The sequence below is a fragment of the Meriones unguiculatus genome, chromosome 15, assembly GCF_030254825.1.
Source record: "Meriones unguiculatus strain TT.TT164.6M chromosome 15, Bangor_MerUng_6.1, whole genome shotgun sequence".
Classification (NCBI taxonomy): Eukaryota; Metazoa; Chordata; class Mammalia; order Rodentia; family Muridae; genus Meriones; species Meriones unguiculatus.
In genome coordinates, this window is record NC_083362.1 from 58,890,869 (window position 1) to 58,962,957 (window position 72,089).

At 43.5% G+C, this 72,089-nt stretch overlaps 1 long non-coding RNA gene across 1 annotated transcript; it reads right to left on the reverse strand.

Annotated features, from left to right (window-relative positions):
* Nucleotides 1–13,953: 13,953 nt before the first annotated feature.
* LOC132647983 (uncharacterized) lies at nucleotides 13,954–38,819 on the reverse strand. The gene is made up of 3 exons (XR_009586307.1): nucleotides 38,735–38,819; nucleotides 33,557–33,688; nucleotides 13,954–16,345 (listed from the first exon to the last, which is right to left on the reverse strand). It is a non-coding gene; the product is annotated as an uncharacterized LOC132647983 (long non-coding RNA).
* Between the last annotated feature and the right edge of the window lie 33,270 nt (nucleotides 38,820–72,089).

Here is a 72,089-nt window from a genome sequence, read left to right on the forward strand (position 1 = left end):
TTTGCTATTTAGTTTATTCCTTCTCTTTGCAAACTCTTTCCTCTTAATTCATTCTATGACATAATTATCATGAGTACGAGAGATCTCCTTCAGTTGATCTTCTAGTTTGTTTTAATCTAAAATATGAAGCACTGTTTTCGCACCCTGAACTTAGCATATTGCAACTGTTCTCTCGGCTTGATTCTAATCATTAACCAATTTAAAGGAATGTATCCACCTTGGTAGCCCAACTATTGATCATGACTTATGGACTCATGAACAGCTTGGCTGTTGTGTTGTTGTACGTCTATTCTTGCATGTATGTTCTTGTGTGCATGGAGAAGGTTTTCCCTCTAGTACCTAGGATCGCTGGCTTCTCACCGATGCACATGCTTAGCTTGTCCAGATCCGGATAGTGGTAGACGCTATTTAACGTGGCTGGCAATTGTTTCCCATCCGCGTCCCTTTCCAGTTCACTCACAACAGAGTCACCCTGTAAGGACACGTCACATCATGTTCTCCTTTGCTCAAGGCCCTGCAACACCTCCCCGTTTCACTCTGAACAGCTGACAGGTCCCTAACGAGTCCCAGCTCACCTCTGCCATGACCTTCCTACCCTCACTTGCTCTTCTTTAAAAATACTTCCCTACTTTAGGGACTTTGTCCAAGTTTATGAATCCTGCACCTTCATTGTTTAAAATGTCCTCTTAACAATGCGGCTACCACTCATTCAGTGGCTGTTTATTGATTGATTTTCCCCTGTTATAGAACTAGCATCCTTTGCTCTCTGAGGCAATATAAACACTCAATGCGCTACGTAACTTATTCTATTCTCTAGTGTCTTATCTACACTGGAATATCATCTTCATGAGACCGGAGTTCCTTGTGTGATGTGTTCACTCATGTACCCCAAGCCACCCACAACAGAATCCGGCACATGGTAGGCGTTTTAGGCTACCTGCATGACCACTGTGCAACTGTCATGCTGACAGTTCTGGACTGACCTTCTGGGTTTTTTGTTTTCAAGAAAGAACCCACACTATGAGCAGGGACCGGGTCTGTCTTTTCAGTGCGTTGTTCCTAGTATTAAGATCAGTGCCTGTCCCAGAGCAGATAACCCAAACAATCTGCTAAACAAGGATAGAGATTCCTTGAGAATTTTACTCAGGGGTTTGGAAATTAATTGTGCTGAAAGCTAAGTCTATTCCAAGCTTTTGGCTACGGCGTGAGAGTGCTTCTGTGCTCACCACTGAGCCCTAAATCACCCAGCTGAAGGTTTGTCCTCTTAACAGTTCCCCTTTAAAAATCCCATTGAGAAATAAGAGCACAGGGATTTTCTGAATGTCTGCCTCAAGATAAGAATCTCTCGGGGAGTCCCCTCAGAAGCCTAGACATAATCCCTCCCTCTGGGAGAGAATTCTGGGAAGGACCCAGGGAATTTTAATGAACAGGTGAGTTGGGGAAGCAAACAAGCCCCGAAGCTCATCACGAGGCAAATAACAGCAGGATGACTGCACAGTCAACAGGGCCCCTTATAAGCCTTGTTTAGCATAATGGCAAAAGAGCTGACAGACGACAAAGGGCCCTTTGGTGTTTGACTTGGGTCCCAGAGCCTCTCTTCTGTGCCTACCTAACATGGTCATTAGGGACTCCAGGGAGCTGGGGTGACTCATAACCCTGTGTTTATGAATTAGTCATAGACATTACAACCGGAAGAAAAGAGGCCGCTGTCCACCCATCTGAAGCTGTTTCTAAGATGCCAATTGCTTCCATCTCATGCACAGATGAGACCTGGACCACACAGGAAAAGGGCAAGAAACACCATGGGACAGGGAAATGCTGGAGACCCTTATGTTCATAAAGGACTGGGCTTAGGAATGTTTGCTCATTCCCCTGATGATAAAAGCCTCGCTGGCTATTCAAATCACCTGCTAAAAGGGGTTCATGTTTACAGTACAGCCTAGCAGACAGTGACATGAGCCTAAATGTTCTAACCGCAGCCTTTAAAGCATGCTCAAGGGAAGGTTTTGGCTCCTCCTCAGAATGCTTGTGTTCCGCTGCCACCTGTGGTAAAGTTGGTCAACAGATAACAGTTTTGATGCTCAAGCTTTCACACACTTGTGCTTCCAGTTATCTTTCTAGAATCTTCCCAACAAAGTACAGGCATGTGCACATGCACACACATGCACACACACACACACACACACACACACACAGAGAGAGAGAGAGAGAGAGAGAGAGAGAGAAATTAGTGTAAAAAGACCTATAATTTGACCAGGTGAAAAGTCGCCATTTTTTATTTTAGCATATATCGCAGACACTCAGATGCTTTGGGTCATCTTAGTTATTTCGTACTCGGCTTCTCAGAAGATAGAAGAAGGGGTATTTTAGAGACCCTGTGGGATTTCACAACTCTTTGCAGAAATCAACACGTATTTATTAAAGAGTGGGCAAAATGTTCCCCATCTGTTAGCTTTCTCAAAGTGCTGACAAGAACATTCCAATATCCAGCTTGAGTCCCCCTCCCCCGTCCGCCTTTTTTTTTTTTTTTTTTTTTTTTTTTTCTGAATGAGCTATTGGAGTGATCAAAGGCAGAGAATGATGCTTGAATATTCTAATGCGGAGTTATAAGCCCTGGAGCCACCCCAGGCCTCAGGTTCTTGGATATTTTTTGCCAGTTGGTGTATGATTTACCCAAGACTCCCTTGAGTTCTTCAGTCTGGGAAGCGGAATGCCCTTTGGGAATGCTGTCTACATCCTTCCATGGTGCGAACACTCAACTTCACTCTCAGAAACTAAATATTTGGAGTATTTGGTAAGCCGGGGACGTTCCCTCTGCTTCATGCCAGAGGCTGGGTTTCTGAGCCCCTGTCTCTCTGTTGTCTCACTCTGCTTCTCTTCCCCTTTTGCCCCACACTCAGCTCTAGCTTAGCTCAGCTGATCCAGACACATTTAGCAACCTTTCCCAACTACTCAGAGAAGCGGGATCTGTGATTCTCCTATAGGGAGCTTTATACAATTTGGGTTGTTCAGTTTTCTTCCTGTAATTACTTAGATAATATCTATTAAAATTCTGATAGACTTCTAAAATGGCCTCCAGCATCCCAGAGGGATGGGGGCCTTGTGTTAATCCTTGGTATGGACATAGCCTGTGGACACAATAGTGTGCCACTCCTGTGGTTATAACCTATCGTGTGTTAAAGGTGAAAGTATCCTACAGACATACTTACTGTTCGTATTTAGTTGACACTGAGTTAGTTAAAGGACTAGCATCTTGGGTGGGTATGACCTAATCAGGTGAGTTTTGTTTGTTTGAGACGGCCTTGTTTGTTTGTTTCTTTGTGTAGCCCTGGTTGTCCCAGAACTCACTCTGTAAAGCAGGCTGGCCTGGAATTCAGAGCTCCCCCTGCCTCTGCCTCCCAAGGGCTGGCATTATGGGCCTGCACCTGGTTCGGGCAAGCCCGTCAAATGAGGATCGACAGATCTTCTCCTACTAACCTGAAAGAAGCCAACTGACCTGAGTTTTGCAAGTACAGAAAAACTGATTTCTGTCTACTACCCAGGCGTTCAGAGGCCACTTCAGACACCAGTACTGTGCTATGGAGCATCATGAGCTGAATTAAAAGTGATTGTGCTGCTGTGGCACCAGGACGCACATCTCGCTTGGGCTGCATAAGCGAGCAGGGTCATCAACAGCAGTTCTTTCCCGCAGCCCACAAGATGCCTCCCAGCACTCAGAAACTCTTGTCAGCAAGAGAACACTCCTATCTTGTGCTCCATGTCCTGCAATCACAGCACACGGTGGTCGTTAGTGTTAGGGAATGGATGTCACCAAGTTCTGGTTTACAACCAGCACCAGTAGCATCGTGAGGTAGCCTAACCCTGGCATTGAGACTCTTATTCAATTGCCTTCTGTACTGTTACCCTCCCAATCAGGGTGCCACCTTTGTTTAAATCCTCCAACTATTGACTTTCAGATTTAAAAAACAAAAAACAAACAAACAACAACAAAAACATTTTTCGAACACTCAAGGGAAGCTAAAGGGATACAAATTAATAACAACAATAATTTTTAAATTAGCAAGTGTCAGGACATGGCCCACGAATGAAACTGTGTGAGATTTCTGAGACCTTGTGGGAAAACTCCAAGTAAACAAGACAAAAGTCCTGTAGCCTTTGTCTCTCCATAACATTGGTTGCTCTTGGACCGTGCTTCTGTGCCCTTCCCGGCTGTGTCGGATAGGAGTGAGCTTTACCTCAGATTATCCGCTACACGAATGATCCATTGTTTGTTTATGGGTCTCTATGGAAAAACACGTTTTTTGCCACGTGTGGCTTGTCCTTGTGGCTGTAACTAAAGTGACTCTTCTTAACCCTCAGAGTGAAAACTGTCTGATGCTCTGCTGAAAGTTGGCTAAGGCACGAGACTTCAGTCATCCTCATTTTTAGGCCTTGCTCTGCCAGGCCTATGCTGCCTTTAGAGCAATACGCAAGCAAGATCCGCTACAGCATGAGAAGACGCCATCTTATGTTCCGCCAAAGCAGCAGCACTGGTTCAGCAGCATAGACTGGAGGTAGGGGGTTTGTTCTACCGTTTTGAGCTCTCTATAATCCACATTTCCCATGAGCTTCTTCATAAATCACACCTGTCTGCTGAAGACACCTCAGCTCAGTGGATAATCTCTATTTTTATAGGCTCTCATTTCACCCAACCGTGCATGACTGCCTTTTCAACGTGTGTCCCCTAAAAGAACTCTCTGACTGTAGCGTGCAAGGTGTGTCCTGGTAACACGTGCACTCAGGGCTCACACCGGCAGGGAAGAAGTATACACAGTATGTAGGGGAAATATCTGCCCAGCCCTTGGGCAGGCTTAATCTTATCACCAACAATGTTCTAGATCTGTATTGGTCTATCACTACCCATTGGCCCTGGGACTGCTATGAATTAAGGTCTAGTCGACTCCAGCATTCGCCAAAGCCCAAGTGTTCACACACCTGCCAGGGGGCCAACAAATGTACAGTTCAACTTGCGATCTCTGGTCATCTCGCTCAGGCCGCATGTGCAGGCAACATTGGCCATCTCCCTAGGGAAGCATCTGAGGTAATCCTCACCACTCAAGATCCCCTTCCTCAGAAGCAAGTACGCTATGCGGAGGGAAAAGCTTGCAGCTCATACTTTGCTATCTTTCATTCCCTCTGTGAACTTTGCCTGGGCTTCAACAACCTCCGGAGGCTCACAAGCCCAGCCTTTGTCTTTTTGTTCCCTTGTCCCCCCTGTAGGAAGTACAGCTCTACAAGAATGCTACTGCATTTGTTCTCAGGTGCCTCAGACCAGCCCCTTGTACCTGTTTTTCTTTTGTCTCAGCCCCTCTTGGTTACCTTAGGATTTATGAACCCAATTAACATGCTATTCTAAGTCACCGAATCATCCAGAGGCTCTCTATAAAGATCATGCCACCGGCAAAGCCACTAGAAACCTCGTAAGAGTTCCAGGGTTCTACTAAATAGTCTTCATTCTCCAGCCAAGGCACTATAGCTTGTCTAGTGAGCTAGAATTCAAAGGCAGCTTTGGTCACACCACAGCTGCACATCTTATCACCCACAGCAAGGGTCACACAACTGCCACCACAATTTGAAGGCATGTCATCCTATTACCACACAGGGGAAAGTGGCCATACCAGGATTTCCCTGACGTTCCCTCAGCCTTACAGCCCATCATCATCCACGGGAGCCAGGAGAGCAACTGCCACGAGAGCACAGCCATCCCACCTCACACGTAGGAAAACGGTTGCCTGTAGGTGTACTGTACTGTACTGATTTTCCTTCTAGGAAAACATAAAGAAATGTCTTTTCACCCCAGATACTAGCAACCACCCCAGGTTGTTGGGGGTTGTTCTAATGCTGGCCCCCAAGGTCTGGTTATGCCAATCCTTGTTCTGTGAACCTGCTTAAGACATACCTAGTTGGTTGAATAAAAGACCTATTCCTGAGCAGGGCAGAATGGAGTAGGTATGGCTAAGGTTCCCAGAGGAGAACCTTTTTAAAAAATGTATTTATATATTTATTTATTACCATTTATTTACTTTATATCCCTACTGTAGACTCTTCCCTCATCTCCTCCCATTCTCACCCACTCTCCCTCTTTCCCCCCTATGCCCTTACCGTAGTCCCCTGATAGGGGAGGTCCTCCTCTGCTTCGATCTGACCCTAGCCTATCAGGTCTCATCAAGGCTGGCTGCATCATCTTCCTCTGTGGCCTTCCATGGCTGTATCCACAAGGGGAGGTGATCCAAGAGCCATCGGAGAACCTTTTGAGGAGAGGGAATCACCGGACACAGACAGACAGGAAGAGGGGAGAAAGGAGGATGCCACGATGGGTTAGCGCAGAGAAGAAACCATGTGGGCCAAAGAAAGGACTCCAATAATAGTGTGGAAAAGCCCAGATGAAGAATAAAGGAAGTATCATGGGATTATGTGTGGGAGGTAGAGCAGATGAAGAGGATTAAGGCTGATGGCATTGGACGGGGACTGGCAGATAGATGGTGAAGATATTGAGACAGCATAAGGAAAATATCTGCCCAGCCCAAAGTAAATAAAGCAATTACAAACCTAACAGGTGTCTGTGTCTTATTATTTGTGAAAGCAGGTTAAATAATACCACAGTGATAATCACAGGACTAATAATAAAACATTATATAGCACAGCACTCATTTATTTCTTATTTAATACAACACCAGACAGTACCAAACAAAAGACAAAAAAAATCCATCCAACTTAGTGAACCAATGAATTTTTGAGTTACTTCGGGAGCATGCATGACTCAAAGGCAATTGCATCACCAAAAGTCTCATCCTAGCATGGATGATGACTCAAAAATGCTTTATTATGGAAGAGTCTCTACCTCAGGAAACCATCTATTGTCTGTCTATCCGTTAGGGTTTTGGAGAAGAGGAGGGGAAAGGAGGTCCAAAAGAAAGGCACTGAATCAAGTTTCTTTCATGGGAGATATGTGTTGACACAGGAGCAAACCACGTGGCAGGGGTCTGGAGTGAGACACATCAGTCCTGGAAGATAAAGTTAGGTGTTTACTCTCAAAGGTTTCTGAGGGGAGCGGGGATCCTAGCCTGTGAGGAAGCAGCTTGGTTAATGTGTGAACTCTGCTACCTGACCGGAGTCACAAAGACCAGGGACACGAGAGCAGGACTGAGTTAATTTGTGACTGCAGTCAAGTGGCCATGACCCTGGGGTCCGGTGGGGTTGAGATCTGGCTCTTTGGGAAAGTAGTGTGTGTGTGTGTGTGTGTGTGTGTGTGTGTGTGTGTGTGTGTGTGTGTGTGTGACCTGTCAGCTTTTGCAGCAGCTATGAGGGGAAAGAGACTGTGGTGGGTGGCTAAGGCCAAATCCGGAGGCTCTTTGCAGCAGCTGCAGGGGCTGGTCTAATAATACAAATTCTGACAACCTCAAACTTGACCCCACCCAAGACCATACGCAGCTAAAAGATGAGACATTCCTGGCTAGATCAGGTAAATGTCTAATGGGCTCCTCTCCTGCTCCTTATTACTGCCACAAACCTAGCTACTGCTGTATTGTTTTTGCTAATTTTACTGCCCTGGCTGTGGGCCAATGTCTTCTGTCAGCCTGGCTCATGTCGAGATGCCAGGGGGACAGAGCTCTCTACCACAGGTAAACCTCCCTCGGGCTTCTATCTGCTTTTCAGGTCATCTGATGAACTTCGCTTTTTTTTTTTTTTCTCCTAAATCTCCCCGCATGGATTGAGTCTCTAAATAGTAACTCGTCCTCCCTCTGTAGACCAACTTGTCCCACCACACTGGACTCAGCTGTCAGCTGTGGAAGGTAAACCACGAACACTGGGCAAGTTACCTAAGCAGAAGCCTGCAGAGTGCCAAGCCAGGCTCATGACTCAGTGAGAAGCACTGTTTCTCCCTGAATCAGCCCCAGCCAGGCCACATCTGAAGCTCAGCCCAGCCAAGAGCCCGGCCGCTGCCCAGCTGCCTGTGGACACATGGGCCCTGTGCTGTGCTGATTCGCCTGCACCCGGGGGCTCCTGGCTGGACATCTGGAAAGGGGCAAGCTCAAGCTTTATTTATCCAAGGCAACCTTCTAAAAGTCACCCCACATCTCTTCAAAGCGTCCGGATGCGGCGTGGAAGGTGGTTTATTTTGTCCGTGTCGCAGCAGCCTGTGTTGGAACTTGCTGAGGTTTTAAGCCTGTCATCCACACACAGACTGACACGAACCTTTCCTGGGGAGCAACAGAGGGGTGTTGAGACAAACAGGAGGCACGATAGGGCACCAAAGACTGTGGTGCCAGGTAATGCTCACCCTGTGCCTGTCTGAGACCTCACATTCATGTAACACCAGAAAGGTGGACAAATAATCCAAGTACGTATTAAATCGGACGGCTTGAGACCGGACTTGTGTGAGATGATATGAACAAAAACTGGCCCGCTGTATTTAACAGTTACAGACAATTTCCCTATGTGATGGGTCGTTCATCTTCCAGACACACTGTGAAGCAGGAAGAGAGATGGAGCAGGTCCGTGTCATGTGTGTGGGACACGCCACCCCAACGTGATAAGGAAAGAGACTAGATCTGGGTTTGGGCATTGGCTCTGCCACACGCTGGGAAGATTAACCCTTCCAACTTTCTAAGAATTCGTGTGAAAATTACAGTTAATAATTCTTTCCCCACAAATTTATCATTAAGATATGATCCCATAGATGAAGCAGCTAGGACTCACCCATACTAACCACTCAACTTTCTTAAATCAAAGACTTAGAAATGTTCAGAGGTGAGTTCAAGGAAGAAGAAGGAACTGGGGTCTGAGTGATGTCCTTGGTTCAAGATGCATTTACTGACCTCTAGAAATTGAGTTTTTGACTATAAAAAAATGAGGTCTGAGTCCCCCTCTGCCGGCATTCATATTCCCATCTGAGAACTCCGTATGAGATCTTTGGTTCTCTGTATCTTTACTTCCAGTTTCCGTTTTTAATCCTTTCCTTGGTCCAGATCATCTTAAACCCTCTTTTTTTTTTTTTTTTTTTTTTTCAGAAATCTTCTTCAGGAGATATTTTTAAATAATTTAAAAAAAAAGCAGATTCAAATAGCACATTGAATGGGAATGATGCCTTATTAAAGAAAATTGGTCAATTATATAAGAGAAAAATGTGACATGTATAAATATAAAGACAGTTGTGTTTGATTGACAGGATTGGATGCAATTTCATACTGATTTTTTTAAAGCGTGTGTGTGCGCGCACTCACGCATGTGTGTCTAGGTAAGCCTGCCTGTGCAAGTGCATATAGAGGCGAGACGTTCATGTTAGGTGTCATAGTCTACCGATTTCCACAGTCTCTTACTGAATCTAGAACTCACTATTCTGTTCAGACTGATGGTCAGCAAGTCCCAAGCATCGATCTGCCTGTCTCTACCACCCCTCACCTCAGCATCTAGCACTAGAACCGCAGACATGAGCTGACATGTCTAGGGTTTTACATGGGTGCTAACAGTCTGAACTCAGGTCTTCATGCTTGCACAGTAAGCATCTTACTCACTGAGTCATCAATCCCACCCCACCTATTCCGACTCCTGCTCTTCCAGAGTTTCCAATAATTGTTTCCAATGATGAATATGTTTTGTTTTAATAATTAGAAAGGAAATCATTCATTCTCTGTGTTGAAACTCTCCATTGAACAAAGCCAGATATTTTGCCTTAAAGGTATCAGTCGCCATGATATCTACATTCTTGGCAGGGTCTCCACTCTACCCTCATGAAACTGCTCGAATTTCATACTTCTGTGTTAACCCACAGGCTTTAGGAAGTTGACGCTCTCTGAAGAGCTCTGGCCATGGTAATGACTGTCAGCTCTTCCACCAAAGGTACTAAACCATCCCATCGTCACATTTCAATATAACAAGCCCCCGACGTGGAGGAAGACATCACGTCCAGTTATGGTCTTGGTAGTGAGCTCTCTCTCACTAATATCCACTTATAAAATAGTCATCACAAACTGGCCATGGTGGCATACGCCCTTAATCGCAGCACCTGGGAGGCAGAGGAAAGCAGATCCCTGTGAGTTTGAGGCCAGCCTGCTTGGTCTACAAGAGTGAGTTCAAGGTCAGCCAGAGCTACATAGTGAGATCATGTCTTGAAAAAAACAAACAAATAAATATATATCATATACTTATATTGTATATTATATTAGGTATATTATACATACGATTATATTGTATTATATATTACACATATGACATATGCATCATAATATTTCCATCCTGTACATTGAACAAGCTGATATTTCAATCTCCCATAAATTTTGAGACGATTCTGTGTTCCTTACTGAGCACTGAAATATGTTTATAAACTGTGAGTAAGCCATGCCTTGGCAAATTAGCAGATTGAAGCATTGAATTTCATAAGCACAGACTTGGAAATTTAGCCACTCTTAGCTTTTACTAAGTGTTTTTAACTTTTTTTTTCTCCTTTTAAATTTGGGGTAGTATTTCTCACCAAGGACATCTTTAAGCCAAACTTAATATTTATAGCTCTACCTGTTTCAGAAGTCAGACAGCTAGACAGATAGCCAAATGCATGAAGAGACAAAGAGTTTCTCAGGTTCTCTTCCTGAGTCACGTCGATCAGATGTTTCTCTCCAGGATTTTTAAAGATTGTCTGTCTTACCTACGACAGCTCTGCCCTCTGAAAGGAGTCGTATTATAAAGAAAAGAAAGTGTAGGATTAACATGAAACCGTCTGGTTACTCGGTGTGTGTCACTTTAGCTGTTTCCAGGGAGCCATCTACCAAGAAACAACATAGAAAGAAGAACAAAGCAGCTCAGACATGGAGACATGGAGGGGGCATGGGAAGTGGCAGACACCCTAAGTGTCTGCAAGTTTCATGAAGTCAGCAATAACCTTTTCCGAGAGTTAGCACTGAATCATGCCTTTTGAGAAGCTCCTGTCAACCAGAGAACCAAAAAGCTGTCCAACCCTTGCTCTAAAGATGGATCCTAAACCTTGCAGAAGGTTTTATATGACTTCCAGAATTAGTGGGTAAGCCATGGCCTGAGACAGGGTGAAACAGGGAGTCTCAGAAAGGCACATTAAAAAATAAAATAAAATAAACCTGTATGCTGACTGATTGTTCTCCCATAAGCCTGAAAAATCCATTTTTTTCCAGGGAAGTCGATCTTTAAGGTTAAAAAAAAAAAGTATTGATTCAAACAGCCTTTTAAATTCCAGGCATAGAAACACAGTGAGACACAGCTTTCATTTCAGATTTCGGCATCCACTGCTCATTAGAAGGTATCGTTACTCAAGCACCCATCAGGATCTTGGGACAGCACAGAACAGGCCATCATGGTCTTTAGAAAAGTAGAATGCTGTGTGACACAGAGACGTTGGGCTGAGGAAAAGGCATCAAAGAGCAGGAGATATTGTCAGTGGAAGACAAGAAGACTCACAAAACATGGTGCCAGATTGGAAAATACAGTAGTAAAAGAAATAACAATGGGAACAACAGAGAGAAGCTTTACTGTTTAGTTTAGTCTGTGCCACCGGGTAGCAGCTACCGGAAGATTGCTATAAAAAGATTAGAGGGGTTGGGACTATCAAAAGGCATTCTATCCCTTACAGCAGTGGTTCTCAGCCTTCCTTATACTGGGACCCTTTCATACAGTTCCTGGTGTTGTGGTGACCCCAACCATAAAATTATTTTTGTTGCCACTTCATAGCTGTAATTTTGCTACTGAAATGAACTGTAATGTAAATATCAGTATTTTCCAGTGCTCTTGAGGAGGCCCCTGCAAAAGGGCCCTCTGACCCCCAAAGGGGGTCCACCTTACAGGTCGAGAACTACTGCTTTTCAGGAAGTAGATTCTCCTACTCTGGTCCGATTTTATTTATCTATTTTTGTGTATATGAGTGCTCTATCTGCATGTACCCCCCAACTGCCAGAAGAAGGTATCAGATCACATTATAGATGGTTGTGAGCCACCATGTGGTTGCTGGGAACTGAACTCAGGACCTCTGGAAGAGAAGCCAGTACTCTTAACCACTGAACCATCCCTCCAGCCCGCAAGGTCCTTTTTTTATCATGACAATGTTTCCATGTGACCGTTCCTGGAAACAGGCCCTCTTACCCTTCTCCATGAGTTCTAGGATGTCTTTATTTTGCACTGGGCTAGGAGGATCTTCTGTCTATATCTTCACATTCTCCAACTATTTTTTTTAAAGATGTATTTATTTTTATTTCATATGAATGAGTGCTTTACTTGCCTGTATGTCTGTTCACCATGTACTTATAGTGCCAGTGAAGGCTGGAAGAGGAAGTTGCACCCTCTACCCTCTGGAACTGAACTTACAGATGGTTGTCAGCAACCGCATAGATGCTGGGAATTGCACCCCTGCTCCTCTGGAAGACTCACCAGTGTTCTTCACTGCTGAGCCATCTCTCTGGCCTCTCTTCAACTTCTTTTAAGTATTAAATTCAATGATAAAATTTTCCAGAAGTTGCTGCATTGCTGGTATGCCTACCAAGCCATACGTACAGTGGAATCTACTTAAAATTAAACTTTGCTTATTCCAGAGGGATGTTTTAGAAGGAGACGAGTAAAATAGAGAGCCAGCTGGTCTTTACAGGGTCAGAAAGAAGTTTTGTTTAGGACAGAATCTTTTTTTTTTTTAAATAAAGTTAAATGTATTTATTTTTATTTTATTTTAAGCATTGGTGACTTGCTTGCATATTTATCCGTGTGAGGATGTCGGATCCACTGGAACTGGAGTTACAGACAGTTGTGAGCAGCCATGTGAACCCAGGTCCTCTGGAAGAGCAGCCGGTGAGTGCTCTTAACTGCTGAGCCATCTCTCCAGCACCACCCCCCCCCCGTACAGAATCTTAACGATGTCTTTTAACAAGTAGTTACTGCAGTCTGGTAAGACAGCTCCATGCTTAAAGGTCTCTACTGCCAATCATGACAACCTGGGTTCAATACCCAGGACCAGTTGGTAGGAGGAGAGAACGGAATCTTTCTCTGACCTATGACCTGTATGCCAGTGGGCACGCACATTTGTGCATAAGTAAATAAAATGTAATTAAAAAAATTTTTTTTAAGTTACTTACTACTGCAAGCACGGTAGAAAAGAGCACCTTTGGATGCTCCACTTCTTCTCAATGACTCAAGCTCCTGCCTCCTTCAGTTGCTAGGATCTGTTCTCATCACTTAGTCATACAAAAGATGCTGGAAAAAAAAATCCCGTTTTGAACAGCTTCTTTCACTAGCATTTTGCTTCAGAGCCTCCTGAGTGACTCATCTAAATGAGACTGGGTGCTGCAGCTCCAAAGGAATGGCTAAGTGAGTGACTAATAGTTCACACAGTAGAGAGAGCGGGAACTTGGCTCCGTGTTTATTATTGGAAGCAGACACTAAGGAGCTGTGAAAAGCACTTGAAAATATTGAGCCCCAAGAAATGCTGCTTACCTACTTTGCTTAATTCTTGCTATTAAAGTTAAAGGTTGATTGACTTCGTCTCTAAGTGAGTTTTGGGTGGTGTGATGATAATAACAAAATAAGTGGTGAAAGGTATTTGAATTTTGACATTTCAAAAAAAGTGAAAGTCACACGTTACTAGAAGAAAGAAATGAGACCTCAAATTGATTTTGACTTATATGTTGGTTCTGTTGTCTGGTCAAATGAGATTAACCATTGCAACATCTTTTACCTGGTAGTTAGGGTTCCTTCTAACATGAAGACAATAGTGAGACTTTTCAGTTCAATACATCTTATGTCTGTTGAATGGAATTCATTAAAATTTTTCCTACAAGCTAAAATGGCATGCCTTTAACAAAGGAAATATTTCTTGTAACCAACAGTGTTCTGGCCTTTAAAAGTCCTCTAAAACATTGCTATTTCACAACAGTTTCAAATGCAGAAGATCTACCTTTTTTTAAATAATTTATTTTTTATTTTATGTGCATTGGTATGAGGATTTCAAATCCCTTAGAACTGGAGTTACAAACAGTTGTGAGTTGCCATGTGGGTGCTGGGAATTGAACCCAGGTCCTTTGGAAGAGCAGACAGCACTCTTAACCACTGAGCCATCTCTCCAGCCCCGGAACTACCATTGTTAAATGATGATGGTGGTGGTGAGGACGATGATGAGTAACTGTGGATACAGAGATAGTTCAGTCCATAAAATGCTTGAGGACCTGAGTTTGATCTCCAGCAGTACACATGTGAAAATCAGGTGAGAACAGGAGGTTGGCATCTGTAAGCCCATCTCTGGGGAGGAGATGATAGGTGAGTCCCTGGGTCTAGCTGACCAGCCAGCCTCGCCTAGCTGTCAAATCCCTGGTCCCTGTGACAGACACTGTCTGGTGGATGGCAGCTGCGGAACAGTACGTGAGGCTGACTTCTGGCCTCTGCACACACAGACAGACACAAATGACCTAAACTGCAATATTACATTGGTTTGGGTAGGAAAATTGTTCTTAGTTTATGGATTAATATTATTTGGAGACTCTGTCAGTCCTGCCATCGAAGGACATTTCTTCTCTTTCTCTACCTGTTCAGTATTTCCTAGTGCCACACTCACTTGTGCAGCAGTCACTCTGTCCGTAGGCCAATATCCATCAGCTAATCTGCCACCAAAACCACCATCGCTGCCATCAAGGGGTAGGAAGGCATTGCCACATTGAACCTCACTCCAAATTGTACCTTAGCCGAGACTTTCAACACTCTTCCCCACCAAACCAGAGAGCCACATGTGAAAATGGATCTTTCATTTCACCTCCCTTTTGTCTTTGCAGATCAACTGTAACAATAAAAATGGTGGAAACCCTGTCGTTTTTGGGTTAAAATGGCAGCCAACCACGGGCATTGTCAGATGTGTCTTATCCCATTAGCAGTTTTATAAATAATAGCTAAATGTTATGACTGCTTCATATAAGTGAACTTAACATTTACAAACTGTAAAGTTCTCTGTACTCACTAATGGGGTTTTCAAGTGTGAATGGAAAAGCAGACTTTGATCTCTCAATTTATCAGCCAGGGCCATAGAGCAGTCACCCTTTGTGTCTCTGCGGGTCAGTTTACACACAATTCACTGGGCCAAAAGGCAAACGGGCCCTCTCTGCCCATTCGTAACTTACAATAAAAACAGAATCAATTTAACAAACTATGTCGGCATTTTTAAGTCTCCATTTTCATGTTCAGAAATGCTCAGTTATTTAAGGTACCTATCTATTCACATATCTACCCACCAATAAAACATCCTTTCACCAAGATGTGTAAGTCAGCTCCTTGGGGGTATCCTCCTTCCCTTCTTTCTCCTACTAAATATGACCTGTATTTGTTCCCATCTTTCTTAAATGGCCAGCCATAACATGACTACATTATCAAAGGGTCCTCAAATGTCCCTCAGAGGTGACTTTTCCTTCATCCCTTCCTCTTGGAACCCTGTAAATCAGTTGATGCAATCTGATACAGGCTGGTACCTTCTTCCCCGTGATGCATTTGCATTCCGACAGAAATTCTCACAGTCTGACAGCACTATTTTGGACATTACATTTAAAAGAAAAGGGAAGGCATCCTAAAATGTAAATGTTCTAGGGATTTTCTGACAGCCTGAAAGGCTGATAATGGAAATATGTCTAGGCCAGGAAAGTCCGGACAGGATGAACAAAAATGCTGACCCTGACTTTTTTTTTTCCCTCACTTAATGAAAGTGCCAAAGGTGTCTGAGTGAATGAGACACACAGCTGAGTTAATACTGCATAGGTCAGTTTTCACTCTCAGAGTTATCCTCCTCACCTTCACCTTTTACATTTCCCTCTTTGCATAAGGTTCCACCATCGCTTGCTTCTGAATCTTTTCCCAATTCAACGATGAAAGTTTCCAGGAGGAGAAGAAAACACTGGGAACTAAGCTTAAAAGCTTTTCCATCAGAGCATGGAGGAAGCCAGGAGGAGCCAATGACCGAGGCTCATTTTAGAAGGCACCGTGTCCCACAAAAGACTGTGTTTCAGCTTAAGTAACTTGACAGGGAGAGACAAAGTGTATAACTGGGGAGAGTTAGGAGAGGGAAGAGCGTTCCTAGACCTAACTGTCATTGTTCACCAGGGCAGTCTGACCCACTGGCATTGGAAAGAAACTAGAGATTTAAATGGTAACCAGACAAAGGCTATTGCAAACGTGTGAACTCCTGATGATATCTCTCAGCTTGAGCATCGCCCGGTTGCCAGAGATGCAAGATTTGCCGGCTCGGTGGGAACTCATCTTTGTAATAGTTCTCCATAGTCCGGGAGAACCAGGCCCAGCCTTCATAGGTGATTGTATTCCCAGGCCCCTGAAAGGAAACAGAGGGCATTTAGTTCTACGGCAGCCGCCTACTTTCACCGCAAGTGACATTACTTTACAAAACAATTTTAGAAATTAAAGGTGAAACGAAAAATGTTACATTGCACGAGAAGTCACTGCCAATTCTGGTGACTGGTTACAGAGAAGTACGTTTAAAGAGAGCGTTTCTGACTCAGTGTTCTCCTTCCTGACAGCCTTCCTGTAGTGGATGTGATGCTGATGTCAGGTTATTTCTGTATTAGACTTTCAAATCACATTTGGAAATTCAATCTCCAGAAATTTGCAATCCTTTCCCTGCTAAGCGACTTTCCAAGCTGTAGGCCTAAAAAGGATGTGCAGAATGATGAAATTCTCTGATTTCTGCACCCAAAAGGTGTTTTTCCCTCTGGTGTTTCCCCCTCATACAGTTCCCCCATAGCACCGGAGCAATGAAGGAGTGAAATGAAGACCTTTGGAAGGTGATGAAGAACCCATGGAAAGAAGCACTACGGGCCACAGGAGCCATGCCCTTAACTGTCACATCCTGAGAGAGGAAAATGCTTCTAATCATGGATTGGGAGCCTCATGACCACTTGTTCTGACTCTATTCCAGAATGCAGCCAACGTAGCAACTAATAAAGGAAAAACAAGGACCAGAGCTGGCCTTGCCTCCTGCTAGGATTGGGTGAGAGACCGGAACTGAGGAGGGAGACTTGAGCAGAAACTTGTGCCTGAGGTGCTCTGTTGTCCAATGAGGGAACTTGAAGAAATAGCCCACTACAGCCACCCCTATCCACAGCCTCTTGGGATAAATGTTCGGGGCAGACTCAGTGCAGTGATTCCACACACACAGTACTGTCTCTCAGGGATTTCTGTACCTGGCACAAACGTGGTTGTGTTAGGAGGAAAAGCAGCTGTTTTCACACACGATATGGATGTGGGGAGGGAGAGCTTGGCTTTGAAAGGGAAGGCTGGAGAGGAGTCAATGATGCCCTTCTAAAGACACCATGATTTCCCCAATGGCATTTTTTATTTAATGATAATGAAATCTGGTCTCAATGCAATTTCCTCCTAACGGCCAACTTATGCTACAAGCTGTCTTAGCACTAGCAATACAGAAAGAAGTTAGGGGGTGAAAGCAATATGTTTTTTTTTTCTTCTTGTGTTTTTTTTTTTTTTTTTCCCTCTAAGCAGTGACAAGATTCCACAGACAGTTGCTAACGTAAGCAGATGACACTTCAGATTAATGCCTTAACAGGGGCAGCAAAATCTGACAAAGAACTTGCCAGAAAATATAAGAGGGTCTGAAACAAGTTATTAATTCCTCGGGAACCCTGCATGAGTCAGCCACAACAGGATAATAAGTTTTGATCATAAAGAGAGCAGGAGTGAAAAATTAGGAGGAATTTTTTTTTTTTTTTTTTTTTTGCGCGTTTGTTTCTCTGCCATTTTCTACTAGCTGGTTAACATAAAGCATGCTGCCCGCTGGAAATATAAACTGACAGGGTATTAGGTTTCTTACCCCGAGCTTACACTTTCCCAGTCCATTCTGCCTGTTCTTCCTTAGGGGACTGGGAAGCAGTGACGGGGCGTGTGTGGTCAATACCGAGAAAATGGAATGGTGCTCCATTCCAAGCTACGTGCGACTACGGAGGTACTGGGCAAGCAGCCATGCCTGAAGCGAGCCTGAGTGGGCAAGGAGAGTGAAGACAGAACGAAGTCGTACAAACCACCGCACTGAAAGAATGAGCCCCAGCTTGGTTCTACCCACTCAGCCAGTGATAAAGTAATAAACTGGGGGAAGGAAGGCGTATCCAGAAAGAAAAGTCATCTGTTCAGTACAAAAGGGAGGTTGAATAAAGTCTGCACGTAGTTTGTCTTTCACTTCCTGGTCATTGTTACCAAAACAGCACCTTAGGCACAAGGTTCTGCTCAAGGCTTCCTCCTCAGCTCTGGTCACTCACCCAGTCTTAGCAAGTTTAGGAATGAGAGGCAAAGCCCGCTCTGGTCCCTGTTTTCCTTGAATAGTCAGTGCATTGGCTATATTCTGGAATAGAGTTGGAATAAGTGGTCATGAGGCTGGCTTCTTTGTTTGTTTGTTTGTTGTTGTTGTTGTTTGTTTGTTTGTTTGAGACAGGGTCTTCCTGTGTAGCCCTGGCTGTCCTGGACTGGCTTTGTAGACCAGGTGGCTTCAAACTCACAGAGATCCACCTGCTTCTGCCTCCTGAGTGCTGGGATTACAGGCATGTGCTACTACACCTGGCTGAGGCTGGCTGCGTGGAGCTGGTGTGATACACTATGAATTTCCCGTTCTGGACCTGGAGAAAAGGAACCACTGACTCCCTCCCCTTGAAAGCACTGGCTCCATCAAAGGAGCTGCTCATTCTACTGTTACAGGAGGGGCTTTCTTTTTTTATTATTATTATTTTTAATTGGTATATCTTGAGATTTTTTTAATTTTATTTTTATTTTTATTAATCACATTTACTCACTTTGTATCCCCCCTGTAGCTCCCTCCCTCCCTCCTTCTTCCTCACCCTTGCCCCTCCCCGAGTCCACTGATAAGGGAGGTCCTCCTCCCCTTCGCTCAGGAGGGGCTTTCTCGTGAGACATCCAGGAGAGTGGCTGTAAAGCATTTCAGGGAGTTTCTTCTTCAAGAGGACCCTCTCAGTCTTTTCGGTTCTGAACCTTCTTTGCTTGCATGTCACATCCCACCCATGGGGAGGGAACCAAATAGAAATGTTTTGAGTGGGGTCATTAAAATAAGATAACTGAAGCTGCATTCAACTGCAAAAAATTAGCTTTGGAGGCTAAATTGTCTGTTATCTGTACCCTAGTGCTACCTCGCAGCACCGAAGTTGGGATCCCAGCCTTACTTATTGTAAGTACGGCTACACTCACGTTTTCTTGGGTCCAAGTCTCGTCTACCCTGGCAACGTGAAGAGATGACAAATCACTTTGAATTTGTCCTAAGGTTTCTATGGGGACTTGGGATTGATCACCAGCTGCATTTTCAATCATATCACAGGCCAGGTTCTTGTGGTGGCGGGGGCGGGGGGAGGGGGGAGGAGGGGGGGAGTTTTTGAAGACTCACCTCCCACAGGGCTCACATTGTCTGAACAAGTCATCAGTCTCCACAACCAGAACTTGCTCACACATTTATTCTGAGAGTTTGGTAACCAGGGAGGTATTACCAGAGGAACACAGCAAAATGTATTACCTGTCTTTTGAGTTATTAGTGTTAATGGTGAAATGTTCTCAGTAAGGGTTGTCTAGGTCACCTGTCAGTTACTGAAGTCTGGGAGGACAGGTCTTGAGGACAATAGGAGCTCAACAGTCATCTAGTAATGTGACACCCTAGTGAAGTCACTGAAGTGATTCTATTTATCAATAAGATGCTGAAATAGTGTCCAGCTTTCTTTTTTTAATTTTTTTAATTTTTATTAATTACAGTTTATTCACTTTGTATCCCTCCTGTAGCTCCCTCCCTCCTCCCCTCCCAATCTCATCCTCCTCCCCCTTCTCTACCCATGTCCCTCCCCAAGTCCACTGATGAGGGAGGTCCTCCTCTTCTTCCTTCTGATCCTAGTCTATCAGGTCTCATCAGGTGTGGCTGCATTGTCTTCTTCTGTGGCCCGGTAAGGCTGCTCCCCCCTCAGAGGGAGGTGATCAAAGAGCAGGCCACTGAGTTCATGTCAGAGACAGTCCCTGTTCCCCCTACTAGGGTGCCCAATTGGACACTGAGCAGTCATGGTCTACATCTGTGCAGGGGTTCTAGGTTATCTCCATGAATGGTCCTTGGTTGGAGTCTCAGTCTCAGAAAAAACCTCTGGGCTCAGATTTTTTGGTGCTGTTGCTCTCCTTGTAGAGCTCCTGTCCTCTCTAGGTCTTTCTATCTCCCCCTTCTTTCATAAGATTCCCTGCACTCTGCCCAAAGTTTGGCTATGAGCTTTAGCCCTGGCTTTGATACTGTGCAGGATAGAGTCTTTCAGAGTCCCTCTGTGGTAGGCTCCTGTCCTGTTCCCTGTTTTCTCCCTCTTCCGATGAATAGCTGACTCTTCACTGTGGCCTTCCCAGTGTGAGAACACAGATGAGCAAACACAACAGAGGGTAAGATGGGGGCCATGTATGGTAATCCCAACCATTATGCAATTTTACTGGACATGGCTAATTCCAGAATGTCTAAGAGCCTCACAATTAAATGTTTTCCGAATAACAGCTGTCAAAAAAAAAAAAGACCAGAGAAGCAGCAAAAAGGAGAATCGGCAACAAGAAACTACATTGCAGGGGCTGAGGGTGCAGCTCAATCGTGGGGCTTTTGCTCTGAATGCTCAAGAGCTCTGAGTTTGACCTTCAGCCTGAGAGAGGGAAGAAGAGGGAGGGAGGGGGAGGGTGGAGGAAGGGAGGAATGTCTTTTAAATCTTCAAACCCATGATTTGGAATTAGAAACTTTAAATGAAGGCTTCAAGCATCTGCCCTAACTATTCCTTGTACTGGAAATATGAATGTTGAGGAAATATACAGGTATATTCAATTTACAGCAGAGAAACTAAGAAGCAAGTGAAAAAGTTAGAACTAGGGAGCCACAGCTCTGAAAGAGTTGATTGTGCAGGCTCGGGGGAATAATGAGGATTCAGGAGTAGACTCTGTGGTAGCATATACAGCCATAGAGATTAACAGACTTATAAAAATTATCTGAGAATGGGGTGGTACTTTAAAAAGTAAGTATGGTCACAAAAATAATTAATATATACATTCTGATGACATAAATGATAAATTTATATACACTTACTTAGAAAAGAAAGGGGACTAGTGCAGAAAATAATTAAAAATAATGAGGAAATTTTTTTCCTAATATAGCTGGGCACGGTGGTACACGCCTGTCAATCCTGGCACTTGGAAGAATGAGGAGAGAGACAGAAGGATTGTGAGTTCAAGGCCAGCTTAAGCCACATTGTGGGACACTGCTTCAAAAAAAGGCCAGGGAACAAACACAAAACCTTTCCCAATATAGTAAAAGGTATACATTCACAGATAGAAGAACCTCAACAAACCTCCAAAAGGACAAACACACACACACTACCACACACACACATGCGTGTCCAAAGATAAGAGTAATAGGAAACATTTAATGATAAAATAGTCAGTTCACCAGAAGACATAACAGTATTGTAAACTTGGTAATAAATCTTCAAAGTATATAAAACAACAACAAAAATCTACATCTACAAAGAGAAATGGACATACTTGAGGCATGCATGAGGGAAGCAGTGTGTGTCTCTCAGAAATCAATAGGATAAATGTGCATAAACTTTGCAATAAGAAGACCCATCACGAGCTACCAAATTGACCTACATCACGTTTACCAAGCCTGCTAGCCCACAGCAAGAAACACATATTTTTATTCATGGACTATTCATTAAGATAAACCACAACCTCAATCTCAAAAACATTTAAAATGTTTTAAATCATTTAAAGCATATTCTCTAACCACACAGTTTTAAGAAATAAAACAGAAAGAAACATATAAAATTCTTGAATATTTGGAAGTTAAACCCACAAGTCAAAATGGGAGCCTCAGAGGGAACCAGTATTTTGCTCCAAGTAAAGCAGTAAGATCCCAAACCTACAACATTTGAAAGGAAATGTTTTGGGGCTGGCAAGATGGCTCAGTGGATAAAGTCACTTGCCTCCGAGCCTGGCAACCTACGCTCAGTCCCGTAGCAGAAGAAGAGACCCAACCCTGGCCAATTGTCCTTTGACCTTCAGCGTGGCATGAGCATGTCTACTCTCCTCCGCAACAAAGAAGCAAATAAATATGATTTTAAAAATAAATAATGGAGTTTAGATAAGTAAAAATGTCTAAAATCTAGCCTCACAAGCACAATTTGTCCCACAGCAACTGATAAATTATCTTTACTTTTACATATTGGATGGTGGCTGGAGCTGTGTTCATCAGCCCCATTTAGTGTTGTTGGCACTGGGGACAGATAACTGTTGTGTTATGTACCTTATGTCTTCTAATATTTAATATAGCTTTGGCTCACACCCATTACCTTCCAGTAATATGAATAACCCCACAATTTGACAACCAAAAATATCCAAGTCTAGACACATTGGCCCTTTTGAAGGAGACAAAAATCATTCCCTACCTCATGGACTAAAAACTGCTGCTGTAATTTATTAATTTTAACTGCTACATAACTGTATCTTGTTAAGAGCCCAACTTTTTCCTGTTATAGATATCCATTTGGATGGATGGACATATGGATAGATAGATAGATAGATAGATAGATAGATAGATAGATAGATACATACATACATACATACATACATACATACATACATGGATGGATGGATAGATACATACATACATACATACATGCATAGATCATATTGCAGACATGGGAGAAGCTGTACTATAGCATACATAGAATGAGGTTGCTTAACCATACAGAATGTGTATTAGTCTCCTGGGTGGAGGACCCAGATTTCATTCCAAAGCTGAACCAATCCAGGTCATTCCAAGTGGATAAGAAATTCTGTTCCTTAGAATTTCTACCAATCTAACAAATACAAAGTGTCTACCTCGTATCTCTCTGGTTGCTGGTGAGTTGAGTTGATTGGTATATTTTGTTTTGTTTTGTTTTGTTTTGTTTTCAATTATATTTTTTTATTGTTTGACAGTTTCATACACTTACGTAATAAATTTTAGTCATTTACAGCCAGCCCACCTCCCCACTGAAACCATTCCTGTGAGCTTCCTACCGCTAACTCCCAGGATGCTTTGCCACCAGGCCTGCTTCTTTGAGCATGCTTGTGTATGGTCCTTCTAAAGAACAGCAGCATATATGAGCGTAACTCAATGAGCATCCATCAAACCTCCCTTCTTTGAGGTCATATTAACATTTAATCTACTCGTAATGGACTTCTATGAACACTAGGGATTTGAGGTTACTTGCTTCCTTAAAAACAGTCAGTTATCCTGGTAACTTGCATTGAACAGTATGTGCTTTCCCACCAATTAGCAACGTCACTTCCTGTCATGTATTTCTCTCCCTGTTCTACTGACAAATGTCCCCCGTGCCCACTTTGACATTACCACATAATTTCATTTACTAAAACCTCATAGTAAGTTTTCATGTGAGAAGTCTTTCTAGTATACTTTCCTTCCAAACTGGCCTGAGTTGTTTTGTACTTCTGTTATTTTGTGTGTATTTTAAAGTTGGGTCATCAGATAGTCTATATGGGATTTTTTTTAATTGAGTTTTTATAGATTTTGTAACCACAGCAACCTTATAATACTGTGATTCCTGCAATTTTCTTTTTTCTTTTCCTGCGCTGAGGTCTTTGTGGCTTCTCATTTGGTTTCCAGTGCTGGAGACTGAGTCCATTGTATCAAGAGACATGTTCTTCTGCTGAGCTACACACCCAGCCCCCACACCTGCCCTTAAACAGAACTTCTAGCCAAATTTAGGTAAGCTTTTCCTATGTTTGTTCTTGTTTATTTGTTTTTGATGTTCGGAAGTTTAAGCCCAGGGCTTCACGCATGTAGGCAAATGCTCTACCACCGAGCTACACCTACAGGCTTTGGTGACTATTGTAGATGCAAAATTTGAAAAAAGTCAGTTTTCTTTTTCAGTGTTTGTTAATACCATAGAAGACAATGGACTCTGTGTTTTGTTAAGGTTTGTGCTGTTGTGCTGAGGAGGAGAAGTGGGAGGAGGCGGGAGCTGTCAGCCAATCCTTACAGACTGTCAAATTTATCGTCTGTGAATCTATGAATACTGGCAGGTTTATTCCTTCCTGTGTGTAACTGGTTCTCTTGCCTTACGGTGATGACTCACAACGTCTAAACAATGTTAACTAGGAAGCCTTGAGAGCAGGCGTCTTGTCCTATTTGTAAAATTTAAGAAAACGTTTCTTATCTTTTCATTTCAAATGTTACCAGTCTGCATTAGCACTTGGAAGCACGATTCGTGGAGGAAGTAATTAAGCTACATTTCAAGTTAGTTGGTTCGTTTACCCATGGCATTAGTGCAGTTTTTATTATCTTTGTGGTATTTGTCCATCCACAATGAGGGGTTTCATTGCTCTGAATGCTAAATTCATTTGAAGGAAAACAAACAAACAAACAAACAAACAAGCAAACAAACCCTTCATGTGTTTTGATAGGAATAGAAGACGGTGAAGCATGAGGTTATTTCTTGGCATCTCCTTTTAAAAAGTAATGATCTAAATTGACAAAGCTATTATGGTCTGTTGTTTGTGAAATAGGTTTAAAAAAGTAACTAAAAGAATATTGGCACAGAGCAGTCAACTTGTGTAAAATCCTACACTTTAATGATTATGGTAAAATGAAGAGGAAACAAAAGTAACAAGTGCTGGGAAAACAGCTCAGTGGTTATAATAATGCCAAGGGCAAAAGCCTGAGGATCTGAATTCAGTTCCCTGACACTACAGAACAACCAGGTGGGTAGCACCTGCCTGTTACCAACAGAGACAGGAGCATCTGAGGCTCACTGGCCAACCAGGCTAGTCCAAATGGGTAGCTCTAAGCACAGTGAGAAACCCTATCTCAGAAAGCAAGGACAGGGATGGAGGAAATACCCAAAGCTGATTTCTGGCCTCAAAACATGCACTCTTACGGGTGTGTACCCATGCACACACAGGTATACAAACACACATGTTTACACAAAGCAAATAGCTAGTCTTAATTCTGTATCTATAGTTCCCAAACTTAGCGATGTATTAAATCATCTTGGCAATATTTTGTCTGTGATCATTGCTTAGATTTGTAGTTTTTTAAAAATAAATATCTGTATTCTTTTTTCTTTTCTTTTTAATTTTTATTAATTACAGCTTATTCACTTTGTATCCCCCCTGTAGCTCCCTCCCTCCTCCCATCCCAATCCCACCCTCCTTCCCCCTTCTGCACCCATGTTCCTTCCTAAGTCCACTGATAGGGGAGGTCCTCCTCCCTTTTCTTCTGACCCTAGTCTATCAGGGCTCATCAGGAGTGGTTGCAGTGTCCTCCTCTGTGGCCTGGTAAGGCTGCTCCCCGCCCCCCAGGGGGAGGTGATCAAAGAGTAGGCCAATCAACTCATGTCAGAGACAGTCCCTGTTCCCATTACTATGGAACCCACTTGGACACTGAGCTGCCATGGGCTATATCTGTGCAGGGGTTCTAGGTTATCTCCATGAATGGTCCTTGGTTGGAGTATCATTCTCAGAAAAGACCCCTGGGCCCAGATTTTTTAGTGCTATTGCTCTCCTTGTAGAACCCCTGTCCTCTCCAGGTCTTACTATCTCCCCCTTCTTTCATAAGATTCCCTGCACTCTGCCCAAAGTTTGGCTATAAGTCTCAGCATCTGCTCTGATACACCTCTAGGTAGAGTCTTTCAGATGCCCTCTATGGTAGGCTCCTGTCCTGTCCTGTTCCCTGTTTTATCCCTCTTCTGATGTCCATCCTCTTTGCCTTTCCAAACAGGGATTGAGCCAGAGTCCTCCTTCTTGATTAGCTTCCTTAGGTGTACAGATTTTAGTATGTTTATCCTATATTATATATCTAATATCCACTTATGGGTGAGTATATACCCTGTGTGTCTTTCTGCTTCTGGGATACCTCACTTAGGATGATCTTTTCCAGTTCCCACCATTTGCCTGCAAATTTCATGATTTCCTTGTTTTTATTGCTGAGTAATATTCCATTGTGTAGATGTATCACAATTTCTGTATCCATTCCTCAACTTAAGGGGCATCTGGGTTGTGTCCAGATTCTGGCTCTTACAAATAAAGCTGCTACAAACGTGGCTGAGCAAATGTCCTTGTTGTATGCTTGAGCGTCTTTTGGATATATGCTTAGCAGAGGTATTGCTGGATCTTGAGGAAGGCTATTTCTAATTGTCGGAGGAAGAATGTTTTTTGTTGTTACTGTTTGTTTTTCAAGACAGGGTTTCTCAGTGCAGGCTTGACTGTCCTGGAATGCACTCTGTAGACCAGGCTGGCCTGGAACTCAGAGATGAATCTGCCTCTATCTCCTGAGTGCTGGGATTAAAGGAAAGGACCACCACCACCCAGATTTTTTTGAGAATTTTATTCAATGTATTTTGACCGTATTCACTCCCAACTCCTCTCCTAACATCCTCCTACATTCACCTCACCTCCATTTAACCAAAACTAACTTCGTGTCTCTTTTTTTTTTTTTTTTGCTTTTGGTTTTTTGACACAAAGTTTCTCTGTGTGGCTCTGGCTGTCCTGGAACTGGCTCTGTAGACCAAGCTGGTCTTAAACTTGGAGGTCGAGACCTCCTCTACTCTGCCTCTGATGTGCTGGGACTAAAGGCACATGCCATCACAGCCCAAGTCTTTCTTTCTTTCTTTCTTTCTTTCTTTCTTTCTTTCTTTCTTTCTTTCTTTCTTTCTTTCTTTGATTCTTTCTTTCTTCTTTCATAACCCACAGACGCCATTTTTGTTGTCCACATGCTTCTGCATGTGGGGTTATTTACTGGGGAGTGGTTGATCTACCGGGAGCCTCAATCCTAAAGAAAACTGACTTTCCCTTCCCCTAAAGCTGTTGACTAATTGCCCATAGCTCCTCAACTCAGGGTAGGGACTCATGAACTCCACCCTGCCCTCCGCGATAGAATGTTGACCAGCTTGATCTTGTGCAGGCTGTGTGCGTGCAACCATAGCTGCTGTGATTTAATGTGTGCAGAAGTCCTGTGATGCCCAGAAAACATCCTTATACTCCAGTCCTACCCCAACCTCTGGCTCCTGTAATCTTTTCCCCCTCTTCCTTGATGGTCCCTAAGCCTTTGAGCAGGGCTGTGATAGAGGTTTTCCACTTGTGATTATGTAGTCCATGACACTTATTTTCTGTGCTTTGGCCAGTTCTGAGTTTCAACATTAAGCACCACCCATGTTACAAAGAAACTTCTCTCATGAGGTCAGGAGATAAGAATTTAAAGGGCAGTTTAAACACTGTGTCCATTTAGCAAAATAACAGTAGTAGGTTTACCCCTAGGGCCTGTGAACTCTCCAACCACAGGTTCTTGGCAAGCTTTTTCAGTACCAAGCATGTGCTTTCTCCTATGGCAAGGGCCTTCAATTCAATCCAAAGGCTGCACCACCATGACACCCAGTGTCTTCCCGCCCTAGGTCATTCTTATAACCCACAGCTGAGTAATGCTATTGATGACTTTTTTCCCCAAGCAGCCTTCCAGAACGACGAGAGCTAGCCAGCAGGGAAAAACTTCATTAGTATTATCAACTTGATTTCTTCCTGTGCTGTGATCAACGTGTGTATTGTCTTCAACAACCACATCTCACCACCAGCTTCTGGCAGGCAAACAGGACAATGGCAAGAGCCTGTCTTGTGACCCCCTTTCCTCTTCATACCATCTGTGTGTGCTCTATTTCCTCTCCCTTGGACATTTTATAAAGATGTCTAACGCCACTGTTCCACTCCAACCTAAGTTAGCCCAAGGTAGTTTCAGTTCTCTAAGTCTTTGCTCCTCTCTCTTTCTCTCCCTCCCTCCTTCCCTCTCTTCCTCTTGCATAACCTTTGTCGTGGTAGTACCATTTCTTTTTTAATCCTAAACTTGTTTAAGCTGACTCCATTGTAAGAGGATTATATTACTAATAATTGACCAAGAGACCTGTTTATCTTGTGCCCTTTTCTCCTCCCAACAGGATCCAGCCAAGTGACTGTGTGACTTAAGAAAAATCTATAGCTTCACTTATTAACCCCTGAAAGCTGCAAGCTGCAGAGTCTGCTGGGGAAGAGGCCAGTGTGCAGCCAAAAGTCACCCTCATGCCTGGCACAGCACTGATGTGCTGCCTTGGGTCTTTTGCTGACCCATGGGTCAACTTTGGATCCCTGCTGTTGCAGCTTCCTCTCCTCTCCTTATCCTTCTATCCAGTGACTCAACGTCTACGTGAAATTGCAAGTGTTTTTCAAAAGAGGAAGGGTAGGAGTTGGACATTTATTTGAAATACAGAATGTCAACAGCACTGCCAAGAAAAACTTAATTAATCAAAATAACAGATGGTTAGCCTAAATAATAATACATAACTCATTGGTGTCATATGAAACTTCTGGAATGTCTGAGGTTTTCTATGCTCCCCTTATGATATTTTGGCTTTCTGTGGAATATCTCTCTGGCTTCTCAACATTCTCATAATTTTTCTTTGGTGACATCTAGATTTCCTCTGTGTGTGTGTGTATAAGAGAGAGAGAGATGGTTGTCATGACTACTTCCTTTCTTCACAGAAACACATCACCATTCAAATTAAAAATTTAGAAAAAATGTTCAGAGATGGGGAGAATTTGAGAGAGATCACAGACTCCTACAGATTTGTGTGCTGCATTACTTTGGAAACAGAGATGAAGTATATTTAGCAGCTCAGTAAGAGTCAACAGGAAGACAGAGATAATTTGAGTTAAGAACAGGTAGTTTTCTTAATAGACAAAAGATTGTCACATGCAACCTGTTGTTCATTCTATGACTTAAAATCTATTTTCATAAACTGTGAAAACTGAATATTTATTGTTATTATTGTTATTTTATTATTGTTGTTATTATTATATAAGGGTTTGCTATTTACCTAATCAGGTCAGAATTAAGAAGAGGAATGAGATTATGAGACACACACAATCAGTTCATAGAAAGGATATGTAAACGAGAGAAAACAAGTATTTAAGTATATGTGACCCTTCAAACTCATCTGTCCTGAACAAACCTAAAGAGACACTTCTCAAAAGCAGACATGCTAAATGTCCATTAGCTATGTGAAAGAGTTCAGCACTTCATCAGGAGACACAGACGAGACCACCACGCAACAGCACTCTATACCGGTTAGAATGGATGTCACTGAGAGAAAGAAGCAGGAGTGAAGATGCAGAGAAAAGGAAGATGAAGAAAGGAGGGAGTGGAAGGTAGCTACCAAAACCAGGGACAGAAGGGAGGACAGAAAGTCAAAGGGGAAAAGATGAAAGAGGAATAAGTGCTACAGCTCTGTTTTACACACCAAGACAGTTATCAATAATGATGTACTATATACTTGAAAGTTGCCAGGAAACAAAAAAGATAAAAATTGCCAAAAAAAAAAGTAGACTTCAGATGACTTCAGCACATACACACAAACACGCTCACACACCCATGGGGTGAAGAATAAGTTAATTAACTTTATCAGTGCAGTGTGTGTGTTGTACATCTTAAACGTACGTAATTGCTATTTAATTAAAAATGAAAAGGTATTAATAAAAATTAAGTTCACTCAGTTGGTTAGCATATTTGTAAACTTAAATCTTTAATGCATGTATTTTAAAAAGGGAAATTATATGAGTGAATTTGTTTGAGGCAGGGTCTCATGTAGCCCAGGCTGGCCTAAAGCTTTCTATATAGCAGGCCGTCATTGCAAATGTGATCTCCCTGCCTCAGCTTCCTGAGTGCTGGTATGACGTGTGTGCACCACCTCACCCCACACGATCTAAATGAGGTTTTAGTTTGACTTCTTGACCTTACCAAAGCCCATTGTGTGACCTTTCCGGAATCACATAGACTCAGTCACCAGGAATTCAGTCTAGTTCTCCTTTCACGGCATTATGTATTCGCCCGGTGTTCTCAAAAACAATTACATGGACACACCTGTCACCCAAGCACTCAGAAGTCTGAGACAGGAGAATTAGACGTTCAAGGCCAGCCTTAGCTACATGGGAACTGTGCTGCCTCGTATATATAAGCTCTGTTCTCAGCTACCAGAATTTGGCCTACTGGATTTTTTTTTATCATAACTGAATATTAGTGAAAATAATCTGTACATTTCTAACTTTACCTCATATAGTGGATAAATAACGCCACAAACATTAAATACCAAGAAAATATTTAGAAAGTGATGCTTCTCAAAGAAATGACTGTTGGTATCTGTTAAAAGACACTTTTAATATAACTAAGTAGCTTTCTAAGTTGGCTGAACAAGTCTAGAGTAAAATAGTGAAGCGTTTAAGTAATGTGAAGATCTTTCTAAAGTTTAAATAAATGTTCAGCCATCCTTATATGAGCAGATCATAAAGAAAATGGAAAGACTGCATCAAACTGGCTAAATACATTCCACATTCATGGTTTACTCTCGAAAATGTTGTTCATGGTTTTCTTACTGATTCTTACAGAATGTACATATTTCTTTTTAATTTTTCTCTTTTATGTTTCCCAAGTTCACAATTCACATAAAATACCCATTGAAGTAGACAGAAAAGTGAAATGATTGTTTCAGAGCTCTTTGGGGATTTAAATAGGTTTTTACAATACTGCTTTGATTACTTGAAAAGGACCGGAGTGCTTAAAGCTTAATAGCAGGGATGAGAAGGAGGGTGTTACAAGGTGTCAGAGGAGACCTGAACTTGGCAGAGCTGATGCGGTGGGTTTTCAGCTCCAGAACCCCATCAAATGCCAAGCCGAAAAGAGGCCAGACAACACAGGACATGGCCATGGTGGGGTAAGGGGGGCAACTGGAAAAGATGTGCAAGGCTGTGGTTTCCTGAGGTTTAAGACAACACAGAGAGTCCCACAGGGCTTGCTTCATTAAAGGATTGTGAAATTTGGACTCAGAGTGAGGCAAAGCCACAAGTTAAGAGTTTTCAAAGTGGCTTAAAAATGACTTTGAAAACAGGACAGGGCACCATTTCAGTCATCATGACTGCAACACTGATCATCAAACACCAAGGAATATACAACAAATGGTTGGCTGTCCAGGTGAGGGTGGGCTTGGAGCACACTTCTTTGAGAAACACACTTTCCTTTCTTGGTTAGGAAACCTGGTGGGTGGGTGTTATGTGATACGGGGTTCTCTGAGGCCCTATAAAGGTTGTAAGAAACAACAATTATGGTAGTTGAGTAATTTTTTTTTTAATTTCCTTATTTTATCTTCTTAATTAAGAGTCAGCTGCCCAAAGCATTTAGCCCATCTGGGCAAAAGACCTACTGAAATATATATATATTTTTTCATATATATATTCATATATAAATACACATATATAAATATTCATATATATTTCATATATATGCTGAAATATATATTTATATTTTTTTTCATTTCAATTTTCATCTTCTGGATCCCTTGATGGCTTGATTTTGTTTGTATCATTTCATAATGCAGAGATTAAATCAATTGGTTATAAATCTGTGGAGTGTGGCTGGTCAGTGTAGGAAGAACAAGAGAGGAAGAGAGACAAATACAGATTCAAAATGTGTTTAATGGGATGCAAAACTGAACAGCCTCCCTTGGAACTATGTGTAAATTCCATCCAGATATGTTCATCCAATTCCTTCCCCTGGACTGTGGACACCATCAGAGAATTTTCGGGCCATAGCTCGAGAATAATTTACTACTACAGAGAATAATAACTACTACAGTGTCACATGACTTCAAATGACTCCCCCAGGGGTCACCTGCTAGACTGAGACATCAGCTTTTCCTCCAAATTTTAATCCATCTCTAGAGCAACTGCTGCTTCTGATAGTGTCATAGTTAGCATCAGTTGGGATGAGGGAATCTCAACTGAATAATTGGCTTGTGGTGGCTTAATGAGAAATGTCTCAGATGTTTAAACATTTGGTCCCTGCTTTTTGGTCCTGTTTGTGGATGTGTAGGAGGAAATATGTCCCTGGGGATAGGCTTTGAGAGCTTAGAGCTTGGCACCACCTCCAGCAGCTCTCTCTGCTTCCTGATATGAGTACCCTGCTCTTACCACCACGCTTGCTACGCTTCCTTGACACTATGGACTCACCCTCTGAAACCATCGGCCAAAATAAACTCTTTCTTAAGTTGCCCTGGCCATGGTAATTTTATCACTGCAACAGAAAAGTAACTAAAATAGGCTTCCCATCAATTGGCCTCTGGAGGTGTCTGGTGGAGGGGACTTTCTCCATAGCTCATTGACACAGCAAGGCCCAGTCCGCTGTGGGTAGCACTATCCCTGGGCAGGTGGGCCTGAGCTGTATAAGAACGGTAGTTGAGTAGGTCAGGAAAACTGGGTTAGGAAGCAGTGTTCTTCCCTGGTCCCTGCTCCAAGCACTCCCTCCAGGCTCCTGCCTTAGGTTTCTGCTATGGCTTCTTAAGGAATATAGCACTGAATACAACAAAATCCTTGAAGTCCACTATTTCATAATGTTTATGTATTGGGGAAGAACTTATTATCATTAGAATAGAATATCTCATAAAATTATAATGTAGTTCGTGAAGGAATTCTGGCCAAGGCTGCGACCACAGCTTGCCATAGCTTCCTGTGCTGAAGGAAACTAATATTTACTAACCACTTGCTGTGAGTCAGGCACTGTGAAAATACCTCTGCCTCCTTACTGGGTAGGAAGTGGAGCTGGCTGCCTTCTATGGTTTCTAGCAGAGCTTAAACTTGTATTCAGCTGTGCACTGACAGATTGATAAACTGCCTTTAAATTTCCTCCTAGAGATCACTCAAGCTATATAGCAACAGAGAAAGAAAAAATATCTGGAAGAGAAAGATGAGAGAAACAGAGAAGAAAGGAAGGAAGGAAGGAAGGAAGGAAGGAAGGTAGGAAGGGAGGGAGGGAGGGAGGGAGGGAGGGAGGGAGGGAGGGAGGGAGGGAGGGAAAGGAGGGAGGGGCAGGGAGGGAGGGAGGGAAGGAGGAAGGGAGGAAGGGAGGGGGAAGGGAAAGAGAGAGGGAGAAAGGAAAGAAGGAAGAAAAAGAAATTGACTGAAGGTCTCTTGAAATAACTTGGATTTTTGTACAGAGAGAAATTTTTACTTTATCATTTAACATAGTGAAAATGAAGACTTAGGTTCAAGTTCCAATTCTTCCATTAACCTTTCTGCACTTAGAATAATTTCAAAAGATCAGTTCACTCCTCCCAGTATCGTTGTAAAGATGTTAGTGTGGTTGTGTGCATGTCCATGTATATATGCCTGTGTATGGAGGCCAGAGGTTGACATCAGATGCCTTTCTCATTCACTTATTCATTGAGGCAGTTTTCTATCCAAACCTGAGGCTCTCCAGCTCAGCAAGCCAGCTAGCCAGAAAGCTCCAGGGATCCATGTGTCTCCACAACCCTGGTATGAGGACTGATTACACACCTGCACTGCCACACCCAGCATTTCACTCTGTGCTGTGGATCAATTCGGATCCTCAAGACTTTGTAGCAAGAACTCTATCAGTTGAGCCATCTCCCTGGCTTCTACTTACTCTATTTGACAAATATCCAAGATGTCTTCTAGTCTAGTGGGCATCCTCCTTGCTACAGAAGATCATCAAGATAAGAGTCGCTGTCCTTACAGGTTCCTTATCTCCTGCCCCTTTCCTTCCAGTCTCTTCTCTCTTTGGAAGAAAAAGAATTCAGATAGTGATCAGTCATGTTATTTGTGGGTGGAAGATAAGGCTCAGTTTTGATAAAAGGCCTTCTGGCTATCTCCAGAGCCTCCTGGACAATGTCAGGAGAGATCAAGAACCAGTTCCAGCTTTCCCTTGTCAGATGGACAGCACAGCGGAAATGTTCAGCAGGCAGCCAGCCCTGATTCCTACACAGGCAGCTATGGCAAAGATACCAGACATTATCATGTCTAAGAGGCCCCTGATAAACACATTCCAAACCGATTTATAAACCTTAAGTAATGGCCCTTTACGTGTACACACCCTAAATATTTAAAAATCAGTGAAGGGCCATTGAAATGGCTTAGTAGGTAAAGGGCTTGCCACAAGCCTGACAACCTATGAGTCAGTTCTTTTCTTCTACCATGTCAGTCCTAGAATTGAATTCAGGGCCTTTGGCTTGAGAGCAAGCCACTGAGCCATCTCACCAGCCCCACACATTTTTGTATCCATGCAAAAGTTGAGTGTGAACTGACAAGTCTAATGAACTTTGAATCATCTTTTGGTCCTTCTCAGTAAGAGTAGAATCTGATAGATTTGAGTGGGTCAGCCACAAGTTGGATTGCCTCTTTACTTTATTTTATTTCTTTTCTTTTCTAATACACTGATGAAGATGAATTGGCTGTATTTTGATTGGTTCAGGTTTCAAAGCCCTGATCCAGAAACAAGTTTCTTTGTTACACATCAAGTCTTGGATCTTTGTCAGAATGAACGAACCAACACAAGTTAGAGAAGTATGTGTTGAATTTTCGTAGAGGAAACTGACAGGGGCTCTGGTGTCAGGTGCATCTGTGGTGAGTTCCACACTGACGTCATGTGGACCCGCTTCCCAGGACTTTATAAAGTCGTGATAACCAGATTTGTTTCTGTGGCGATGTAATCACTCCCTACTTACATCCCTAGCCACCCCTCCATCTCAGCCCTCATAGGCTAGCTAGCTATACGGGAAAAGAGCAGGCCCACACCAGGCTAGTCAGAGCGGTCTTGAGTGAAACAAGGGCAATGTGTGTAGCTACCATTAAGTGAAAAGTGTTTTCCTTGTGCTGAGATCATGAAGATCCATATTCTTAGACACAGAGCCAAAAATAATGGGCTTGCTTTTCCTGATGTGGGAGGGACCCTGCCCTATGACCCAAGCTGCCCACGCAACCACTGAGTAAGAGCCTTGTGACATCTCGGGAGAAACATACTGACTGAAAACAAGGAATTGCCACTTTAAATTGAAGAGTGTGTTGTTGTTTTTTTTTTTTTTCCTTTTTCCCATGAGTCTTGAGTTAGTTAAAACATTTTGAAAGTTCACTGTGGTTTTAGTATAAATAACAAAACTATTATATGTAGCAGTAGAAAAGCAGTCATCATTGGTGGTTATTTTCCGTCTTTCATATTAAAAGTCTTGGAGTTTCGGAAAAGTATTTGCATTGATTTTCCCCTTGATGGAAATAAGATGATAATAAATACAAAAGACTGGTGAAAATGAAGCCATTTTCAATACACAGTTCTGTAGATGGTGTCATAGAGAAAAAGGCAAAATTGACTGGTGTACTAACCGGCTACCAAACTGATTTAAAATCCCCCAATCATGAGAAATTCATGTCTTTTTTTTTTTTTTTTTTTCTGCAGGCCAGGACTTGTCAACACAGTCTTATTTAGTGACTAATTTGAGGCATAGGACTATCCCCTTTCTGATCATAGACTCAGTCATATAGCAAACTACTGTAACTTCCCAGATCTTCCTGTTCTGAGATGGACAGGTGTCAGCCACCAAGGAGGAAAAAGAGGGACATAGCCCTCCCATATAGCTATAATTCAGATGAACTCCAAGTTCACCTCATACTGAATATAGACAATAGCAACCTATTTATTTTGTTTGTTTGTTTGTTTGTTGTTTTTTGGTGGGTCTGGAGAAACACACAGGAGACAGAAAAGCGAAACAACAGGAGGAATGAGTCCCCAGTGCCCCTGTCGCACCCTCAGGAAACTCAGCTAAGCATGAGAAACTTAGCAAGGATGAGAAAGGAGTAATCCCTGGGGCTTCCTCACTCAGATCCTTCTTTTATCAGACTTTAAAGGGATTAGTGAAGACCAGACACATCCGAAAGTCTTCCCAGAGACTCCCGAGATGGGGTGAGATGAGCATTTACAAGGAGGAAACAGACTGCTAGAGACAATGGACGCCACAGCTAACATTTATTGAGCACTTTCTAAGGCACAGTGAGATTAGTTCGCTGCTTAGCTGCAACGCTTAGATTCTTGTAGGCTAAACTCCTGAACAGACTGAACACTGATCACTCTCTCTACTGGGTCACAGTGAATATAGAGTCCCTAGCCAAGAGAGCTTTCCTGGTGGAGCTGAGGCCTGATGCCTCTCTTGGAGAATAAAATTATATCCTGCTCAATGGATGAAAAAGGGATAGAAGTCTGGCCATCAGTGGGGATTGTCATGAACATCTATTCTTACATTTTTGGTTGTGAGCCTAGCCTTTAATGGCATTTCTCCAGCCCTATGAATATCTATTCTAAGCCATGAAATAGCTAAATGGATTTAGATAATCACAAATTCTGTAGTATTGGACTTTGATACAGAGAATAGGAGAGTTTAGATTAATGGAAAATAATCAGGTCAGACATGATGACTTTTATATTCTACAACAGAACTTATAAATTATTCTATTATCAAAAACCCACAGAAGAGTTTTAAGTGGAAGAAATTAAAAAGGTTTTAGATGGATCCCTTTGATGGCAGGGTGGGGGATACAAAGTTCAGAGCAAGCAAGACTGGCATTAAGGTGATCAGCTGGGGACGATCAGACAAGTTAGATTAAAGAAGACAAGGGTTTGCAGGTTAAGGTGCCAGCGAGACGTGGACAGATGGAAGGAGAGATTGGGAGTGAGTCAGTGTAGCTCAGCAAGGTAAAGACTAAGCAGGCATGAAGAGCAGTGGTCAGGTTTCTAATGGTGCTCATTCGGGCAGTATGGTATAACAAACAAACAAACAAAACAGTGATGTTGTTGCCTTGGTATCAGTTTGGGGAACTATAGGTTTGAGGAATCTGAAAGCTAAGTAATGGGATGTTTAGTAAGCTCTGGGTCTTAAATGTAAAACCCAAGGGAAAGTTCAAAGTTGGAGGCTCAGATTTGTGATTCATCTGTTCAGCCTCTGAACAAACATCCATTGACAAAAACAGCCTGTTACTCAAAGAGCAACCAGGACCGTATAAATCAAGATAAGAAATTTCAACGTTCCCTGTGCTTAGCAACGACTGGATGGAGCAGAAAATCAGCTCCACGTTGTGGCTTATGAACATCATTTTGTCAAGAAGATGGAGACAGCCAAGGGGCAGAGAAAACAGACTAGTGAAAGTGCAGTAACGGGAGCAGCGTCTCCGGAAGGAATGCAGAGGCCAGCAGCATCCACCTCAGGATGGGCAAAGGAAGGCAGAGCTGCAGAGGAGGCAAAGCTGGAACAGTTGTGAGAGGCGATGATGGCACCAGGAACATGAAGGAGCAGGGTGCCAAGACAGATATGGATGACAAAGCAGATAAGTGTGAGCGAGGTATTCCATTAATGTTGAGATGTACACAGTCCCTCATAATAAAGACTGTCTTTGTGGCTTTTTCTAAGCTGTGATAAATGGAAGAGTGAATTATGAACACCAAAAACAACAAGTAAAAATCACATCAGGATGGTCAGTTTTTGCTGTCAAGGAGTCTCGATGAAGAACAGTCTAAATTGGGCAGGGGGGGTGGAACGCTATGGGAATGTTTGCGAGGAATTTTCTTAATTGTGATACGTGAGATGAGAAGACCTTCCCTGAATGTGCCTTGCACCATTTAATGGGCTGGACGCTGGATGGTGAAAAGGAGAGCTCAAGCTGAGCACAGGACTCATGCATTTGACTCCTCTTTTCCCTATCCGATGTGATGTGATGTGACCAGCTCCCTAGAGCTCTTGCTGCTGTGACTTCCCAGTATGATGGACTGAAGACCCTTTCTTCCCTAAGCTGCTCATCAGGATACTTTGTCAGAGCAGAAAGGGAAGCTAGAATTGCTTCTATCAGAAGGAGGGAATAGCGGCTTACTTAACAAGGGAGTAGAGGAAAGAAAACCCTTCTGTATGTTAGTTGTGGGGGTAAATTAGTAGAGTCAAAGAAAACAGGATGAAGCTCCCTCAGGAACAACAATGAACATTGGAAAAGAGACCGGGCAATGTTGATTCAGATTCCCCCCCCCCCCGGGGACATACCCAAAGGAACTCAAATGAGTATTGAAGGGATATATATTCCTATATACACTGCAGAAGTAATCACAACAGGCAAAATACAGATGCAATCTAAGTATCCAGCAGTGGCTTAATGGGTGAAAAACAAAGGTGGTATTTGCTACCCCCTGGACATTATTCAGTCTTTGAAAGGAAGGAAAGTTTGTCTTTTGTAATGACGGTTGGGCTTCAGGACAAGAAGCTGAGGTGCCTTTTGAACCAAGGCCAACCTGTCCTCAGGGTTCTCTCAGCATCTCTCCCCACCTACTTCAGGGAGTAGCTGGCATGACCTCTACCCTGAACTCTCCAGCCCAGGAGCGGGGTGGGGGTGGGGGTTCTCCTCCCCAAGAGGTTCTTCACTATATACCTTTTGGGTTTCCCCTCTCTCTTTTTCGTGTGTTTCATCTCTCTCCATCTCTCTGTGTGCACACAGTTTTCTGTCTCCCCATGAATGGTGACTTCTTAGACCCTTTCTTTGGGGCCAGCAAACCTGCTGAGAACTGCTCCCAGGAAACCTGACTGTATATACTTTAACTTGTCTTGTATTAGCTCATCTACAGGATGATTCCTATCAACAACATGGATGAATCTGCCTCCACCTCCCAAGTGCTGGGATAACCTCTACTATACCAATCGTAATAAGTGAGACATAAACAAGAATAAAAAACTCTATGATTTCATTTATATGAAGAATCTAGAATGGTTGTATTCCTAGAAAAGAGCAGAATGGTACTTACCAGAGGCTGGGACAGATTGTTGGTAATTGGGAGCAAGGTCTCTGATAGACAGGACAAGGAAGTTTTGAGGTCTGTTGCACCACAGGATGACTGTAGTCTATACACCATCTATTTCAAAATCACTGAGGGGTTGAACTTCAAATACCTCACCACGAAAGCTGAGAAGCAAGCAAACTGATGGGTAGGTTGATTAGCTTGATGGGATTGCTCCGTATTGTCAACATGTATAAAAAAAGTTACATGAGACTTCGAATACATGCCAGTCATAATTTTCTCGCAGAGGACTCAAGTTTGGATCTCAGTATCCTTTGTAGGGAGCACACAACCACCTACAACTCCAGTTTTAGGAGATCTAATCCACTCGTCTGGATCCTACAGGCACCTGTACTCACATATGCGCACACACACACACACACACACACACAGACTTTTTACAAAATTAAATGATGCTAAAAGAAAACAAGTTTAAACACTTAGAATGTTTTAATTACATGCACACATGTGTGTCTATGTGCGGGCATGTGCATACTTGAGTGCATGTGTCCTCGAAGTCCGGAAGAGAGGGTCAGATCCTGTGGCGGTGAAGATGCAGGTGGTTGTGAGCCGCCTGTTGTGGGTGTTGGGAACCAATCTCAGGTATTTTCTCTGGAAAACAGTACATGCTCTTCCATCTCCCCAGCCATTTAAGCTTTTCTGTAAACATGCTTAATTTTAATAAGAAAGAACAGAGGATATTTTCTTTAGAATGGGAGAGTCAGATTATTTTTTTTTAACAGACTATAAGGATGCATTAAAAAGTGGTTCAGGATAAAAGACAGAAGAACAACTAGGAGGCGGCGAAGGAGCTGGCTTTGTTTTCATGCATCTTTTTGGCCTGAATTATATATTCCAATACAAGGAAGTTGATTTTAAGGATTATTTAAAGTAAATGGGTTGAGCAGAGATAGAGCAGACTGACTCCTACTTTGGACAAATCTCTTCACTTACAGCCCCTGTGATTGTTAAATGTTTGTGGCTGGCTTCTGTTTGGGAGCTCTGCTGGGGGGGGGGGGGTGGAGGTGATGGTTGTATCAGCTGCCCTCCTTGCTGACCTTTCCTTTCCAAAGCCACTCTGAGTCCCAGATGCTGTGCTCTGCTCAGGCTTCCATCCCATGACTTTAAGCCTTACTGCTGTGCATTGGCTTCGGCCTGTGGTTTGGAGTTTATGACAAATGGGAAAATAGGCTAACGCTTGCTGCCAGGGCTGTGGAAGAATGTCTTAGGAGGGAAGCAATCCAGGAGGGGGTACTCTGCTCTTCACAGGCCTCACAAACTCATCCTGTGGAGATTAAGAGATTTGTTAGTCTCAGAAGGACTGGCTCCCAGGTCCTGAGAGAAGGGTATGGTTATGCTGCTGGGAGCAGATTCAGAGGACCAACAGCCCACTTCGGTTGGTAGAAGGAGAAAACCATCTTGTTTGTGAAAGAGAGAAGGGCTAGAAGCAGTGGGAGGTGTGGGAGGCAGGGAGCAGAGGTGGAAACAGTGTCTTCTAATGAGGTTCTGTGGGATTCCAAGCGGCCTTTGAGAAGTTTAAGTGGTACAAAAACTCTCTTTTACACCTTTTTATTTGTTTGACAATACCATTTTGATCATTATGTCAATCTCATGCTTGGTTTGGTGGAGTCCCCCCTACGGGGGTATTTAGATTTTACTCAGCAAACCCAAAAGGGGTAATTGGCTCTCCTCGTCGTTTTTTGTTTTTTTTTTCCTTCTCTACCTCATCGTTTCTTGTGCTTTTAAATTATTTTCGTGGTAAATAAGCCTCAGGGTGGACATAAGAAGAGTTAAGAACACAGTCAAGACCACGCCTGAGGAATTTACTGAGCTATCTCAAGCACAGAGATCAACTGTCTACATTAAACTCACTACAGTGCTCCAGAAAACACGGGACTTGATGGACTATCCTGGGAGTGACTGTGAAGTTCACTGATAAATGGAGAGTCAGTAAGAAGCTGTTCCAGAGAGCCAGGAAGAGGGGAGAGACGAAGAATCGATCATGGTGGTGTGGGCAGGAGCAGAAAGAAGGGTTCACAGGGACAGGCCATGGTGGAGTGTAGGGGAGTGTGCCATCAGTTTACCCACCTCTCTGCAGAGGTGAGGCCGCTCACATTTTCCAAACCCAGTTCACGTCAGCTTGGCAAGCCGGCGGGAACAGACAGGGCTATTCACTGTTTTCCTTCCCCGACACTCCTGTGCCTTCCCCGCCATGTCACGGTGCCCCTTGGCAAAGTGTGGTCCCCTTCAGTAGTCCCACACTCTACTCTCTGACAATCATCTCTGCTTTACCCCCATCAAAACGCCATTCTCTCTTTAGTCTCCCATTCTCCCAAAGTCTGCCAGAGGCCTGACTGGGGGGGAAAAATGGGGCGGGGGACAAAAAGAAGAAGTCTAAAGACGAATGTCCCTGTGGATTAACGCTTCCAGACGCTTCCAGATAACACTGGCATTTTAACAAATGTATTCTTTTGTGTTGAAAAGTGAACATGAAGGGCTACTTAGGGGCACTGGCAGGCTGACTGGAAGAGCTGGCTGTCAAAACGAGTATCAGATGTTTGTCCTTTCCAAATGGAGCCATGTATGTCCTCGTCTAAATCTGGTCTATGGATATTCTCTCTCTCTCCCTCTTTCTCTTCTCTCCTCCTCCCCCTCCCTACTTCCGTCTTCATAGCTCTTCACCCCTTCCTTCTACCCTTTCTTTCTCTCTGCCTCTACACCTCTCTCTCTCCCTCTTTCCACAATAAATCTCTTTCATAGGACATCTGTCACATGGCCTTTTAAATCACTATTATAACACATATGCTCTTCCCCAGCTATACAAAATTAAATTATTGCATATTCTTTAATAATTCTCTACAGATTCTCTATTAATTCATTTAAATGCATACATTTGCCTGTCTCAGTTTGTTCAAAGTTTGCAACTATTCCGTGCATCCCTAAACAAAGTGGACACACTTGAACTGCTGGATGGAACACTTCTTAAATTTAACAGGCTGACTGTATTTGCAAATGTTCTACATTGTGTTGACCTTTTTCGGCCATACACAAATTGTGGCTAGATGTGCAACAGCAAAATCTTTCACCATAATAAATTTTAAACTTTCCCAAAATTTATGCAAGGTTTTGCTTGCTGGATTAAGTCCATCTTAATTCATACATGCTACTTCTTTGATGTACAGGTAACGCCTCATTATTGTGTAGCTGTCCATTTATTTGTAGCATCACTTTCTTGTCTGATAATAACTTAACTCTGCCAGTTATATTTTTATAGTATACTCGTCATTAATGCCACATATCCTTAAAGGCAGCGGTTTAAAGAAACTCTTCTCTATTTCTTAGCCTCTCGGTTGCTGCAGGTCGGGAACCCTGGAGAGATTTCACTGGGAAACTCTCTTCCCTTGGGGTTGAAATGAAGATGTTGGCTGAAGATGCAGCCTGTTTGGAGCCTGAGGATCTGCTTCCAAGGTGACTCACACCATTGGCTGGCAAGTGAGTGTTAATTGTTGGCAAGATGTTTAGGTGCCTCCCTGCAAGGGGCCTCCCTGCAGGCTGCTTCAGAATTCTCACATCCTGGTGATTGGGCTCTTCAGGAGGGATCTTCTACAGAGGATCAAATGGGATATATGCAGTCTTAAGGCCTTGCAGCCCTCCCGTAGGTTCCTAGCAGAGAAGCCCAGGCTCAGAGACTAAGAAATTAGGCCCTGGATTGTGAAAGGGAGAATGCCAAATGACTTTCTGATGTGTTTCACAGCCACTATTAATTAGTCTTCTTATTATTTGATATTCTGTCTTTTTGTATTATACTTTTCAAGGTGCCTCCTATAGACGGATTTGATGCCTTTCTGATCACCTATGCCTTTTAGCTGTGCCATTTAGTCTCTTCATAACATTTGATTGCTAATCAATTAGGATTCATTTGTTACCCATTTTATCTTGTGTATTTTATTTCTTTATCTTTTATGTTTTTCTTTTTTTCTCTTCTTCCTGACCTCCTCTTTGAAATTGTTTCCCTGTATTCCAAATCTTCCTCTCTACACATTCTGAAGTTCTGCGCTCAGTTTTCTTACAAGTTTCTTTATAAATCTGAATACTTGTCTTTTGCTTCATATACAAAAGTACATAAATATCTTTGTTGTGAATTTCCAAACATTAGAATTCTATCTTTAGGACATATTTAAAATCCTGGATGAAAGCAAACTTTATCAAGAGACACAATTTCAAGATGACTTAGACATTGAAATTATTTTTCTTTTAAATCTTACGAAACTATTGTAAAATGGTCTAACAAGTAAAGAAAATACCATGGAAACAGCTGGAAAGATTGGGAGTGTCAGCAAACAGAAATGTGAAAAAAAAATTAACTGGAAATTTAAAATGTATTGTACTGAATCTCAATTTTCAGGTTCTCTCTCCTCTACTTGATTGCTGTCCTTTGATTTCCAGCACCCAGTATAACAATAGGACAGTAATGAGTGTTCTCTGAGTTGATTAAATTGGTGACAGGAGTTAAAACAAAAAAACAGAAAACCTCCTACAATGCATTAATGGTTAAAATATACTTGGTGCCCAAGACAAAGCAGATCAAACCATCCCACAATGGGGACGGAATGGAGCAGGCAGCCATGAGAAACTCCAACTGTGGCTTCTGTACTCTCATCTTGCTTCTTGTTTTGATATTTTCTTTTGATTTGGTTGTGGTGAGGAAAATTCTTCACACACATGCAATCCTGCTCAGCAGCTTGAACAACAACAACAACAAAATCATCCGGAAAAGCCACATGCACACTGCCCTGGCTAAGGACAACTGCCCCAGCCTCCCTTCCTCCCCCTGGAGTGGGCAACTCTGAAGAGTGTCCGTGTTCATTCGAAAGGCTTACGGCTACCCATAGAACTGGGTTCAGAATAAAAGTATATCATGTACATCTATGGTAACGTCATAATGAGACCTGCCGCTTCATTTGTTAACATACATTAACATATTTTAAAGACTCACGCTGAAGACGTCCATGGCTTTACGTTTCCGTGAGCTAAATCTTATTGGGTAAAAGGGAATAAAATCAGATGAATCCCTTCATGACGTAAAGCAAAGGCATCCTGGAGTTGAAGGGAAAGAAACACCTCCGGACGGTATTCAAGCGTCATGGGTGATGTATGGAAAAGCTGTACACATTAGGAGGGAGACAGCGTTAATAGGCTGGCAGATGTATCTGTTAGGATACTTCTCATGGAGATAATGTAGGACTGCTTTTGATGTGGCTGAAGAACTGACAGTTTGTTATTTGACTTCACACACACACATACACACACACAAACACACACACATACACACACACACACACACACACACACACACATCAAACATGAGGTAATGCCAGGATGCATTAGTGACAAACTGCCATTGTCAAAGACCAGGGGCCCTTTCTCATTTCCTGCTCTGCCACTCTCATTCCTCGGGCAAGGAACTGTGCTGTTGTGGCAAGGTGATACAATAATGGTATGTGCAAAAACCACCACAGGCCTCGAGGAAAAGAGGTGTGGCTTGTCACATGGCCTTTGTGAGGAGGGTGACTTTGCAGGAGTGGAGAAAGTCTATGACTTCTCTCCTTTGCCATTAGAGAGAGAGAGAGAACAAAAGCCCAGCTGAGGTCACAGCTACCAATTAAACTGTGAATCTTGAATTCTGAGAACACCCTGGCCCCTGCTTTTTAAGACCCTGTCTTCTTGACATAAAGAAACAGCATATCATATCAAATTGAGAAGACAAATGGAGCAAAGCTTAATAAAGTGACTGTTTGGGAAATTACAGGCAGGGGTCTGGACACTGTAGAAAGTGATTCAGCACCACAGAGCTTCTCCAGTTTTACCACCTATGTGCACCTCTGAAGAGAGGAGATGTGGTGAGGAAGGAGAACATTTCCAGGACTTTTAAATAATCTAGAAGCAAAAACTGGACCTGGGATTTGGCCTGATAATTGGCTTTGGTGCTGGGGGATGGGGGGGGAGGGAAGAGTCTACATTTGAGTCCTGGGAAAAGCCTTGGGCGACTGGTGTGTGTGTGTGTGTGTGTGTAGACTTTGAGGCTTAGATTCTAGCAAATCATGATTGTTTGAGTCATATTTCATTTCACTGTTTGCTAGGGATATCTTGGGTCATTGTCTCCAACACAAGTCAGTGTGAGTGGTAAAAAGGGAGCCTAAAGCATGAGTTCAGAGTTCGCCATAAAGGAGAGTTGACTAATTAACCAGGTGATGGTTATCGAATTCTTGGAAACCAGAGATCTGCTACTTAACCTCAGAATCCTCTTGGATTTTCTGCTTGGTGACTTCATTTTCAAGAAAACCTAGAGTCACCCCAAGTTTTCCATCTCACACATGAATTCCTCAAGGGAAGAGTACACAGACCTAATCTGTATCACGTGACCATTCTTAGATTAAAGCAGCTGTGCTCCGTTTATTACAATATTCCTGCCCTAAAGAATGACAAAAGCAGGTCATTTCTTCTCGTCTTCTCATGTTTAAAGGCTCTGAGGGCAGGACTTTCCGTATCTTATCACCTCAGGGCCTTCTAGAGTTGTGTCTCATGCTGGACTCTCCATCAGGATCTTCGAAGTAGAATGATCAATTCTGCCAATGATTTACCTGCTCTGTGGACAATATTTCATGATGTCATCTAAGTTAAGATTGTTTCACTACTCTCCTTTCATCGTGTGTGTGTGTGTGTGTGTGTGTGTGTGTGTGTGTGTGTGTGTGCACATGCAGGGAGGTATATGAAAGTACATGTGCATGTTAGGGGGCGTGCATGTGTGCGAGCACGCATGTGAAAGTCAGAGGGTGATCTCAGATGTCATTTCTCCCCAGGAGCTCTGCTCCTTGTGGTTTCAGGAAACAGTCTATCGCTAGGACCTGGTCTTTGCCGATTGGGTTAGACTGCTGGCTGACAAGCCCTGGAGATCCTCCTGTCTCCACTTCCCCAAGGCTGGGATCATAATTACAAACGCGGCCACCACGCTAGGGTTGATCCCAGGGTTCTGGGGGTCAAGGTCAGGTCCTCATGCCTATGTAGCAAGCCCTTTACTGATGAAGCCATCTCCTCAACCTCTCTTTCCACCTCTCAAACCCTTTTCAGCCTTGTTTTTGTGATGTGGAGTAGAAGCCCGGACCAGTTTTCTGGCACCAGATTCTGGATGAAGTCAAGTCACACAATGCCCATAGCTATTAGATCAGATCACCAGAATTTAATTATTCAGTGTCCAACACATTTGATTAAGTCTGCAACTTTCCAAATCTCTACAACATGGCAAGAAGGGAGTAAAAGTCAGTTATAGTAATAGTAAATATAACCAGCAAAATCTTAACTCAAACATATTTCTTCTTTAATTATATGATCATTGTTCTCTGCTTCTCTTTTTCTCATTAACCAAAATTCCTTCACGACCTGCAGTCTTTCTGTCTGTTTCTACATTTCATATCTGATTTTCCTTTTGACTTCAATGTCTTCCTACCAAATGGAAGCTTGCCTCAGTCTTTTCTATTGGGATGTCTCACATTCAAGGATCTCTGAAATCTCTCACCTCCTATCCACCACAATTCATCCACTGCCACCCTTATCACAGTGCCAAGCACTGTGGCAGAAACTTATGTAATTATTATTTATAAACATGTAAAATCGCTCATTTTAACTTTATTAATTTGTTATTCTGCTTACCCAAACTGCCACATACTCCAGTTTAAAACATGTTACTTTCTAAGCCACCAAATAATCCAGTTAAGTAGATTTAAGATGTCTGACTTCAACAACCTTATTCTCTTCTATCATTATTTCAAAACTACATTCTCTAATGATGTTTGTTAAAAATTAAGAAGAAACAGGAGTCAACCAATATTCTCTTCGAGAGATTTATTAGGAGGGAAGGGGGAGCAGGACATGGAGAGGAAGAGAGAAAAGGGAAGGGGCACCCCAAGAGAGAGAGAATGAAAGAGTAAGAGGGTAAAAGGGTAAGAGAGAGAAGTAAGAGAAAGTAAGAGAGAGAAAAAAAGAGGGCTGTTTTATTTACAGCTTCATCTCTCCTTCCTATTCTACAACTTTGTGTATTTGTCAGCTCAAGGTGTCTTAACAAATGCCACAGGCCAGTCACCTAACTGAGAAATTTTTGTCTTCCCTCACTTTGTGAGCCTTGCTCAGATGCTCTGGCATTGGGGTCCTCTGATCTCACCTCTTCCTGTGTCCTTGATCTCTCCTCTGAGCCCTGGTGCTTTAGGGTACTCTACTTTCCTCTTCTCCAAACATACCAGCTGGCCCAGATAAAGGCCGGCCCACCTGGAAGTCCTACTTGTGACTTGGATTTGTCTTCACACTCCCCATCTTCAAATGTACTCACAGCCCGAGTGGTCAGGGATGGAGATTTCCACTTGAGTTTTGCAAGACACAATTCAGTCCATAGCACCTTGAAATTTCATTGATAATCTTGTTTCTTCCCTCAAAAATAACTGTGGAAACTCACATGTCATGTACACTCAGGGTCCTCCCCGAGGCTAGCTCTTTCATCTTCCTTCTGGGTGTAGAAATGGATTTGGCCTGAAGATAAACTTTCTGGCTTTTATTTTCTGTTCACAGCTTCCCTGAGCACAGATGTCTGTGGCTGTTTTCTATCTTGCTCTACCTCTCCATCCACCCCTTCCTGAAGACTTCTCTCCTATACAGTCCTGTGCTCTTTACCTCTACTTCTGTGGCTCCTAAACTTTATGCTTTATACACAAAAATGTCAAATGAACCCAAGCAGATTCAGAAACCTTTAATGAGTTCAGAATTTGCTATACTTAATGGAGAAAAATGAAGAAATGCCACTTGAAACTTCTGAAAAGATTAGCACCAATGGAAAAACACTGCAAGGAGCCTTCCGTGCCTTTGCTGATCATTTAATAGAAAATTTGAACTAATATATTAGTGGGTTTGGAACACAGAAGTCCCAGGAGCTGAGTCTTACACATCTTTCCAAGGATATTTATTCAATTCCTGTAAAGTGGGGGTGAAACTCAAGACTGGAAAGCCCAAAAACCGTTACTCATATAGAGCAAGACGAATTTGGAGTTCGTGAAGGCAACTTAGGAGAGAAAAGATACAGAGGATAAAAGGAGCCAACCTGAGTGGGAAATTTGAGAGCGCTGCCCAGGCTGGCAGTGCTGGTGATCAAATTCACAGCGGTAGAATGGTTAGGAGGATCCAATTTGAATCTGATTGAAGCTTTGCAGAGCAAGGGCCTCCAGCTCTGCAAACTTCAGTTATACCGCTGTCTCTGTGAGTTCATCAGGTGTACACAAAAAGAGAACGCAAAACTCCTCTCATTGAGGGGCTGGCACTGGCCCAACACAACCATCATGGTAGAGTCATATGTACGTACATATACATATAATTTATTTTTATCTTATGTTCATTTGTATTTTCCTTGTAGGCGTGTCTGTGTGGGGGGGTGTCAGAAGCCCTGAAACTGGAGTTACAGACAGTTGTGGTTTGCCATGTGGGTACTGGGAATTGAACCCCGGGCCTCTGGAAGTACTCTTAACCTCTGAGCCATCTCTCCAGCATATTGGACAAAGGTGGAAATCAGAGGTAAGCACAAAAGCATGATATCCAAGAGCCTCCCCACCAAAAAAAAAAAAAAAAAGAGGAGGTAGGCACTTTCCAAGTTATATTATAAAGCAGTTGTCACACAAACAAGACAAACAACAGCAGCAAGTAGATAAAGATGCCTACAGTGAATATCCATACATACCACAACTAACTTAGGAAAACAGTATCTAAATATTTGGAGCTCTTTCCCCCAGTCGTATCTTTCTCCTATTTCAGTCTGGATAAACTCTCTTCAGTGTGGTACTTGTCACTCAAAGGTAGCAAAATACAGTTCAGTTCACTTTTTAAAAACATTTTGCATTTTAGTTTATCTATATAGGTATTTTGCCCTCATTTACATCTGTGGACCACTTGGGTGCCTGGTGCTTGTGAAGGCCTGAAGAAGGAACTGGATCCCCTGAGACTGAAGTTATAGACAGTTGTGAGCCACCATGTGGGTACTGTGAACGGAACCTGGGTCCTCTGAAAGAGCAGCCAGTGTTCTTAACCACTGAGCCATCTCTCCAGCACCTCGAGCACTTTTATTTGTGTTTACAGAGACAAGATAATTCCGATATGTAGAGTATTAACATCTAATATTTTTGTTAGATGTTAATAATACCATCTATGTTAATAACAATATTTTGTTAGATGTTAGATGTTAATAATACCTCCAGTGCTGAGCAGATTCTTGGTGCATAATAGACACAAACCATACAGTCAGTAAATATACATCCACAATATATATTAAGGTATTTGCGTATAAAACTCAGTAGTTATAAATGTATGTATATCTTGAATATTTGTTTCCTCAGCCATTTCAGATTTATTCAACTCTGTTTCATTTTAATAATTAATCACATCAATATATTCATAAAACAGTCTTGAAACTTAAAACAATTAAATATGCAATGTGCTTCGTGATTCCCTCAAAAACCACTAAGCCAATTTTCTTTTTGGCATGGGACACCCTATTATAGCTTTTAAGATTAAATTTCCAATTGCTTTGAGTTTTCTGCTCAGCTGCAATTAATGTTGAGACTCGTTCTCACAGGACGTGGATTTTGCAAATCCCTCAGACACCAGCTAAGTACAGAAGCAGCATTGTCTGTTTCTGAGGTCATCTAAGACATCAGTTTTCTTTGTGAGCATTAAGTATATTTTTTTTTTCAGCCAGCATCACCTTTAGAATAGGGGGGCAAAAGACAGGAAACAAATATAATTCTGTTTCCAAGTTTGTCTAACGTATTTAGGAACAAATACCCAACTTACTTTCTTTTAAAAGATGATGCCAACAACCAGTAAAACATCTGTAAACAACGTTGCAGGAAATAAGCTGTGCCTTTATCTAAGGAACCAGCACTGCGTGACTGCGATAAACTCAGTTGTTGCTGAAGGTGATTTTCAAAGTCATAGCTCTAAGCATCCACAGGTACCCAAACATCCAGAGGAATCCTAGGAGCCAGGCTCCAAAGAAAATGGAACCACAAGTTCATCTACTGCAACACGGTAGCTTGGCTACCTTACAGACTTCAGCTAGAAGGGCACACATTTAGAGGGCTGTGGAACATCCCAGCTCGATGCCAGTGAACCTTAGAACCAAACAACCGTTATGTGGGTGTCATCTTTCTCTAAGCTCTCACAGAGCCATTGGTGGAGATATGGTGCCTATATAAAGGACAAGGAAAAGATAAGCCAAGTGTGTGTGGCATGCTTTAATCCCAGCACTTGGGAGGCAGACACAGGGGGATCTCTGTGAGTTCAAGGCCAGCTTACTGTAAAGAGTGAATTCCAGGATAGCTAGGGCTACACAGAAAAAAAGTCTGCCTCAAAAACCAAGAAAGAAGGAAAGAAAAGAAAAAAGATGAGCTGCTTGGGGGTGTCTTTCAGTCTGGAGTCTGTCTTATGTCTTAGTTCGTTCCTGCTGCTATAACATAATATTATGACCAACAGGGATTTGCTACCCATAGTTCCTGAGGCTGGAGAATCCAGGCTCAAGTCACCAGCAGATTTTGTATCTGGTGAGAGCCTGTTCTCTGCTTCAAAGGTGGCTGTGGCTTTACATTGTCAAAGAGACAAATAATTTCCCTTGAATTTCTTTTATATGAGCTCCAATCCCACCAATATGAACTCACAACACGGTCACCTCCTGAGAGCCTCACATCTTAATATTAGTGCCCTGAGGGTTGGATTTCAACACACAAGTTTGGGGACACCAAGGTTCTGGTTTTGGAAGGCTCCCAGGGTTACAGGTAGAAATGACGCTGTAATCATGGATTTCAAGGTAGTTTGTTTTTAGATAGAGAAAAGAAATTATATATATATATATATATATATATATATATATATATATTTCCCATTAAAACAAGGATAAATTACCTACAGTAGATGAAACGAGAGATACTAGCAGGTAAGGTGAGTTAGCCTTGAAGGCCAGCTCCAAAAAAAAAAAAAAGAAGAAGATATGTATTGTATACAAAAAAAAAGAAGAAGATATGATCAAAATTGGTACTGCATACAGAAGAGCTATAGCAGAAGAAAAATGGTGCCTTGTTTTTCCATCCATGAATAATGATGCTACATTTTTTTGATACTTTGGAACCCACATATAAATCATCTTAGTTCCTTATTTTAACTCCTATTCCACCTTTAAACCTTCATCGTCAGCATTTTGCACCAAGTTCAACATAGTTTCTTAGTGTCTGTTGAACGCATGAGTTAGAGAGTGGGCGGTATCTCTCATTTCCTTCTCTTCCTTTGCTCGTCCCTTCTGCTCACTCTGGTCTGCCCTTCTATTTTATCTTCTGTATTATTTTCTCTTCCCTCCAACCCATTCTTGAGAAGGCAGCCAGAGCTACTGTCCTCAAGCGCAGTGCCAATCAAGTCATCACTTGTCAGATTGAGTTCTTACAGAAAAATGTGGGGCGGCAAGCTAGAGAGATGGCTCGGCACCTAGAAGTGTGTTCTGTCTCACAGAGGATCTGTGTTCGGTTCTTAGCGTCCACCTTAGATAGCTTACCAGCACCTCTAACTCCAGCTCCAGAGGATACAGCGCCCTCTTCTGGCTATTGCAGGCACCTGCATGCATGCATACATACCCACATGCATAATTGTTTAAAAAAAATTAAAGTAAAACCTTATTTAGCAGAACTTTTCTGGGACATGGTTGTAGCTCACTCTTGCAAATTGACTCCTTCAAGTTTCCTTCTATCTCTCTTGATATGTCCAATCTAATTAGCATCATTTCTCATTATGTTTAAAGCTTTGACATCATTTATTAAGAAAATTAAATACATGGAAGCATACATAGTTTATATTAGTCCCTGTCATGTGATATTTTTCATTTCCCTGTCTGCATTTTACTTCCCTCTCTCTCTCTCGCTCTAGCTATAAAGGGATCAACCTGCCGCTTTGCCTCTCTCTTACCTTCCTCTTACTCTCTGCTCTCTTGCTCTCTCCACCTCACTTTCTTTCCTGGGGACCCCCACCATGTCTCTCTCTTTCCTTTTCCTCTCTACCTTTCACCCTCCATCCAATAAATCTCACTCCTATAATATCTGTTGTGTGTGTGGCATCATTTTAAAATAAATACTAATAGTTGTTCCGTGGGGCTTTCTCATCCTATAGTAAATGAACCACACAGCATCCCTGAGATTCAGTTTGTGTGTGATCTGAGGAAGAACTCCAGGCCACAGCCACCAAGCCCTGACTAGCACACAGGTCACCCAAACAAGTAGACCCATGCGGCCCCTACAACCCACCCGGTTATGAACTTCTAAGTGTATCCAAGTGCCACATGGAAAGACTCACAGAACAGGTAGCCTGTGGTGCCTCCTCTTGAGGGCCTTGGCAGGAAAGAATAGCAGGAAACGCTAGTCAAAGATGGAAATCTTTGTAATCTTTTTTCTTTTTTCTTTTATTATTATTATTTTTTTATTAATTACACTTTATTAATTTTGTATCCCCCCATTGAAAGAATAAAGTCCTAGCATAATGCTGACTCGGCTCACAATCTGCCTTCCCACCTTCCCGGTTCTGGGTACGTGACTCGGCTCACAATCTGCCTTCCCACCTTCCCTGTTCTGGGTACGTGACTTAACTACGGCTTTGTTCAAACCACCCAATCAGACCCCTGTAACTATGCTTCTCGCTTCTGTAACTGCGCTTCCTGCTCCCGAGCCCTATAAAAACCCGTCACCCCAACCGAGAGGCGCGCAAGTCTTCCGAGAGACTTTGTCGCCCCGGGTACCCGTGTACTCAATAAAGCCTCTTGCTGGTTGCATCCGAACAACTGGACTCATTGATCTTTGGGTACGGGGTCTCCCTGACGGAAGACAACCTTCGGGGGTCTTTCATTTGGGGGCTTGTCCGGGATCTGAGACCCCTGCCCAGGGACCACCGACCCAGCGTCGGGAGGTAAGACTGCTGGCTTCTTGTTCTGTGAGTCTCGTGTATCGTTGTGTTAAACGGTCTGTCTTTGTGAGTTTGTTTCCAGGGGGTTCGAGTCCCCCTGTGGTCTGAGACTTGGCCAGGTCATCTGTATCAGACGGAAACTAGAAGGAGCCGACGGGCTCAGACTTCTTTTCCGTGCCTCCTGGGAGACGTCTCAGGAGTGCCTGGTAGGGGAATCATTTTTCCCCATCTGAAAGGTAACCCTTTTTGGGTTCCCTCCTGTCTGGAAGCACGGAATGTGCTTCATCTGGGAGACGGAGGAACCGGACCTCCGACACGGTCTCCATCTGAATTTTTACTTTCGCTTTGGCGCCGATCTCGTACCGCGCGGTTTGTGTTATTTTCTGTCTGCCTGATTTTTGTCATAAGTGTAGTGAGTATTGTTTGTCTGTCTACCACCACCCCCCCCAAAAAAAAAAAGATTAACTTTGCAGCACTTCGAGGAAGTCCGTGACATCGCCCACAATCTCTCGGTGGAAGTGCGGAAAGGAAAGTGGGACATCTTCTGCTCACCTGAATGGCCCACCTTGAACGTGGGCTGGCCACGAGATGGCAACTTTAACCTAGATATTATTTTGCAGGTGAAGGCTAAAGTCATGAATCCTGGGCCCCATGGGCATCCAGACCAAGTCCCTTATATCATCACGTGGGAATCTCTGCCCTAAACCCATTTCTTCTGCCCCCTCTCTCCTGCCTCCATTAGTTCCTACCCCAGTTAATTCCACCCTTTAAATAGATGCGGCTTTTCCTTTGGAGCGCCCGGATTGGGACTTTCCCACTGAGCGCGGTAGGGAACGCCTACGTCAATATCGCCAGTTGCTCATGGCGGGTCTCCGTGGGGCCGCAAAGCGCCCAACTAATTTGGCCCAGGTAAGATTAGTGACCCAAAAGTCTGAAGAATCTCCCTCTGCCTTCCCAGAACGCCTCAAGGAGGCATACCGTGTGTATGTTTGCTGAAGGAGGCAGAGCGGATTCATAACAAGAGAGAGACACAGGAAGAAAGGGACGAAAGGCTAGAGAGAGAGGCAGAAGAAAGGGAGAGTGTCAGGGAGCGGAAGAGAAATAAAGAATTTAGCAGGTTGTTGGCCACTGTAGTGACAGGACAAAGGCAGAGTAAACAGGACCTGGGAGGCCGTAGGGGTCCCCGATCGGAACTCAAAAACTTGGACCTTGGAGGCGTCCGGTTGCCTTAAGAAACTCGACCCAGTGGCCTCAGGTTGGCCCCCTTGCCTACGGATGGTGGCTGCGATCGCCCTCTTGCTCAAGGACTCTGGCAAACTGACTATGGGGCAGCCGGTAACTATCCTGGCTCCACATGCGGTTGAGGCCCTGGTAAAACAACCTCCGGGCCGATGGCTCTCTAATGCCCGCATGACTCATTACCAGGCTCTGTTACTAGACACTGATAGAGTGTAATTTGGTCCTGTGGTAGCCCTCAACCCAGCAACACTGCTTCCCCTACCAGAGGGTCCAGAAGTTCATGATTGTCTCCAGATACTTGCAGAGGTACATGGCACCTGACCTGACCTAACTGACTAACCCCTTTCGGAGGCCGACTTCACCTGGCTCACCGACGGGAGCAGTTTCCTGGACAATGGAGAGCGGAGAGCAGGGGCTGCGGTCACCACCGAAACTGAGGTAATTTGGGCCAAGGCCCTACCACCTGGAACCTCAGCGCAACGGGCTGAACTCATCGCCCTGACCCAAGCCCTCCGAATGGCGGAAGGTAAGAAGCCAAATGCCTATACAGACAGCCGTTATGCCTTTGCTACTGCTCATATCCATGGAGAAGTATATCGAAGAAGGGGACTGCTTACCTCCGAAGGGAAAGAGATTAAAAATAAGATGGAGATATTGGCCTTGTTAGAGGTTTTGTTCTTACCCTCGAGGCTGAGCATTATTCATTGCCCAGGTCACCAAAAGGGGGACAGCTCGGAAGCCAGGGGCAACCGCTTGGCGGACATGACAGCCAGGGAAGTAGCGATGCAAGGAAATTCAGAGGCTCCCCGCCTCATGGCCATAGATCTGGCCATGGCAGAGGCCCACTCCGTCCAAAAACCCTCCTTCCATTTCCATTATACTGAGGAGGACCAAAACCTCCTCAAAGGAATGGGGGCCACATACAACCCCACAATAAAACTCTGGACTTTCAACGAGCGACCTGTGTGGCCCCTACAACAGACCCGGGACCTGATCAAGTATCTCCATCAACTGACCCATCTTAGCCCCAAAAAGATGAAAACCCTCCTGGACAGAGAGGAAAACGCCCACTATCTGCTAGGTAAAGATAAAATCCTACAACAAGTAGCTGAAGAGTGCACGGCATGTGCCCGAGTCAATGCAAGCTGTAATAAGATCGATGCAGGGGTCAAGGTCCGAGGACACCGCCCTGGCACTCATTGGGAGATAGACTTCACTGAGGCGAAACCTGGACTCTATGGGTAAACATGAGACTGCCAGAGTTGTCACCAAGAAACTTTTAGAAGAAATCTTCCCTAGGTATGAAATGCCACGAGCACTGGGCTCTGACAACGGGCCTGCCTTCGTCTCCCAGGTAAGTCAGTCAGTGGCCACATTGTTGGGGATTGATTGGAAATTACATTGTGCATACCGCCCCCAGAGCTCAGGGCAGGTAGAACGTATGAATAGAACTATTAAGGAGACTTTAACCAAATTAACGCTTGCAACTGGCGCTAAGGACTGGGTATCCCTCCTTCCCCTAGCGTTGTATAGGGCTCGAAACACTCTGGGCCCCCATGGGCTCACTCCTTTTGAGATCTTGTATGGTGCCCCGCCACCAGCTGCCCATTTCTTTGACTCTGGAATAGCCTCCTTTGCTGATACTCCCTCTCTTCAAGCTCATTTGCAGGCTCTACAGCTTGTGCAACGGGAGGTTTGGAAGCCTCTGGCGGCCGCGTATCAAGAGCAGCTAAGTCAACCTGCGGTCCTGCACCAATTTCAGATTGGAGACGTGGTTTGGGTACGGCGACACCAGACAAGGAACCTGGAACCACGCTGGAAAGGACCTTACACTGTTCTGCTGACGACACCCACAGCTCTGAAAGTAGACGGCATCGCCGCCTGGGTCCACGCCTCCCACGTCAAGGCCGCCACCCCTGAGCAGCCACCTGACGCCTCGGACTCAGGAACCCGATGGAAACTCCACCGCACTCAAAATCCTCTCAAGATAAGACTGACTTGGGGGGGGGAACCCTAATAGTCTTGCTTCTTGCCCTGAGTATTACAACAACCCAGGCCTCTTCCCCGCACCAAATTTTTAACTATACCTGGATTATCGAAAATCAAGCTGGGGACATTGTTAACACCAGTTCCCAGGTTGGAGCCCAACCCCACTGGCCCAGTCTGGAAGTAGATCTCTGTGCCCTTGCCCTTGGGGCCTCCCTCGACTGGGGACTATTTGTAGGAATGGCCCATTCTTGGAGCGGACTCTGTCCAGGGAGTCATAGGGATTGAGGCCTAACTTATAAATGTGGGTGGGACCCTGATTACTTTTGTGCTTCCTGGGGATGCGAAACCACAGGGGATACTTATTGGAAGCCTTCCTCCAGCTGGGACTACATAACTGTTAAAAGAAAACTAGAATCCCCCTACCAACTCACGCCCGACCCCCGAAAGAACTGCGGAGGAGTACTCCCTAACTCATTCAATTCACTGAGGCAGGAAAAAAAAAGCCTCCTGGGAAGCTGCGACCGGGGGGGGGGGGGGGTATCAATGGGGCCTAAGACTTTATATGGACGGGAAGGATCTAGGCCTTACTTTTAAAATTAAGCGTAAAAAGGCCTTACCTATTACTACACCTGTGGGTCCCAACCCGGTCTTACAGAAGCCCTCTCCACCAAGACCTCCAACCCGGTGGCCAACGGCCCTAAATACTTCCGTTTCTGGCCCCACAATGCAGCCTCAAAGACCCGGATCGGGAGACAGGCTCCTTGATTTAATAGCAGGAGCCTATCAAGTGTTAAATCGCTCCGATCCCAACCTGACCCAAGAATGTTGGTTGTGCCTGGTTTCTACTCCACCCTATTATGAGGGATTAGCTATAATGGGCAATTTCTCTAATCATACCACACCGCCAGCAACTTGCTATCCCTCCGTTCAGCATAAGCTAACCCTGTCAGAGGTATCCAGGCAAGAACTTTGTGTAGGGACTATACCCGCTGCCAATCAGCCACTTTGTAATTCCACTGCCCCTCTTACCTCAGGAAGTTATTACCTGGCTGCCCCAATAATACCTTGTGGGCCTGCAACACTGGCCTGACCCCTTGTATATCAGCCCAAGGCTGGAATGATAGTTCTGAATTTTGTATTTTAATCGAACTATGGCCTAAAATAGTTTACCATGAACCAGAAGAAGTTTATAGGCACTTTGAAAAAGGGACTCGATACCCTAGAGAACCTTTGTCTCTAACCCTGGCAATAATGCTGGGGGGACTAACGGTTGGGGGCATAGCCGCAGGGATTGGGACTGGGGCCACTGCCCTATCAGCGACCCATCAGTTCCTACAACTTAAACAAGCTATGCATGCCGATCTACAGGCGTTAGAAGAATCAGTAAGTGCCTTGGAGAAATCCTTGACCTCACTGTCTGAGGTAGTTCTACAGAACTGTAGAGGGCTAGATATCCTCTTTTTGCAAGAGGGAGGACTATGTGCGGCTCTAAAAGAGGAGTGCTGTTTCTATGCCGATCACACCGGACTAGTCAGAGACAATATGGCCAAACTTAGAGAGAGACTTAATCAGAGAGAAAAGCTCTTCAATGAGAGACAAAGTTGGTATGAAAGCTGGTTCAATAAGACCCCCTGGTTCACCACTCTTGTTTCCTCTCTCATGGGCCCCTTAATTATAATTCTTTTAATTCTACTTTTCGGGCCTTGCATTCTAAATAGGTTAGTTCAGTTTATGAAGGACCGGCTCTCCGTCATACAGACGTTAGTGCTAACCCAGCAGTATCATCAACTCAAGCAGCTGGAGATGGAGATTGACTCTCCCTAGACCCGCAGAATGAAGGATTCCATTCTAAGCTAGAAGAAAAATGGGGGAATGAAAGAATAAAGTCCTAGCATAATGCTGACTCGGCTCACAATCTGCCTTCCCACCTTCCCGGTTCCGGGTACGTGACTCGGCTCACAATCTGCCTTCCCACCTTCCCGGTTCCGGGTACGTGACTCGGCTCACAATCTGCCTTCCCGCCTTCCCTGTTCTGGCTACGTGACTTAACTACGGCTTTGTTCAAACCACCCAATCAGACCCCTGTAACTATGCTTCTCGCTTCTGTAACTGCGCTTCCTGCTCCCGAGCCCTATAAAAACCCGTCACCCCAACCGAGAGGCGCGCAAGTCTTCCAAGAGACTTTGTCGCCCCGGGTACCCGTGTACTCAATAAAGCCTCTTGCTGGTTGCATCCGAACAACTGGACTCGTTGATATTTGGGTACGGGGTCTCCCTGACAGAAGACAACCTTCGGGGGTCTTTCACCATAAGCCTCTCCCTCCTCCCCTCCCGATCCCACCCTCCCTCCTATTTCTGCATGCATGCCCCTCCCCAAGTCCACTGATAGGGGAGGTTCTCCTCTCCTTTCTGATCTTAATCTATCAGTTCTCGTCAAAAGTGGCTGCATTGTCCTCTTCTGTGGCCTGGTAGGGCTGCTCCCCCCTCAGGGGGAGGTGATCAAAGAGCAGGCCAATCAGATTATGTCAGATGCAGTCCCTCTTCCCATTACTAGGTAACCCACCTGGACACCGACCTGCCATGGGCTACATCTGCGCAGGGGTTCCAGGTCATCTCCATGAATAGTCCTTGGTTGGAGTATGAGTCTCTGGGAAGTTCCCTGTGTTCAAATTTTCTTGTTCTGTTGCTCTCCTTGTGGAGACCCTGTCCTCTCCAGCTCCCACCATTTCCCACTTCCTACACAAAATTCCATTCACTCTGCCCGAGAGTTGGCCATCAGGCACAGCATCTGCTTTGATAGTCTGCAGGGCAGAGGCTTTCAGAGGCCCTCTCTGGTATGTTCCTAGTTTGTTTCCTAATTTCTTCTTCTTGCTTTTAGAGGCCCTCTGTGAATCTGTGCATCTAGAGAGGCCGAGCAGGAGAGAGGACCCTGGCTAGAGTTTTCGATCCCCATCCTGAGGGGCGGGGAGGATGGACATCAGAGGAAGAAGAAAATAGGAAATCTTTGTGATCTTGAGTCTTTGCATGGTACTGGGTCTCCCGGCCTTTCCCTGTAACTGACTTAAAGAGGCCCCTTGGAGACAGAGTGACAGAGAGGTGGGTGTGATGGCCTTGAGCTTGCCATGCACAGACCCTCAGGATTTGTGGCGGATCTGAGGCCACCCAGCTACCACTACTGCTGGGAGTCAGTGCATACTTGCAAAAGCACAGCTTTGAGCCTTGCAAATGGCTTGTCTCGGCTCTCCTTTCACCTTCGAACCTCAGAAGGGAAAGAAGTGTCTTTGTGGGTTTCCTGCAAGATGTATAACAAACACCACATTCCTTTGCAACTGACTCACTTTCTTGACTTGGGAGAAATGGGAATGTCAGCTAAAGAAACAGAATGAACTGCTATCAACTCAAAACTGCCATCGAGGAGTGCAACTCCCCTTAGAATTCACTTCCAGAGTTTCCCCTTTGTGGCCAAGGGGTTCCTGAAATGGAAGCAGCCAGGGGAAGTTCTCAGGGTCCTTTATCAGTATGAGCATCCCTTAAAGATCCGGGTTTCCTCCCATGCAGGAAGTCTGTGTGCCTAACAAATGCTGATTGCTTAGTTGGCTCCTAAGAGGTTCTAAGACATTTGTCAAGCACAGACAGTCTCTCATGTAGTCAGGTACTCGTTGATGTCATCTGACTTCAAAGGCCAGGGAGGGGTGGAAAGATTTGATAATTCCAGCGATGAGTGAGAGAACCCTCAGCTCCCACCTCATCTCCCGTTGATCCAGCACAGCTTTGGTACAAACATTCCTTTGTGCTGTGTGTGTGTGTGTGTGTGTGTGTGTGTAGTCAAATAACAAACTGTCAGTTCTTTGGCCACATCAAAAGCATGCTACCACAGTGCAGGGCTTGGAACTGGAGCATAGCAGACCAGCGCTATACTGCTGAGCTACATTTCTGGACCGTTTTCTTCTAATGGAAGATGTTTGCCCTGGAAAGTTGAGACCTCCCTTATCACACAGAGAATAACTAAACTCGCCGTAGTTAATAAGGATTTATGTGTCTCCCAGGTGAAAAGCACAAGCACAGTCTTAGGGGGTAAGAGCGTCTCCTACATGCCTTGAGTTTATAACCTAAAAGCCCAAGACTTGGTGGTGATATATTCCAGCCCTCCTGCTTCCCAGCTGTGGGACTTAAGGCAGGTTAGTGAGCTTCTCTGGGTTTGTCACCCCACAAGCAAATTTTAAAAAACCCCACTCCCGAGACCCCTGTGAGAATTGATGACACACTATCTGAATTTTGCACAGACTTTCACACATGCTCAAGACTCAATGAGTGACTCTATTATTACTGTTTTCACTCTTCTGGCTTCTTAGAAATTTATTATTGTTACTCTAACGTCCCTGGAAAAAGATTTTTGGAGATATTTATTAGCAATGGCTAGCTCCTGGATCAAATTACTTTCAGGGAATAGCTGATCGGTCATCTATCTGGGCTCTGAAGGACAAAAGACAGAATTTTTTGCACTTGATGAAAAATTCTGATGCAGGATCGTGGGACCTGGGCATTAGGGAGGTTCCGAGGGGAGAGGCTTGGTAGAAGGTACTGGATGGAGACCATGAAGAAAGCTATTAGTTGCAAACCTTCACTTACATCCAAAAAGTATCACATGAACAAGGGTTGTCATGAGCTGTCATGAGCAGGCAATATGCAGAGGAGTGGAAAAGAGCAGCCTGGTGTCCTTTCTGCCTTCTCCTTCCCTTTTGATTGCTTTGAAGAAACTGTGTGCAATTTGAGGTCAAAACACATAAGCATTAAGACGTTGCTTTTCTGCAAATCCTTAAACAAATATTAACTCATTCATCATCTCCTCACCTCTGAGAGTCAGAAAGCTGGACCTGAATAGAGGTTGGAATGTAGTAATCCCATCTGTAAATTATAGCACCAGCTTCATTAACAGACCAGCTAAGACTCCAGGAAGCCAAATGCTCTCCCAGTCTCCACCACAGGATTCGCTCCAAAGGTGTCTGCAAAGAATGGAGAAATGTTATTGCTGCACTGCAGTAAGCCAGTTGGCTATTTCCTGGATCAAAAGGCAATTGCGAGGAGGAAGAGAGAGGAAGGAAGCAGGGGAGGAGGAGGGAGTGGGGAGAGGGGGAAAGAAAAAAAGAGAGGAAGGTGGAAAGGTAGGCAGGAATGAGAATTCCCTCTTTCAGATTTGTTATGAACTATTACTTAAACATTTTAAGTGGAGAAAATGCTGACTGAAAGATGCTCATGAACCGCAAACATTTGAGAGCAAAATTCGCAGATTTTTACTATGTCTCGTTGAATTAAAGCATGCCCAGAAAGTTGTGAGCTGAAAATCCTCCCAAACAACAAGGACTGTGATGGGTGACCAGGGCGGGAATCAAATGGAAACAGAAGGTTGACTGAGCCCTGAGCAGGAAGGACTGCCTGAGACCATGGTTACAACTTGTTACAAAGGGGATCTTCTGGTGATATGGCAAAGAGAAGCTAAATATTTGGAGAAAATCTTTGGTTCCTTAGCTAGGAAGTCCTAGAAAATCCCCTACCCCAAGCAGGTGTTCCTTACTCTCTTTCCTTGAAATACATGGTGTTAGTTCAAGAGTAGATGTGTTAGCCAATTCCCAGGTTGATTAGGCACCTGTGATGTTATCATTGGCCGCTGCCCACAGAAGCCCAGGATAAAAGCCTCTTACTTTGCTCTCTTTTTTTCTTGCTCTCTCTCTCTCTCTCTCTCTCTCTCTCTCTCTCTCTGCTGGCGCACCCCCTCTTGCCATCTCTCTCTCCTCTCTCTCTCTTTCACTCTCCTTCCCCTTCTCTCTCCATCTCCATCCAATAAACCTCTTTCCTATAATATCTGTTGTGTGCATCATTTTAAAAAATAATAACACGTGGGACCTCACTAACATCTTGCACTTTATACCTTTACTTCATGATTCTCCTGTTGTCCTTGACTGATTGGGACTAAATGAGGCTCCCCAAGCTCCTCCCTTGTTTCTGTCCCTTCTGTCCCTCTTTCCTCAAGCTCTCCCCCTCCTTTATTTAGAGTAATTACTTTGGTAACTGGAGGAAAACAGTCTCACAAACATGAGGGGTGTGTCTTTAAGATAAAACGAATTATGTGAAGGAGTCTTTTATTAGTTGGAAGGTCAGTGATAAGCTTCTGTTTCTGCTGGAATCCAGTAGAATTTTACCCTATCCTGGGTAGATCTGAGTCTGGAAAATGATCTGGATTTTTTTTTCGGGGTGGGGGAGAGACTGAACTCATGTGCATATGTGCATTTGTGCCACTGTATGTGGGGGGAAGAGATTACTGATTTTTTTTTTTATTTTTAGAAACAATCTTGCTATACAGCATTTGCTGCCCTTAAGTTTGAGGTTATTTTCTGCCTTAGCTTCTGCAGTGCTGTGGTCACAAATATACGTTACTGAAGTCCCTAATCATAATTGCCTATAATAACCGTAATTTTCTTTCATTAAAAAAGATTCATTTTATTATTTTTTTTATTTTATGTGTATCTGTGGGAACCTGAGGGCATGTCTGTAAACCACAAGTTTGCAGGTTCTGATGGAGGACAGAAGAGCATGTCAGATCCCCTAAAAGTGGAGTTTCAGGCAGATGTGAGCTGTCCAATATGGGTGCTCAGAAGAGAACTTGGGTGTTCTGCAAAAGCAACCATGAACTCTTGACTGCTGAGCCATCTCTCTAGCCCCAACCATAGTTTTCTGATCAAAAGAACGCCAGAGAGATGGTTTAAATTGCTGTGACCCTTTGGCAGTTAGAAAAGTCACCTTAGTCTACAAATGATGATGATGATGATGATGATGATGATGATGATGATGGTGTGATGAGGAGGAGGAGGATGGTGATGAGGATGAAGATAATGGTGATGAAGATGGTAATGATGATGATGAGGAGGAGGATACCTAAATAAGTGTCTTCCCATTTGACCTGCTCTATCTCTCCGTAGGAGGGTCAGCAGACTGCTTCATGCTTTCTCCAGTAGATTTCATGCTGCTCTTTGCCTCACAAGGGGGATACTTTCCAGTTTCATGACACGGATGAGAATAAGTCTCCCTGAAAACACTTCTGACTAGCCCTTTCCCACAACCCTCAAACAGACACCCTGGAGTCTGGCGTTTAGAATTCAAGAAATGTTTCCTCTGATGGTTGATCTTCATTGTCAGCTTGACTGGATTTAGAACCACCTGGGAAGCATATCTCCAGGTGTGTCTGTGAGGATGTTTCCAGGGAGGTTTAGCAGAGGAGGAGAGACCCACCTGAACACGGGTGGCACCATCCCATGGATTGAATGAAAAGACAAAAAACATGAAAGCTGAACACCAACATCAGTTTCTTTCCTTCCTGTGGACACAATGTGATCAGCTGCCCCGTGTCCCTGTCATAATGTCTTCTAGCCATGATAGGCTATGTCCCTTCTGAGACTAGGAAACCTTCCTCCAGTAAGCTGTTTCTGTCAGATATTTTACTATAGCAATTAAAAAGTAATTAATGTAATTCCAAAGTCATCAAGGAAAAGAGACACATCTGTCAACTGTCACTCTGAGAGAAACCACATGGTCCTCCCCAAGTCTCCTAACTCCTCCCTTTCTATCTTCCCACATCTTCTTCACCTCAACCTATCTTCTGTGTTTAGTGTTCTTATCCCTCTTTAGTGATTTTATTCCTCTTCATCTTTCTGTCCAGTTGGTACATATTTTCATGCTTATTGCAAACCCTGGAGGCTCTGACTGAAAGCCAACGGCTTTCAAGTCCACTTCAATAAGAGGAATGAGATCCTGATTCAAAAGGATGTTAGCATTCGTTGTACAAATGGGAAGAAATGTTGATGAGAGAAACCCTAGGAAAGGGTTGGAAATTTCCCACTGTGCCTAAAATCATTCAGTTTTTACCTTCGTTTCCTGCTGAAGACAGTCCAATCAAGTTCATCACAAAAAAATACATATCCCCAGCAATATGACTTTGACCTTGCCGTAAGGAAATGTTGATCTGAACTTATGCATGGCTTGAGTTTTCTAAAAAGGTTTCTGAACTATCATGAAAAATTAATAATGTTAGCCTAAACCACATCTCTTTAATTCAAGGACTCCCCTTAACACTAAGTGTTACCCTTGGTTATCCACAATTATGAGAATGAGAGAAAACATGTCTAGCCTTATCCCTGGTCCATTCCTTCAGGCTCACAAAAACTCCCCAAAGATGACATTTTCACTTCTGGAGCAAAACATTGAACTCAGAGAAATGAAGTCACTTGTTGAAGACCTCTCCGCTTTCCAGAGCAGACCTGGTTAGATTCTGTATCCATTTAATTTTTGTTACCTCAGTCATGTTCCATGGCACTGTGGAAACAATACTCTGTCACGCTCCAGGGCATCTTTCAAGCACCACTCATCCTGTCACACCTGAAAAGAGCACTGGAACTTGATAATGACACCTCTCTGGAGCTAATGCTAACTCACCTTCCAGTTTCTTCCCAGCAGCTACTGCAAGTCAGTCAGAGCCACTATGCTGAGTTGTTTGCCATCTCAGGCCTTAAGGACATCAGCTCAGCGTTAATACCACCATCAATGTATCTTATCTTCCAACAAGGATACAGTATTACAACGCAGCCATCGCATGTATCAGAGAGAGTGGATGGGAACCACCATGGAGGCCCGAAGGAACACTTACCTGTATCACAGAGCAAGCCTTGGCTACCTTTCTTCAGGGATAGCAACAAGGGATTTCTCCCAGAGAGAAAGAAATGTAGCAGTTCAACTGTTTCTGGTTACATTAGGCCCACACACTCCATCCACACCCACACCCACACCCACACCCACACCCACACCCGAATTCTCTGTCTTTGCCTGTCCATCTCTGTGTCTCTCTCTGTCTCTGTGTCTCTCTCATTCCCGCTTCTGTTCATACTTTGCACATCATGATGTTCAAAGAGTGGGAGTATCATATCACTCTTGTTAAAAATCTACTCCATGCTGAGAATCATCACATCTAATGTGACCTCAGTAAAGACAGAGAAGGCCAGGCCCCATTAGTCTGTCCTTCAAAGCCACCACTTGAAGTCACTGCAGAGTCCACAGCAAAATTTAGATTGCTTTCACTGAGTCTCTTTCTTCTTATGGGAAAATCTCCCACCCTGAACATTCAGGAGAAGTAATAATTTGCCTATTTTTTTTCCAGAAAATATGAGTACTCAACATTAGCTTCCTTGAGACCTAAAGGTCGTGGATCATTCTAACAACATTAATTCCATATTTTTTGATTCGCGTATTTTAAATTTGTATGAGTATGCTGTTAACAATTACTTTGATGCTCAAGGGAAGTTTGAGAAAGTAAAAAAAAAAAAGTTACTGAATCACCTGGCATAGTAGCATAAATCTTTAATCCCAGCAGTCAGGAGACAGAGGCAGGTGGATCTCTGTGAATTTGAGGCCAATGTGGTCTACATAGTGAATTTCAGCACAGCCAAGGCTATATAGAGAGACCCTGTCTCAAGATGAATAAATAAATAAGTTATGGAGGACTTTTCTCTTGAAAACAGAAAGGGGCCTAGAGAGACAGCTCAGTAGTTGTGAACACTGGTTGCTCTTCTAAAGGACCTGAGTTCAATTCCTAGCGCCTGCATGGGGTCAGGGGAGGGTCCACAAGCATCTGTAACCCCAGTCCCAGGAAATATAACACCTTCTTCTGGCCTCTGAGGGCACAGCAAGCATCAACATGCTGGCAAAACACACTTACACATAAAATAAAAAATAAAGCCTCAAAAAAAAAAATCCAAAAAAAGAAAAAGAAAAAAAAAAAAAAGCCAAGTTTGGCAAGGACCAAATGCGCTTGGCTACAAATGCCTGAGTAGCCTCATGCCTGTGGCAAAAGGTTGCAGTGTGGCCAAGATGACTGTTTCCACTATGCGCCAGCTGCCACACCACATAACCTCGCCTCTGTCCACCCACCACCACTTCTCCAGGGTGGCGAGAATGGGGAGACGCTGATCTCATGTGTCCGCTAAGTGTGTTACTCATGAACAGCCTCTCAGTTCCCACACACTCACTCTCATACTTTCTGTGAAATAATACATTATGTGTATTATTTTAACTAACACCCAGATACTGCACGTAATACTAAGCAATGGCTTCCCAAGGGTCAAAGGACCCACAGAGTGGGTCTCAGAAGACCAAAACTTTAGACCCAAAAAGAAAAAAAACTACTCTTTAAAGCAGTCAACACTTAAACCATTTCATATAGAGAGTCCTTCCTTGGCGTTGCCTAGGAAAACCAAGGAAGGGGGCCCTTCCTTGGCTAAGAAAAAAGTATACAAATACAACCTTTTGATACCCTTGCTGATATGATGTCAGCCCAGATCTATATCAGAACCTGACCCTCCAGCTGCCAAATCTGTTCTAAAACTTGCAGCCATTTCACTCCTGGGGCAGATATGGTTGCATAAGGAGATAATTTAGCTCATTTAAAAATAACAGTTTTATGGTGCTTTCCTATAAGTCTAGACCAGTTCTCCAAGAAAAAAAAAAGATTTTTATGCCTTAAGAGATATTTATCTATATTAAATATAGAGTCTTTGGAACAAAGAGAACAGTTTCCTTTTTTCTATGTCTGGCATCATTATTATTTTTAAAGATAATCATGTTCGCTCACTGCCAATTGACTGCTGAGTTCTGTTCCCTCTGTATTTTTTAAAGAATTTTATTAAAAAAAAAAAAGCTATGGGGTCTGGGGAGAGACAGAGTGATCCATGTCCTCTCTCCCACTCTTTCTGGCTGTGAGAAAATTGTGGGCCTGGGAACTTACACTTTGTTTTCTATAATTCCATCAAGTTTGAAACCAAAAACCAAAAAAAGGGTGTATTTCTGAGGAACAAACCACAACATGAAAGGGAAAATGGCTGAGGGGGTGGGCATCTGAAAATCCTATAGGTCAGCATTTGGTTTCAAAAGAGCTGAAGGAGGGAGGAGTCTACTTCATGCCCTCTCTCTTTCAATTCGCACTTTTGTTCCCTGGCATCAGGAAACCCAGTAGTCATTTGTCACTGGCAGCTCTTAGGAGCCTCCAATGTTCCTTTCTCCCAGGGCCCAAAAGGGGACTTGAGACACGTAAGAATCAGATTTTGTTTTGTTTTGTTTTTTTTCAAAGCTGCAGAGTTTTTGTGCAGTGTTTATCGGTCAAGCGATAGGCTGTGAAGGCAGACTTTGAGAAACATTTCCAACAGTTCATAAATCAGACGTAAATAAATAGGATAGGCTCCTCTTTTGGATACCCCCCCGAACCTCTCTTTTGGAATCTCTTTACTGGGGCAGAATGTTACATGACAAGAACTGGGGGTGTAATGAAGTCATGGTGCTTTGGGTCACTCAACATAATTTGCTTCTTCTGGCCACATCGTGAAAGAGAATTGCATTCTGCTCCCTGTTACATTTATATGATACCATCTCTCTTGCTATTGCCAGGAGTTTTATGCCAGGCTGCATAGCATTGCCAATAACAAAATTCTTTGGGGGAAAAAAATCTTTTTTTTTTTAACCATTTTTCACACATCAAATAACAGCAGCTGAAATCAGCTGGAGTTTGTTCTTGACTGGCCAGAGAGTAAAATGTGCTTTTCATATGCAATTTCTAGGAAGCCCTGGAAACATAATACAAAGCACTCTAACCCCCTTTGCTCTGAAACTGACAGAATCTACATGACTCTTTTTAAAAGTTATATTTGGTTTACTAACCAAAAAAACAGTGTCACACAAAGACTCTAGAAGGGTGACTTAAAGTTTTGGTTTTGGCTTAAGACATTATCAATTGTCAGAGAACAGTGAGTGGGTCTGGGGGAAGGAAAGGGAGTTGTTTGTATTTTGTTGTTATTGTTTGTTTGCTTGGTTGGTTGGTTTGGTTTGGCTTTAATTTTCTTGAGACAGGGTTTCTCTGTGTAGCCTTGGGTATCCTGGAACTCACTCTGTAGACCAGGCTGGCCTCAAACACACAGAGATCTGTCTTCCTCTGCCTCCTGACTTCTGAGATTAATGGTATGCACCTGTGTTCTTGACCCTAAAGGGGATATAAAACCAGAAGTTTGAAAGAACCTAGCATAATCCCGAACTACAGCCAGGCTAATACCACAGACACAGTCAGAGCCAAGTTCTGAAATGCAACCCTCTCCTTCGTGCCAACTGAGGAGAAATTGATATTTCCTACTGCACCATCGCAGAAAAGCCTCACAAAAGCTTGAATACAAGTCAATGACTTAGATGCTCAAGTTCTAGGATCTGGGTCCAAGCTCTTAACTAATCTTGGTCAGTGCTTTTAACTTGACGTTGAGCTTGCAATCACATCACTTCATTAAGGAAGAATTAGCAGATAGCCCTCCATTACTCAGTGAGCCCTACTCTCCCAGAACAATGGACAATGAACTATCTGGCATTATTAAGGAAGATCTGAACAGATGTATTCACACTGGACTTGCATATTAAGAAGGGATGACTGTACCATGGACTCTCCAGGCTGCCTCATCAACATTCCTTATATAATCTGGATTTATTATAGACAGATGTTTTGGGTTAGTCTAGGTTGTCAAGAGATCCAAGTCCAATTTAGCTACAATGACCAGAACTTCCTGGCAGAGATAAACCTGGTTCTCTTAAGGACTCCTGGTATGTTTCTCTTGAATCTTACTCCTCCAAAACTACCTGATTTTGTCTGAGAAGCTTCACAATGCTCTTGGCCTCTGATGTGATAAAACAGAATAATCTGTTCACATTATATTTTAAGGCAAATTCAGTGTCTTGGAGCCTTGTTGTATGATTTATTTGGCCCTTAGGGGGCTTCTCTTGAAAGTGCTGAAATGCCACACTGACATTTCACTTCAGACTTATAGCCATTGACACTTCAAGTGGGATTTATTTATGACTGGAGAGTTTCTTCCATTAAAACGCAGTGTGTGACACCTCCACCTACTGTGGAATCTATCTGCTAACAAGAAGAAGGGGAGCTGAGAGAAGGGAGGGCAGGAAGGAGCCTCAAAGCCATGCCCCACCCTGGGGAAGACAAATCGGATGAGTGAGTACTTTCAGATGAAGCCGTCTACTTCAGCTTGTCTACCAGGAATCACCATCAGAAGAGAAACTGAAACAGGAGAACCACACACAGGGGTTCAAGGAAGAGGTCTGTAAGCAGCTGGAAGCATTTTGTAACAGTTCAGGGGCCACACTTATAGCCACAAAGTGGCTACTCTTGCTTCCTATTGTCACTATCAAATAACACAATGTCTGAAGGCTTTTTCAAAGCTCTCCAATAGAAGACCAAGGAACCAGTAAGGCTTAAGACTATCTTGTATTCCATCCACAAATTTGATAAAAGGGGAAATGTTGATATACTCACAATGCCGTTAGTATGCGATTGGTTTTTGTTGTTGTTGTAGTTTTCCCTACAAGAACATCATGGCTAACATAGCACGAGCCATTCACAACAAAGCCTTTTCAGTTCTGCAGGTCCTTGTCCTAACAAAATGCCAGACTCACAAAGGTATATGGAAGGTGCCATCAAGTAGGCAAAGGTCTTCTGTCTCCTCCTCCTCTTCTCCTTCTCTTTCTTCCTCTTCTTCTTTCTCCTCCTCTCCCCTCCTTCCTCTATCCTCCTTCCTTTTCTTCTTCTTTTCTTCCACTACTTCACATCCCAAAGACCAGACCTCTGGAGACTAAGACTGCATTCCAGACCTGCTGTAGCCCTCACAAAGCAAAATCCCAGCAAAGCAAGATGGAGATTCTGCCTTGCTGATTCATGAGGTAGCAGAGCACAGAGCCCACACTGAAGAGGAGAGTGGGGCCCAATCAGGAGACATCATTGGCAAGGATGAGGTGGACAAAGGAAAGAGTCACTGGGCCCAAGTTTGCCCTCAAGATAGAGTTCTGCTTAGCATCTATCCTGGATCACAGCTGATAGAATTCTTACAGGAACACAGTGGTTCTTTGCTGATCCATATGTACGTAAAATATAGCAGAAAGCTTCCGTGATTAAGAAGTAGTGACAGACACTCTCCATTCATGATTTTTATTACAAAGGCAAATGATCTAGCAATTTAAAAACCAAAATGTATCCAGTGAATGAGACACTGGAGTAGAACCCAGCGAACAAGATGAGTGATTATTATGAGGGCCAAGCATTGTGATTAACACTTTCTGTGGGTACTGCAAACACTTCGTCGGAAAATACCGTGACTGTTGATTTGGAGTCAGCGTTAAGAAATCCATAATATCTGAGTGAGTTCCCCATAAAACTAGAAAGTTTCTTCGTTAGTAGTGATCCAATCTCTTGCATGCTTTTGCAGGGACCCATTTTTGAGACTCCTGGAGTCCTTGTCTGCTTTACATGGTATGGTGGAGTCAGCAGAGGAGGAAGAGGGAAACTGCCTGTAACTTCTCAAGGCAGCATTTTAAGCCATCTGCCAAACCCCACGTTGCCAACTGGCAAGGAACAGTCCTCTTCCATCCAGCAAGGAATCACGTATGTGTTGCTGAAGATAGACATAAATTGTTCCATTTTAACCTGAATCATCCCCATGAATAAACAGAGAAGCGAATTCCCCTGGTAAGGTGGCTGGCAGTGTAAGCCACAAGGTAAATTATGAAGGATTAATTTCTTACTTTGTCCTTCTCCCAAGAACACAGCGTCCAATGCTGTTCCCAAAGCTTCTTAGATGCCCCCTTTTTGACCCTGTTGGTACCCCAAACACACATCCTATTCCCCTGGGTCTGGATCTAACCTGCCTCTTATGAAAATAAGCTTGTGCTTCAAGCAAATGATTCTCATATTTGAGTCATTTAACTTGGATATTCACAACTTTTGTCCATAACACATCTGCTAGGACTTCTCAATCTTACCAGCACTATGTATGATAGCAAAAATCCAATAAAACGTCTCACAACTAGAAAATGTATAAACCGACTAAGAGTGCTGTCTTCCTGCCCAGCTGGGGCTTCTTGTATACTCCGGAGGACTGAAGGAGAATGGCAAAGAGAAATCTCTTATCTTGTGTGAATGAATCTTACATAATACCAAGTCATCCGTAGCTAATTCCCCTCAAGATCATCCAGTGTGCCGGGCAGAACTGTCCTGTAAATCCTGCTCTGTGGGAAACAGGATTTAGCAGGGTTTCTCACAGTATGGTCCCCAGACAGTCTCTGTGATTAACACATTCCCAGGCTCTACTTCCAGTTATCTCAAAAAGGGATTAGGAATCTACTCTTTCCTTTTCTCCCGCCTTGAGGGCTAGAAGGTCTTGCTTGTAGCCCAGGCTGGCTTCAAATTTGTGACCCTCCTTCGTCAGCTTCCTGAGTCTTGAGATTTCAGCCATATACTACCACACCCAAATAGAAAATTAGAATCATTTCCTTTATCATCTTCTCCTCCTCCCTCCCTCCTTCCTGCTCCCTCTTCTTTGAGTCAGGGTTTCTCTGTCTAACAGCCTTGGCTGTCCTGGAACTTGCTTTGTAGACCAATTGGTCCCGAACTCAGAGACATAGGCCTTCTGATTTCTAGGATTAAAGGCATGTGCCACCATGACCTGCCACAGCCCACTTCTTAATCAGTTATTTTTTAATGTTTCGGGTTTTAATGTTGTGGTTGTTTCAGTTCTCTATATAGTTCTATACTTTAATCCTCTGTCAGATGTACAGCTGGCAGATTTTTTTTTCAGCTCCGTAGGCTGCCTCTTTAGTACATTAACGGTTTCCTTGGCAACACAGAACCTTTTGGATTTCATGAAGTCCTACCTGTTGGTTATTTGCCCTTCTTCCTGTGTGACCAGAGTCCTAGTCAGAAAGTCCTTACCCGACCCTGTGTCCTGAAGTGTACTCCCTGTCCTTTTTTTTTCTGGGGGTTTCACAGTTTCAGGCCAAAGATCTTTGATCCAACTGATTTGTGTTCAGGGTTAGCGAGAAGGATCAAGTCTCACTCTTCTACATGTAGATACCCAGTTTCCCCAGCACTGTTCAATAAAAATGTTTTTCTCCAACATGAATGTTTGACATCTTTATCAAAATTCAGGTGGATGTGA